Here is a 72,089-nt window from a genome sequence, read left to right as displayed (position 1 = left end):
CACTCACTTCAATGGCCCAGATGTCAGAGAGAAGTCTTTTCATAGCAGATGAGGCTGTCTTTTAATCCTCCCCCTCCACACAGAGACTGATGAGATTGCATTCTTACCCTTCTAGCAAAACTCCACACATAAGTTAGTCAGAGCCATTTCCCAGGGAGTAGTAAACAACCATCAGCCTCTCACTGATGTTCACTGGATGGCATTACAAATGAGATATATGCAAGGACACTTTACTTCGGTTCAGCAAATTTCAACATTGGGGCAGGAGCAATACTTGACATAATGCAATAACTAACCAGAAATACTTCCCAGATACACACAGGATAAGCATGATTTCAGAGGTATACTCTTCATCTTGTACCTATAACATGGTACAGCCTAGGTCTTAGACCAGTGTAGGATCTTTCCCTGCCATTAAAAGTGACAAATGTCACTACAAAAAAAAAAAAAAAAAAAAAAAAAAAAAAAAAAAAAAAAAGAATCATCTCTCCTAAGTTTTATGATTTAAAATTTAGACAGATATGTTTAGGCAGCTGTCTGGCCCTCCATGGCTGATAAAGAATGATCTCCATAATGCAATTCATGCCACTCCTTTTATGTAGTTCTGCCAGAGTCTTCTTCAAAAGTGCCTCCCTTTTACCTTTGGGAAGTAAAAAAATTCACCCACCCCGTTTGTGATGATTCAACATAACAGTGCAACTGGGCACTTGAGCAATGAACACATTTTGTTTGCCTGAGTCTGCTCACACTCTGCAAGTCTTCTTCAAACAAGAAGTGCAAACAATTATGCTGAAGCTATTAAATACAGAAGAATGAAGATACTGGGTCAGACCAAAAGTCTAGCTAACACAATATCCTGAATCTAACAATTCCTCACGGAGATTTTCAAGGATACTTTAAAAACAAAAAAAAAAAAACAAAACAAAAAAAAAAAACAAAAAACCAAAAAAAAGGATCACATAGTTGGATATTTCACTGATTTATCTAGCCACCATCTAGTATAATTTTTTTCCTCAGCACAATCTTACCACTTTCTGTACCCTTTATTTCACCAGAATTAAATCAGGGAAATTTTATTCAGAGCATGTGCAGATTATCTGTATATCAAATTCATCAACAGTACAATTTCTTATCTATATAGGCAGTGTCCACCAGATCATCAGTGCATTTACACATTCAGGTAGATCTAAATGGTGTGAGGATTTTTCTAAAAGTCTTTTTTATGGAAGATAATTTCATTCATCTGCATTTCTGACACAAAGCAAAGATTAAAAAGACTCCCTATATAGCAGACTACAGGGCTGTATCATGACCTCCCTACATGCAATATAATCAGAAGTGTGAAAATGGGAAACCATTCCTGATGGAAAACACTCAAAATTGCAACTATCCAGCTGTGGCCCTTGGTTTGGAGCATATGTACTCAAAAGCAAGGATGTTCAGTATGTGTCAGTGTGTCAGATAGGCTCATGTTAGAGAAAATGAATAAAAAAATGTAAGCCATAAGACACAGAGGACAGACAGGTTTTTGCCATCAGGAATAACTTTTTCTTTTGAACCTCCCGCCTTCAATGAGCCTGCCACTCCTAGTAGGGGTGTGACTTAAAACCATATTTTTGCAGGTTTGGGGCCCTATTTCTTGCACTGCTGTGTAAGACAAGATTGAGAAAACTGAGAAAATCTTCCCCTTCACTGAAGAATAACTTCACCATGACTCCTGTTATCTTTGGAAGAGGTGTGAGTGAGGACTTACAGAAAACACTGTGAGTGTGTACAGATGCCGACACAGCTTGAGCTCAAAGTGCCAGTGCATTCTGTCTTTGCTCAGGATATGAGTATGTAGAAAAAGTCCACAGGGTTTGCTGCATCACAGCAATGGCAACAAATTTCAGGGTCTGAACAATAAGAGCTACTAATGACTGGCACTTTTACAGCAAGAGAGAGTAGACAGAAGAGAATTCAACTCCTTGTAGAGGTTAAGGTGGAGTTAGACCTGTCCTTGGCCTAGACAGGAAATGTTTGTAAATCATATCTGTATGCTTGTTTTCTCCAATACCAGCAAGCCAGTTCACAGGCACCTATGATGCTCACATGGATGATTTACAGAGCTGTTAACAGGGACACACACTACACTTGTCTGTGCAGAGCTGTTATGGGGAGGTGTATCTGTCAGCTTCTGTAAGGCACAGAGATATGCTCAGCATTTGCAGTGAGCATGTGAGGGAAGTGAGACTTTTATTAATTTCCCTTTCTTCCTCAGAAACTTTCAGTATTTAGGCAAGCCTAACCTGGAATAACCTAATCTAGCCTGACCAGGAATAATGCTAGGAAGCTGAAATGTGTGCAGGGGTGTATTGTGTTAGTCCTGTCACTAATTTTTCACTTCCACTCTTACCAGCTGAGAAATAGTGAGCCAGAAAACTTTTGGACTCTTCTAGAAACTTTCCCTTCCCAAGCGCACCAACCACCCACTACTCCATCACAGCCTGTCACTGGCCGTTCTGTTACAAAGAACACAAGTAAATTTGCAAGGGTGACTCAGCCCAGTCAAAAATTTCACTCAGGCTTAAGGTTGTTAGAATACTATACATTACGCCGGCATTTTAGAGCAAAGTAAGGTGATTGAAGGGGTTGTCCAGGTATTTGCCAAGAAAGGCAGAAACTCCTCCCGAGATGGAGAATGTAAATCCTTTCCCTCATGATTATAATAATTTTTGAATCAGGGACTCTCAGGCAGAGATCTGGGGATAGGAATAACAGCTCTTTGCTAATATATCTAACCAGACAAACAGAAACAGCAGCAGCTATGAAGATTAACAACACACAGAACAGTAGCTCAGTTCCAGTCCCTTTTCGGCCGCAGACACTCTCCCTGCGCTCGGTTCCGGTGCTGGGGGCGGCATAGGGCCCGCGCAGCTGCGGAGAGCGCAGGCGGCAGCGGGGGGGGAGGTGGCAGCGCAGCATCCCAGGCGTGGGAAGAGTGGAGGAAGGCTCCCCGCTCACCGTGTGAGTCGCAGAGCCCGGCTGCGTGCTCGGAGGTGTCAGGCTGGAGCGGGAAAGGCAGCAGTGCCGTGACCCACAGCAGAGAGCCTGGCTCCCGGCGCTGGGATGGCGCGGGGTGGAAGTGAGCAGCCCCGGACCTCTTCCTCCCACCCGCTGGCGAGCGAAAAAAGGAGACAGCCCCCGCCCATCCCTTTGTCTGGAACTATCACAAACTGGGTTCAGCTCGACGACCTTTCTTAGAATCATAATCGGAAAAATTCCCCAGAGAGACCAAAAAAAAAAAAAAAAAAAAAAAGGTGAGGGAACAAACCGCAACCCCCAACAGGGGTGAAAGAAAAAGATTTGACTGAAGCACAATAGTGTTTCTTTTCTATTTTTCTTACATTTCCTACAACACTTTGCATCTAGAGAACTTAAATTCCTTTCAGATACTAACACATTATCTGAATTAATCCTAAATAATGTATCTTTTTCCCATTTTGCAGAGGCATGAAAACATCAAATGAGTTTGTCTCTGAAAGAGCTAAGGAACAAACTTGGACTATCCCAGGTCTCAATTCCTTCCTAGGGCCACATGGAACCAGAGTACAGTGTAAGGGTCAACCCCTCTGTATTACAAAAGATCAAAACGAATCCTTCCCTGCATGTGAGGAGCAGGGTGAAAGATTCCTTTATTTGTTCTTGTCTAGCTCACATGAAGAGATGAAGGAAGGACAGAAATTGCTCTGTTTAACCTCTAGGAAATAGGTCCTATTTCTCAGGCTTAACCATGCTCAGACAAAAGTGGAACCAAGAAATTCTCTACATCCAAGACATTTGTTATATTTCCCCAGTTTTGCCTTCCTTCTTCTGTAGAGCTTTCTGGAGCCTTCATCAGAGGAATGTTGTATTGAATCAAGGTAGAAGATAATAATTCTCCATTTTTCCCCAACATCTTTGTCATTCTTTGGCACATGCAATGTTCTACATGTATATTTTTATGTCTTAATTAAGGTAGTTGTCCACAAATACATCAATTTAAAACCACACACATGGAGATGAGATAAATTAAGAAACCTGCTAGCAAAAAAAAAAAAAAAAAAAAAAAAAAAAAAAAAAAATCAAGGAAAAAAACAATCAAAAAGTCTCTTTTTCCTTCTTTAAACCACCAACTGAAATACGAAGTGATGGCAAGGAGAAACTGTGTTTTAGATGTTTTGCACCCCTATTTTTTCACAGAGCCTATGCTGGCTGGATCAAGCTACCAGTCCCAAGGTTACCTACATTATCTCTTGCTGCTGTAAAGGAACTTAAGATGATAGCAATTACACAGCAGCTTTGGGAGACAGAGAATATCTGTGGCACTGGAGAGGGGTTTGGAGCTACAATGGCTATAATGTAGTGAAGCATGGTGTTCCAGAAATGCTTTGAGTTTAGGCTGAAACATTTCCATTTGGAAACAAGCAGTGCATGTGCTTGTTATAATTTTCAGTTTCTCACATTTTTTTTAGTAAATAAAATGCTCTGAAAGGCATACATGGAAGGTTTCAATCCAGCAGAGACAAAAATGTGCAACAAATCACTATTTTTAGCAATATGCTTTCAATAACTGTTCTAGAAAAAAAATTTTAAAAATATATATATTTTTTTTTTAAAGGGATAGTAGGCTAGGACTTCTTTACAGAACCCTTTCACAGAGTGAAACTTTCTCCTCTCCACTGCATCCTGTTGCATCAGGAAACTTCAACTACTGTCAGTCTGTCAGTTAGAGTGACACAACTATCAGTCTTAAGAAGGCAGAAGAGGAAGGTATTTTCCTGAGCCTCAACCCCTCAGAGCTACTGCCTGAGCAAGCACCCAGTGCTCCCATGGCTAATCTCTGGAAACATTAGTCCTGCCTGTGAAGTTTTACCCAGAGAGTTTGTTGATGGGTGACGATGTCCTTTCATTGCAACTTGACAGGCAGTGCCATCACTCCAAGCATAGTTAAACTCACCTACTGATCTTCTAGAGGAATGTTGTACCAGAAACATATCTATCTGTTATTACTGCAGAGTTATGAGGCAAGTTTACAAGCAATCCATCAAATTACTAGCTTTCATGCCAAACTCTTATTAAACTATTAGTTACCGACACTTTAGTAACAGCATTTTCTATAAAGTGATAAAACCACCTGATGTATAAAAGGTTTATCTGGGAGAATTTGTGAGAATTCTTGAAATTCTGGTTTTGGAAAAATGATGTTGTCATCCTAAGGCTTCAGTATTTAAAAAAATTAATTCAAATAATATTAAATTGAAATTTGGCTTATTTTAGGCAATGCAATGGCCCTTCTGTCCTTCCAATATGTTAATCAGAGCTGATGCTAACTGAGAAACTTACTGGAAAGGAAGACAAAATACTTCAAATGAGCAACATTTTGCAGCAGATTAGAAAGCACTGTCCTCAAATAAGATTTTGAAAAGTAATGCCACAATCTCACATTTTTCCAGCTGGCTAGGGCATTAATGTTTCAAAATATTTCTAACCATTAAGATCTACAGCGAAACTAAAACTGAAATGTCAGGAGATATCTAGGACACCAAAGGGAAACTGTGTTTAAAGCAAGTTGCTGTGTTCTCTCTGAAATTCCTGTGAGGGCAGAAAAGCCATTACATAAAACATATGTAAAAAATATGGTTTTTAAAAATAATAAATTGGCCCAGTCCAGATTTAATAGAGCAGAGATTATATTCTTGCTGACTGCAGATATTACAAGTACAGCAAATCATCCTCCCTTAGAGTGCCATGGCTTTTTGGCCATGCATGGCATCACTGGACCAATTTTGCACCTCAAGAACTTTTCATGCACCATGCTTCACCCAGGGCAATGGAAGAAGGCTGCAGCATGCTCTCGATGATCAAAGCTACTTTTCTTTTCCTTCTTGACCCATTTTTTTCTCCCCTCTCTCCTCTTTTGTGTTTTGTCAGTCCCTTTTCACTCTCTGCTACAGACTTCAGGGCTGTGCTAGCCCCTTCTCACTCACAGGTTTTTTTGGGAATATCATCACTGCCTTCCACAGGGCAAACTTTTACTCCTGGGGTTGAAGAGCAAGGAAGAGGGAAACTACAGAAACTAAACACAGCCTCTGATGTCATACACTGAAACAGGCCTCAGAGCTTCTCCGGTGGTTTAATTGCACTGGTTTGTTCAGAGTTGTGCCTGGCAGATCCAGGAACAGCCAAGGAAAACAATGTTTTTTCCTAAACATCAATAAAAATGTATCAGCTTCTTAAACAGACATTTAGGGAGATTTTGTTGCTCTGCAGCCCTTCTGATAAATATGATTTTGCTGTTTAACACACACATAGACAGTTTGGTGAGAACGACACCTCTTTTAATGGTCATTAATTAGGTAATTTCAGAATTTTTCTTTTAAATGTTTTGTGTTCATTCAAATAATTAAAAAGGTTATACCCTTTGCAATAGTTATCTCGAACAGAGACATTAATGAATCATTCATCAAAAGGAAGGGAACAAGTGTTATATAAAATGCTTTAGAAAACTTACCTTTGTTCCAGTAATTTAACAGCTGGCAGCTGCCACATTTTCATGCACACACACACACACACACACACACAGACATACACACACACAGACACACACAGACATACACACACACAAACGAGAAGAAATGGGCTTAGAGATACCATGGACAAAGGCTAAGGGGGTGAAATTTTCAAAAGACTTCACATCCTACCCAAGAACACAAATTTTGAATTGCCATAACACTTTTCTTGCAAAATTGTCATGCAGAAATCCAGTTCCCCTGTTAGCACTGCAGCCCCAAGGCACAAAGGATACAGGGACATCCCCACACCCAACCATACTATACTGGCCCAGGAGTATGGGCTCTTCTCAGAGACTGCTCCCTACAGAAAAAGACCGGTGTGACCAGCACAAAAGCACCCCATGCCCACAGCTGCTTCTCCAGGCTGGATGTGAGAGAATTTCAATCCAGTACTATAGCTGAAATGCTCCATCTGCCAAAGGGTCAAAGCTGCCCACCTATACAGTCATATTTGCTTGCTTCATACCTGTGCTTTATCATCATTAGCTGCTTAAACAGAGGGCAGACAGCTGCCATTGTGCGGGGCTGGGAATTTTTTCCATTTCTCTCCTTAATGCGATGGGTAGTGTGTTATTGAGTAAACAGACAAGACACATCCTGGGAAAAGTTCAGAATTCATTATGAGCAAGACAAAACAACTTATCCCCCACATGCATATAATTGGGCCTGACTTCCATTAACACAAGGCAAACAGGCAGCTTCCAACTGGGTACCTCAAGGAAATGTTATAAATATAGCTGCAGGCTTGACCAAGTTTATTCAAATAGGAATGAAGGCTAACACAATAGCTAACAGGGAACCACAAAGGAGATTAGGAAGATGTGCAAAGCAGACTGCAGGTGGCTGCCTGCACCCCAGACAAATGTTTTCTCCATTCATTGTTAAGCCCCCCATTCATTGCTAAGCCCCCCAACTCAGTCTGGAAGGAACAAAATGTGGAATCTTCCAACAATTTTTGCCACCTCTTTTGTGAAGATTTGATACTAAAGCAATATTACTACTTCTTGATAATACTCACACATTTTTGACATTCTTTCCCTGCTGTTAGTTTTCAGAAAGAGTCCAATTCAGCAGTCAGTATCTCAGGAGGATCAGATGTTTTGAAACATCTTTTGCTAAGCAAACTTAAATTAAAACAACTTAATCAGGGGCAGCTGTTTATCCTGGGAGTTATAACAGTGCAATTAGCCTTATCTGAGCTGGATTTGAGTACATTGCAAACTCAGGGTCATGCCTGAGTTTCAATCTTTTTTTGTCTCAGTTAAAAGCAGAAATATGCTATTGAAATACTGTCATCACCTATCTTCTCCACGGGCATCATAAGACTTCAGTTAACTTTTTGGAGGCATGATTACAATTGTCTTTACCCCAACAGAGAAGAAGGTTGGCTGTAGGTAGCATCAATCGTGCTGGTGCTCCGGTCTTCCAAAAGCCAACAGGCATCAATGAAAGGTTCACTCAAGCACAAACAAAATTCTAAGTAGCTTCAAGGACAATAGATAACTTAGAAGACCTGATCTGTACCACAAGAATTAAAGAGTTTGAGGCATATTTATTAGTGGAATATATACTCTCTCTCAATGTATACTCTCAAGAACAGCCTAATATATATTGAACTAGTGTCTAAATAGCTTTATTAATTCTGGGTGTATTTAATGGATATCTTTTATGATTCAATTTCCATGCAAGGACCCATTTATCCTGTCAGAAGACAATTCTGCATGGCAAGTTTACACATATCGGATGTGCTTATTTCCATGACATTTCAAAGGAAATTCATTTTTTATGCTCCTCATTTGTTTGTTTCCATCTTCCCAAGAAGATGCAAAGCTAAGTGCTTTTTCTGGCAGGGCATACTCAGTCCAGAGCAGGGAGAGTGTCCTTGATGCTGTCCAGAAAGAAAATGCAGACAAGAACACCAGCACAAGCAATCTGCACACACTAACTTTTCTCTCCAGGAGACAGCAATTGTAAGAACAGTGCTGCTGCCTGGGGACCTGGTTGTTCCTCGGGCTTCAGTAATAAGCCTGAGTGGTTTTGTAAGAATGCCATCTCACTCACAGTTCCATGCTGCCCTGATGAAGATTGCAAGAACACTTAACCACTAACTGGGCATTAGCATGAGGAATTTATCTCTGCTGGAACGTGGGCCAAGGTTCCCTGTGTGCATGAGTGGTTATTCTGCCACCTGAAAGAGTGGTTTCCATGAATCATTGTTTGTAGTGACGAAGCTTCTTCCCCAGTTCCAGTCACAGGAAAATGCACAGCTCTGGCCAGGCTGAGCTGCATGTCTTCTGAGGGCAACCTCTTTACATTCTTTTGTAAAATGCTCTAGGATCCAACATGTAAAATGGGTGAATGGGCCTCCATCTTAGTTTATAAGACCTGAAACTGCACATTTGATGTGTATGCTGAAGAGCTCACAGCATTTTTCATTCAAGGTGCTCTTTGCTGAAAGAGTCCTTAGAAAAAATCACAGTAAGCAGCTTTCTCAACAACATCTTGGGATCCTGATCCCAGTTATACAAAGTGACATACAAAGTGGTGTGTCTAGGTCACTTAGGTGCTTTAAAATTCTCCATCAAGAGATCTTTTTTTACTTCCAATTTTAGGAAGAAGCAGAAATTACAACAGTGTGATGGTACCTGCACCTAACAAGGTAAGAGATGATGTGAAAGGGATGCAGGAGTAAACAGTTCTTGCAAGTAAAATCCTGAGAACCCTGTGCTGGGACAATTCCTATCTCAAAATTCACATTGCCAGGAGAAAATAAATAAGAGTTCTCAGAGTTTGCCCAAGACAACCCTCAGATGGATCAAACAGAAATGGATGGGGAATTCTGTAGAAACTTGAGGAAAGGCATCAGTTTGGAATCAACTGTGAAAGATGCATGAAAATTTACAGGACTGGAGTGAAAAGGGATAACAGCAGCAGGTAAACCTCAGTTCAACATTGCCAGAAAGTTGGGAAGGTTAGTTATAAGAGGAAGTTTAGGCACCTATAGACTCTAATTAGGATCTTCAAAATATCTAGTCCCATGGTTTACCTGTTTTGCTGATTTCACCAGTTGTTGGTTTACTAGATAACCATAAGTGTTTGGATCCTGATTTGATTTAAACCATGTGAGCCAAGCAGGAATTCCCTACAACATACCAGAAATTTTCCTGACTCCAGGGGACAACATAAGAGGAGGATCAGGCTTTTGGGTCCAAATCCCAAAGCCTTAATCATTTCTGAAAACATGACTCACCCAGCATAATTGTCCTCATCATCTGGAAGTTTAGAGCACCATTCAGTGCTTCATGGAGTGCTTTAAGATAAAAGCTGCCGTATAAAAATATTTTATGTTTAGCACTTTGGCAGATGTGATATTCTATCTCATAAAGGATAATCAGAGTGGCATACAGGATAAAATAATACAATTTTATCTTATGAGTCAACCCAATCAGAATTTAAGTGGTTATCTAGAAAATAGGACAGTGACAAACCAGAAACACTTCAGAATGGGTTTTAAAAAATGTTTTGTATTTAATTCCCTTTCAAACCCATTTTTAAAAATTATTTTTTAAGAGCTGAAAGAATATGATATATAGAATAGATATGTAAATTCAGGTGCCTCTTCAAATGGGAGCAGATAAATTCAGAGCTCAAATTTTAAAACCTATATAAACCTTAGGGGTTTCTGGAGCTTCAAGTAGAACCATATTGCCATTTATGCTCCACTCATGTCAAGACCATGCGAGATGCTGTTCCAAACCCAAATATTCCTGGTTAATACAGACTGCTCTCATTCAGACATTTTCTGGACTTGCGTAATCAGCTGTTTCTCTAACAGAAACTACTTGGCAGCCTTTTTTAACACACATAGATGACCCAATCCCAAAGTTTTATACTTTGGATATAGATTATTTCAAGCCTCATAACTATGTATTGAGATTTTTTTTTTCCCTTCAGTTAGTTTCTTACTCTCAATATTTTGTGGAGGGGGGATGATTTTGTTAGGGTGTTTTGTTTTGATTTTCTTTCCAGGGATTAATAAAACTAATATTAAAAAAAGAAAGTAGAAAGAAATTTATACGCTGTGGATACTATGGAGAGCTAGGGAAAAAGAGGCTTGAGTCTTTCTCAAGCTACTCTAAGGAAAACAGAAGGAAAAGAATTAATAACAATAATTAACACTTGCAGAGTCCGTGAGCTACATGATATTTTGGTAAAAGCATGTTTACAAGAGGCAAGTTTCCTTCGACAAAGGAAATTAGTTCTATCCTGGTTCTGTGATCTAAAAGTCTATAAAAGTGTGGTTGCTTCTTTAACAAATTGCTTTTCTTCTGCCTCTGAAGGAAGTAATGTGTTGCTATATTCTTTTCATTGCTTCCTAACCCTATAGCAACACATAAGGTACAGTGTATCCACTAAGTATTCACCCAGATTTGAAATGTGATGGGAATCTGTAATATCTGCAGGTTGTCTATGTTGGAAAAAAACTGCAGGAGAAAGCTGTCTCAAAGCAATGTCTGTAACACAGGGGCAGGAGTAAACATTGAGAAAGCACAGGAGTCTCTAGTTTGTTTTCTGAAGCTTGTCTGCGTTCTTCAAGGATATAACCAGGCCCCAGGTAATGGACTGCAACAAAATTTGTTTATTCCAAACTTTGTTTATTCCTTTATTAAGCTAAGCCCTAAAGCTCTACAGTCTTGGATGCACTTCCATTAGGAAAAAAAAAAAAATTTCTTTCCAAAAGGCTTCCCTCCAAAACGTGTTCCTTGTATACAACTGAATACTATGCATGGCCTATAAAGCTGGATATCAAACCCACCTTTCAGTGGTGACCAAAAGAAACTACTTGTTCACAGATATATGTGTACACAAATGCTCAACAAATTGCCAAGCCCACTTACAGGGTAACACCTGACACCTGTCAACTACTAACAAACTTTCAGGGGCCATAATGACCTCTTTTTGGACAAAATCTACACAGCAGATCTAGAAAATTCACCCTCATTCTCTCAGTCTGAACATTCAGACCAGGCAGCCACCACTTATAGAACAAACGCATATTTTTTTTCTTGGTTTCGTAGAGTTATGGCCATTTCTTTTCTTTGACATGTGCAAAGCATTTTACATTTCATGCATTTTTTTTCCTTCAAGCTTTGCATGTGAACAGCTTCTGAAATTCTTTCAAGAGCATCTTCAGAGCATAATTTCTTGTTAAAAGTATGTTTTAGACAGGAGGTCTACTTTAAGGCAAATTACTTACCAACAATACAAGCCAGCCCATTTAGTACCCAGGACACCAAGTTAAAATAATTATGATCCCTTTCAGTACCTGAGTGTCCCTGTACTTATGCCACAATCCACTGGTGTAATCCCTTAATTATGTACACACAGTATCCCACATCCATAGGCAGCTATCAATGCCCACTACAGGATTTTCCTGTTTAGAAATCACAAGATTTTGTGCCTTTTACTAAGAGACAGCCAGCAGTGCCAAGGAAACAGAGCAAATGCTGTAGAACTCACATCAGAGAAGAGAAAGCAATGCTAGCCCCGAGCAAACTTCCTTGTCAGCTCGGTGACCAGCTCTGACAGGGGAAGCAGGTCACTCCCAGGGCCTGGGGCATGAGCACTTCCCAGTGTCAGACAGTGTCCACAGGACTCTGTCCTTCAGACACTGCCAGCACAACAAGGGCTCCAACTTCCACTTAGAGGTGAGAAGAGAAAATATGAAGAAAATTAATTTCCATTTTACTTAGTGCCTTCATAGAATTTTGTTTCCCTTTGCTTACTCCTTATTTTTGAGACAAGCATGTTCTCAAGAAAAAGAAATACCTTTAAGAAGCCCTACAGCCCATGGTCTACATCAGGTCACAAATCCCTGCCTCTGACTTCTTCACTCCTACATCAGGCCCCCTTCTGGTGCAGGGTTTTCTGGTCGAGGGTCTTGGGTTCTGCTTTTGGCCACATGCTGCAAATAGCAGCAAAGCACAAGAGGCACTTGAAAAGCAAGCAGTGTTTCTCGAACTATTTATAACCAAACAAGTTTCAACTGCTGCATAGCCAGCAACACTGTCATTTTGGTAGTTCAAGTTTCTTGGAATAAGACTTTTTTTTTTTTTTAATTCTTGTTGCTGTTATTGTTGTTGCAACAGAACAGGACACTTAACCCCAAGAATTGAAAAGTTTTGATCTCCTACAAGAAGGGTAGGGTCTATACATCCCATAACCTATTTCCTTTCCAAGCATGATTATTTCCATTCCATTTTATTTTGAAATCCAACAATTCTAATGGTATAGTTGCTAAAAGAGATGGTCTGTGAAAAGGAAAAAAAAAACAGAGTAGAGCACAAAACACATTTTCCCTGTCCCAGTCTGGCACCATTTTATGTATCCAAAACATTTTTTATAAATAATAATAATAATGTGCAGAGACGCTCCATCATAGCTGAAGTTTTTATTAGCAAATTCATCTCCTCTGAGCTTTGAAAGGCAACAGAGATCTCTTATGAAAAGATGTATTGCAAGCACATACACCACAACACCTTCTAGGCAACTTCCTTGTCTTTTCCCTCTTTCCATACTAATGGGCTTATTATGTAAACAACCCCACCACAGTCTTGTTCTCAAATAACAGAAGGAACCAATTTCCAACTTGTCCTGCCCATTTTTTAGGACATCCCTAGAGGAAGGTCATTTTAACTCAAGAAGGAGAGTGAATTTTCATGCATCATAAAAATTCATATTTATTTAAACAGGCTTGAAATCAGATCCATACATTTGCAAAGTGCACTGCAACAAGCCCAGTGATGGCCATTTCTGACACAGGCTCAAACCCCAGATTCAAGAGCAGAAGTCCTGCACATAGGGTCCTGCAGTCTGTTCCTCAGTGCTGCCCTGCAGCATCAATGGAAGAGCTGGAATCCATGACTTGGGTGATCATGTCTCGAACCTGAGAAAAATAACCCAGCAGAATTCCTGACATGGCCCAAAGAATCAGGAACCAGAGTTTGTTGCAATTGTTCTACTGGACATTGCAAGTGAAATTTAAATAACTGAGGCTCTCCAAATACATTCTGGAAATAAAGAAATAAATTTGTTGCCAGACTGGCTTTTCATCAGTTAAGAGCAGTCATGAGCCATTAAAGGATGACTGCACATAGACAATCCAGTGTTTTATTCTGGTGTCATGTTTGCATTTTTTAGTGTTACCTGTTATTACCTGTTACAACAGCAACCCCAGTGATCTTTTTTTTTTCTTTTTTTTTTCTTTTTTTTTTAATATTGGGGCATATTATTATTTTTAATGATTATAATTATTTTTAATATAGGTGTATTTTTTAATATACTGCTTTCTGCAATAATTTGGAGAGGCCAGTGCTGTTGCAGCCCCTGTGCCATGCCCAAAATTAAAGATAGTAACCATGTACTGGGCTGCCAACAGGAAGGAAATTGCTCACAACACCTCAACAGCCTTTGCTCTGCCAGGTGCCTCACCTTCTTGTGAGGATGCTGGAGACCATGAGAAGAAGCTGAGTAGCTTGAGAGGAACTTGAAGAAGCAAAGTGCTATAAAAATCCAATACTTCCCCTGAGGAGAAATAAAACATCAGGGAAAAGAAAAAAAAAGAAAAAAAAAAAAAAAGAAAGCTGAGAAAAGGGAGGTTGCTGAGGTCACAAGTCCTCCTTTGATACTCTTCCTGGCAACAAACCCCAATTTCAGCTGATTCCTGCCTATCCCAGCAGTTTCAGCTGCTAGGGAATGGCTGGTCCAGTACTAGTGTCTAAGCTCCAGCAGCACCAGCTAGCCTTAGTATAGCACAGGAAAAAAGCTCCTCAGCTCTGACTCAGACGAAAGCAAACAGCCCACATTGCTCCATAAGACAGAGAAAAAAAAATAACACATTTTATCGCCCGCATCTCCATCCACCCTGAATCTGTTAATCACTTGGGGACATGACTCACAAGACTGTTGCCTGTTCACCTCTGGATATTTCTTTGTATCTGACAGTGTCAGATGGGACATCACTGACAACAGTTTACTCATTTCAGCAACAGGCACAAATCTTGGATTTCACCTCGAAAACAGACAAACTGAATGGGAGGTGAGGGCAAAACAGTGGCCAAAATAGCCAAGTCTTCAAATTCTGAAGAACACAGGGTATCATTTGCTGCCAAAGTGTTACTTCTGCAGGCACAGTTTGCAACAGGAAACCATTCCAGAAAAACAAGGCTGCAGAGGTTTCCAGCAGGGACGCCTTAGGGGATTCTCAATAGGAGAAAAAGACTACATTTGCAACCACATTCGAGGTGTCAGCCCAACTCTCACAGAGGCACCCAAGAACTCTAACTGAGCACTGGCACAGGGCTATCCCTGCTGGGAGCTCCCACCAGGACAGGCAATATGTGAGCTCCCCCGTGGCAGACCCTTGAGACCAGAATACTAGAGTTTTCCCAGGGAAGCAAGCAGAAGGAAGACATCTTTGCGTTTTTCCCCTGGAGAGACTTAAAACAAAAATACCAAATTTCCACACCCATTGCCCATGACAGCTATGGTATACATAACAAAAGCTATGCTAGTGCAACTGATGTCCCAGACCTCTCCTGTGCACTAGTTGAGGCATCATCAGAGCCATCCTCCAGACCACACTCTTTGCTGACGGGGTGTCAAGAAGATTCCCATTTCAAAACTGGTCTTTTTTTCCTCTTTGGGAGACATTTTAAGAAGATGTCTATATTTTAAATGTTTTTTCAGGACTAATTTCAACATTGGGAAACTGTTGTGCATTCTGGAGAGGAACAGCTGTTGGTGTCAAAGTTCATTTTAAAATTACTGCAGCAGTCAAGTCCAAACCTTTGCACAGAGCTCAATCCCGAGTGGAGAGTGGCATCCCAAGCCCCCCATTTCTGTGCCAAGAGCACCACCCGGTGGCCTTCTCAGCCATGGCTCTTTCCCTCAGAAACCGTAATAAAACTGAAATATTTGCAGGGGAAGGAAATATCAGAAGCCTATAGCTGTGCCCAGAGCTGTATGCCTAAGGTTGGTATAAACCCTAGTGTGCTTATTGAATGAAATCCAGCAAATTAAAAAATCCTTTGTTACAGGGGTGTTGAAGAAGAGGAAAGAACCACAGGGTGGATTTTGCTGGGCCCAGGTGAATGTGCAGGGCTGCAGAGGCTTTGACAGAGCAAGCCATGGTCCTACTATAGCTGGCACTTAACTCCTCCTCTGGCACCTCACCTCCCAGGATAGCAGCTCTGCTGCTCATGGGGGGTGAGTAGCAGGATCCCAAAGATTCTGCATTGCACAGCAGTTGTCCCTTCGTCCCTGCACAGCTCTCTACACTCTCAGCAAGCCAAGACAGGTCTGGTATTGCTGACCTGGGCAGTGATGGGCCACTACCTCCCTTTTTCTACCCTCCCTTCACTATCAGTTTACTTCTATCCAGTGTGTTTCACAGAGCTGCTGCAAGTTTTTCTGAAGCCTTGATGAACCTGAGGCCTGAAAGTGAGGATTTAACAAGTGTTCATGAATATTTTTCCATATACTGTTCATAGGCTTTGGCTGGAGTTGTGCACTTACGGAGTTCCCTGGAGCATGCTCATCAGAGAAGACCTTCCTGAGCACTGTGGGATTTCTGTGTGCATCCTCCTCCTGCCTGAAGCAGGAATACATTAAACAATTCAGTCCTTGCAAGGAAGACAGCCCTGTGGGAATACAAGTGTTATTGGCTGTTAATGGGAATCTTTGGGAAGAAAATGAAAAGGTACACTTCTATTAGGATGGAAAAGGATGTGTCCATATAAAAAATAATTCCCAGTACGTATGCCTCGAGGCCTGTGTGCAAAGGACAAGAAAGGTCCCTTGCTTTTAGTTGTCTGTTCTGAGTTTCTACATACGAGCTGAATGGAACAGAGGGGAAATTGAAGAGGGTTGAAGAAAGTCATGCTCTGCCAGGCACTAAAAAACTCATCAAGCAGCCAAGTGAACTCACTAGTTATCTGAATGTTGGGAGTTGGGTTTTTGTTCTATTACTGTGTCGGTTTAAAGAATTTTTCCCATTATCATGCTAATAGGGCCTGTCGGGTCCCACCCAGGATCTTTTGACGACTCTAGACAAAGGGGTAGGTGGGAGGGGCAAGGGGGGGGGGGCGCGACTCGTGTTTCCAGCGAGCTCGGATGAGGATCCCCGTCTGCAGAGCACACAGTCGGAACGCAGGAGAGCCAGATCCTCTGCGATCACCTGCCCTGCATCTGCCCCACTCCAGCCTCCTGCCTCTGCGGACACAGCTGATCACCCGTGTAATAAACGGAGCAGGGCCAAAGCCTTTATTAAATAGCAGCTCTTTTATTGAAGAATTGGGGGGGTCGCCAGGGGCCGACACCTGCTGCTGCTTGCCTAGGCGACGCTGGAAGGAGGTTCCCGTGCAGTCCTGTCCAAGGGCAGGAAAGGGAGTTCCAACCTCACAGGCATGTCCAGAACTCGATTGGGGCTCGTTGGTCCAGGGGTGCCACTCTTCTCAACAGCTCCTTAGTTCATGGGTAGTTAGGACTTCCACTGAAGAGGTGTTTCTTGGGAACTCTGGAAACTTTGCATATGGGGCAGTGTCTTTTGATTGACAGGGGGCAGCAGCAGGCGGCCGGAAGCGAAGTGAGGGACAGGGCAGAAGTAGGAAGTGATTGAACTAGAACTGGGATTGTTTGGGAAAATACAAACAGATGGCCAACTTGGGGATACAGAACATGCATATCAAGAACAGTAAGTTGCTTAACATTTTAACAGAAGGGACAACTTTTAAAACTATTTGTAACCCTTAATTTTATGGCTGCTGAACCTATTTACCTCAACCCGGACACAAACGGTGAGCGAGGAGCCGTCCCTCCAGCCGCTCCCCCGTGAGGCACAGCGCGGCCACGGCTGCCCCTGCCCCTTCGCTCCCGCCCACTCTCCGCAGCTGCGCGGGCTCTGCCACATCACTGGGAACAGACACAGGCCGAGTGTGTCCGCGGCTAAAGGAAGGACTGGAACTGAGTTATCTGTTCTGTTGTGTTGGTAATTTTAACAACTGCTGTTGTGTCTGCTTGCACGGTTAGATATATTAGTAAAGAGCTGTTATTCCTACCCCCTTATCTCTGCCTTATAGTTCTTGATTCAAACAATTGTAACACTTGGGAGGGAGCAAAATTAAATTCTCTATTTCAAAGAGGAGCTTCTGCCTTTATTGGCAGACACCTGTCCTTCAAACCAGGACACTGAAGTATTAACAAATAAAAAGAGCTCACAACAACATGAGCATGAAGGAGGCAAGGGTCAGACATGACTAATTTGGGAGTGAGCAGCCTACACCAAACACCTGTGGGCCCAGCCTGGTAGCACAGCCTGATGAGTAGGATCAGGTCACCCAAGGTCATTTTTAGCTCATAGGTCATGTGAACCATGGCAAATACCTCCTGCTGGCTAAGACAATCCTTCACATCTCTTCTTCCTCTGATTTCTTTTTGCCTTCCTGTCCTTTCCACTTTCCTTTTCCTTACAAGTTTAGGAAGAGGACTTTCTCTCATCTGCGGACAGACCAGCTGGCAGGTCATGAAGCCATATGACAAATACTACACATGTGGGATGAATATATCCAGCATATACTTGTTCTCTTTATCTTCTAGATGTCATTTTGCCTAAATACAACCACACCACGAGAGGTGTTTTCTTGCTAAAATATCAAAACTGCTTTAGCAAAGACGAAATTACCGAAAAGGCTCTTCACTTCAATAGACACTTCAAGACACCACAGCACTGTAAATCTTTATCATTTTATTTAATAGAAAAATCAGGTTTTTTGTACTGCGAGCAGTATAGTTTCTGGGACAATTCAGCATCACTGGAAGAAATGAAATAGTGCCCATGCATGAACATGTTGTGTAACAAAATGTAGTGTCACTTTCATTTCCTAAAATTGCAAGGGCCCAATTTTATTGAGAGACACTGAAAATTGAAGTCCATGCTAATTAGAAACCTAGAGTAATACTACCTGTGTACATATTTTTTTCCAGGTTTAGCAGGTGTTTGATGAACATCATCTAATTACCTGTTTTATGCTTAAAGTTCTTTGGAAATATATTCAGTTATTTTTGTTTCAAACCACCCTTCCTTTGTTCATAAGAAATGGGTGAACAGGAAAGAAACATCTGTATTTAAAACATAGTAACATTATTGGATTTTACTTTGACCTAAAGGTTCTTGGTGTTTCAACATGCAAAATATTCTTCACCAGCTAATACAGCTTCCTGAGTCATGTCCTCTTGTAGACATCCTTTTTCAAATTTTTTTTTTCTGTCTGAAATTAATTCCATATTGCCTTCCTTGTCAGCTTGAAACTACAGCCATATCTCTTTTTCAAAGCTGTTCGCAGATTGTAGAAAGGGATGCAGGCAAGAAGATGGTTTCTTTGCAGCAACTGAAAAAAAAATATCTACTTTTACTTTCTCTGTGGATTTCTACAAAGATTGCTTTCAGTAGTGAAATTTTGAAGAATGGCATTGGATTTTTTGTTTGTTTCTAAGCTGCTCTTTAGACTCTACTTATACATCCCTATCACAATAAAGAAGGCCTCTGGATGCTGCTCCACAAAAGATATTTTAAACAGTCTTTGTAGACCTCCTCCTCATAGCACTCATGTAAGAAAAGTAGCTAAATATTCATATAAAGTACCACTAAAACTCAGTCCTCAGAAGTATTTCTCCAGGAGCAATGTCCCAAGCTATAAAGGTTTGCTTGTGCTTGAAACCACACAGAAAGGAATGAGACTTATGCAAAGTAGGAGGAAAGACCCAATCTGGAAAGTGTTTGTTGCTTACACATGGCTCTGTAATGAGGCACAGACAGTGAAGAAGGATGAAACATGTACTTCAGCACAGACAGCAGTGCCACTCTAGCCTTGATCAACACAAGCCATTGTTGATGACTGAGAAAAAGACAGGATCCTTTTCCTTAAGTTTTTAAAGATCGGGCTTGCCAATGGCCATAAGGAAGGCCACAGGAATCTTACCTTGGATGAAGATAGAAGTGTGACTTCCTAAAACACTTTCTAGTCCCCTGAAGTTCACAGAAAATACCTGGAGGAGACCACAGCACAGAAGACCAAAGCATAACATCTCTTTCTCAGCTCAGGTCTCCCATTTTTAACTTCTTCCCCTTTTCCACACCCCCATGGCAACCTGGGCCTGCAGCACACTTGGACACTAACTACCATTCAATACCACGGTAAGAAGTGTTAGAATCATAGAATGATTTGGGTCAGACGGGCCCTCTAAAAATCATCTAGTTTCAAAATGGCAGTCTCCTGCAAGATGCAGAGGGCAGCTATCATTCTCTAGACAAAGTGCAGATGAGAGTCAGAACTCATGCCCAGAGTAGCCTCCCTCAGTCCCTCACCACTCTCCTGATACTACGACTCATTGCTACTACTAGGCATTTTCTCTTTGAATTTCTCCTTTTCAGACCAACCTATTTACACAGGCTGATGGTTTAATTCTAGGTTATTCAAGCCTTTATGAAGATACTTTTCAGCAATGAAAAAATAGCTCCTGTCTCCCCAGCTGTTTTTAAAACCACCACTGACAGTTGTTATTGCCTTTCTGTTGGGGGTTGAGTGTTTTACTGTTACTGTGTCAATTGAAAGAATTTTTCCCATTATCATGCCAATGGAGCTGGCCGGGCTACACCCAGGGTCCCTGATGGGTCCAGACAAAGGGGTGGGTGGGGACGGCCCCGGAGGGGCCTCTGAGGCTTCCGGGAGGGCACTCGCGTTTCCGGCGAGCTGGGGGAGGACGCCTGGGTTCTTCAGCCGCGTGGCCGAGCACAGCAGAGCCAGACCCTCTGCAATCACCTGCCCTGCATCTGCCCCGTTCCAGCCTCCTGCCTCTGCGGACACAGCTGATCCCCCGGACACACACGGTGAGCGAGGAGCCGCCGCTGCAGCCTGTTCCCGCCCGGGACTGGCGTGGGCCGCTGCCGCCCCACCCCCCCCTCCTTCCTGCCTCCTTTTCCCGCCTGCCCTTCGGCAAATCTGGGCTCTGGACTAAGCACAGAGACAGCGTGCTTGCATCTAAAGGGACTGACACCAAGATACCTATTTTGTTCTGTTAGCAGTTTTAACTGTTATTGTTTTCTGTTTGTATAGTTAGATATATTAGTAAAAGAGCTGTTATTCCCACCCCCCTTATCTCTGCCTCAGAGTCCTTGATTCAAACAATCATAATACTTGGGGGAGGGGAGTGGAACCAAAGTCTCTATTCCAAAGGGAAACTTCTGCCCTTACTGGCAGACACCTGTCCTTTCAAACCAGGACACTTTCCTTGGCTGAGGATTTCCTCTTGCAATGTTTTTCTCCCCTGCATAATTCTCTTCCCCAGGCTAGCTTTTCTTAAACAGAACTTACTTGAGACAATCTACACAATTAGACATTTAAATAAATTGGGCTGACTGACAGGAGGATTAAGCCTAGCATATTCTTGATTGCAGACACAAAGACTTAGCTGGAATAAATATCTGCCTCATAAGGACTTGCTGAGGCTTAATTAGTTGATGTTTGTGAAAAGCTTTGAACACATGAAGTGCTGTACCTGCACTGTTACTCTCTCTATTCCTAGTAATGAAGATTTCACATTTGGACATGGCAAAAAGAAGGAGGACAGATGAGGACTGTGACTTAAGACTACTGGGGACTACAACTGCAGGAGAGGACAATGATGTCTGTCAGGGCTTTGCTCTAACTAAACATCACTGCTGCTGTGTGCTCACAAAGCCTCTCATGCCTGTGCAGAATGGCAGCAGCCCCTGACCTCCAGACCTCACACCGCGAATTTTTCCCATACTGGTACCACACCAGCATCAGATCAGCATGAGTGAATTCTGGATCCCAGTTGTTCTGTGCCCTGTTCTCCAGCATTCTTCCCAGGAAGGAATTCTGGTTGGTTGTGCTTTTAAAGAATGCCATTCACTAAGGCATTAAGTCACTCACTCCTAATAAATAAGCAAACAAGAGCTGAAGTTCATGAATGCCTCTGAGATTGCCCAAAGGCAGTACTAGTATTATTAACAGATAACACACACCTAGGAAATTTTCACATTAACAGAAAATGTTTACACACCTCAGCAATACAAAGGATCTCTTTTCAAAGAAGTATACATAAAGTGCCACCCTGAAAGCCTAAATTTCTCTGGTTGTGTGGGTTAAATACAGATTCAGTTGTGCAAATTGTGCGCTTCACCAAAAAAGTAAAATAACTAAGAATATTAACTAATATACCAAATAAGTAGTTTTTTCAGCTCACACAGAACTGTCTTATTCAAGTTGCAAACGTGCGCACGTGTGAACTTAAAAACTTTAACAAACGCACAAAATATATCTTGGGCTGGCATTAAAAAAAGACACATATCCTCAGAATCCAAATCATTGTAGCCTGCCAAAACAAAGCTGTCCCATCCTTACCTTTCCTCTTTCAACCGATTTGACATTGAAAACAAATTGAACAACAGTCAGTACTGATGATTTACCTTGCCAGAATGAAGTTGCTGAATTCTATGTCTGTCCATCTCCCAGAATCCTGTGTATAGGATCTGTCCAAAAGTACATCCAAAGTATCTTCCTCATAAAGGCTGTTTAGTTTCTAGTACGATTCATAGCAGCCCCATTACTGATACATTAAAGCAATGACATTATGGCAATATTTTTGCCAGTGCATTTTGAATAAGCTTAGGGTTTTTTTCTGCTGTGTGGAGAAGTAGTAACACTGGCAGTGTTTTTTCCTGGTCATTAAGGGATTTATCTGCACAACCTTGTTTGTTTTCCTCATATATCCCACTTCCTTTCCCCAGGTAACTCTATACCTTAACATAGGTTTTGAAAATTCTGATTTTATAACCTTACCAGTTATTAGCCAAAAATATATGTAAGGCTTCAGCTGTTAGGAGGAGTTAATTACTGTCACATTCTAACATTCAGCTCTAAATTCTATCCCTTGAACATTAACTGTGTGAGTTATAAAAGCACATAAAAATAAAATTGCATGAAATTTTCCTCTTGTCCCATAATTAGAAAATTATGATCCAGGTGAGATATTCTAGTGGTTGCCATGGTATCTGCTTGAAATCAGCCAAGTTAACTGGGGAACCACCACAGGAATGTTACACACCAGTGTCCTGGTTTTAAATGACAGGTGTCTGCCAGTAAAGGCAGAAGTTTCCCTTTGAAATAGAGACTTTAGTTCCACTCCCCCCAAGTATTATAATTGTTTGAATCAAGGACTCTGAGGCAGAGATAAGGGGGTAGGAATAACAGTTCTTTTACTAATATATCTAACTGTACAAGCAGAAAACAACAGCACTTATTAAAATTGCTAACAGAACAGAATAGATAACTCGGTTTCAGTCTTTTTAGATGCAAGTACGCTGTCTCTGTGCTTAGTCCCAGTCCTGCTGCTGGAAGAAAAACCCAGTGCTGCAGAAAGCAGGTGGGAGCACAGGCGGGAGTGGGCAGCAGCGGCCACACCGGTCTCGGGTGGGAACGGGCTGGAGTGGTGGCTCCTCGCTCACCGTTTGTGTCTGGGTGATCAGCTGTGTCCGCAGAGGCAGTAGGCTGGAACAGGGCAGATGCAGGGCAGGTGATCACAGACCTTCTGGCTCTCCTGTGCTCGGCCGCATGGGCTGAAGATCGGGCCTCCTCCTCTGAGCTCGCTGGAAACACGAATCCCCTCCGGAAGCCTCAGAGGCCCCTCTGAGAGCTGCTGCCACCGGCCCCTTTTGTCTTGAGTCATCAGAGATCCTGGGTGGAACCCGGCCATCTCCATTGGCATGATAATGGAAAAAATTCTTTCAATTGACACAGTAATAGAAAAACACTCAATCCCCAACATTATCCACAACGAATTTTTTCCATGCCAACATGCTACATCATATTGAAACCTTTAAATTATATACATACATGCAGTTACAGGCACATTATAATAGATACTTCACCCTAGAATAAGGTCCCCTTGGGGTATCCACCGAGTCTCCCCATCCTTTTGCATCACCCACCAAGTGCAACCTGGTCCTTGAGTGAAAACTACCCCACAAACCGGATTGTCTTTGCTGGAAGCAGAGTTCACCCAGACAGTTTTTCCTAACATGCCTCTCAGGTCTACCACTGGGACGTTATCTCCATCTGGTGCTCCCAAGGGCTCTGATTGGGCAGGGCCTGCTCGGTTAGTGGAACCTCGGGTATTCACTAACCATGCGGCCTTTTGTAGATTGATCTCCCAGTTCTTGAAAGTCCCCCACACCAAGTGCCTTTAAGGTGGTTTTAAGCAGACCATTGCACTGTTCGACTTTCCCAGCCGCTGGTGCATGGTAGGGAATATGGTACACCCACTTGATGCCATGTTCTTTAGCCCAGGTGTTTATAAGGCTATTTTTGAAATGAGTCCCATTGTCTGACTATATTCTCTCAGGGGTACCATGCCTCCAGAGGACTTGCTTTTCCAGGCCCAGGATGGTGTTCCGAGCAGTGGCGTGGGGCAAAGGGTAGGTCTCCAACCATCCAGTGGTGGCTTCCACCATGGTCAGCACGTAGCGCTTGCCTTGGCAGGTCTGAGGCAGTGTGATATAGTCAATCTGCCAGACCTTCCATACTTATATTTGGACCATCGCCCTCCATACCAGAGGGGCTTCACCCACTTGGCCTGCTTGATGGCAGCGCAAGTTTCACAGCCATGAATAACCTGAGAGATGCTGCCCATGGTTAGATCCACCCCTCAGTCTCATGCCTCCTTATAGGTGACGTCTCTGCCCTGATGGCCTAAGGCATCGTGGGCCCATCAAGCGAGGAACACTTCTCCCTTGTGTTCCCAATCTAAGTCTATCTTTGAGACCTCTATCTGAGCAGCCTGATCTACCTGCTCATTGTGCCTGTGTTCTTCATTAGCCCCACCCTTGGGAACATGGGCATCCACATGACGGACTTTCACAGGTAGCTTCTCTACCCAAGCGGCAATGTCTTTCCACTCATCAGCAGCCCAGATTGGTTTTCCTCTACATTGCCAGTAAGCCTTTTTCCACCTTTCCAGCCAACCCCACAGAGCATTGGCTACCATCCACGAATCAGTGTAAAGGTAGAACTTTGGCCATTTCTCTCTCTCAGCAATGTCCAAGGCCAGCAAGTTGACTTGATCCACCTTCTCCTTCGGTAGCTTGTGCAACTTGTTTTGTGGGGCTCCATATGGCAGCTTTCCACTTCCCGTTCATCCCCACAATGTGGCAGGAACCGTCAGTGAAAAGGGCATAGCGTGTTTCATCTGCTGGCACCTGGTTGTACGGTGGAGCTTCTTAAGCCCGGGTCACTTGCTTCTGCTCCTCTTCATCAGCGAGACCAAAATCTTCACCTTCTGGCCAGTTCGTGATTATCTCCAAAATCCCAAGGCGATTCGGGTTGCCAATATGGGCACGCTGCGTGATGAGGGCAATCCACTTGCTTCATGTGGCATCAGTGGTGTGGAAGGTAGAGGGAACCTTTCCTTTGAAAATCCACCCCAGCACTGGCAATTGGGGTGCCAGGAGAAGCTGTGCTTCTGTGCCAATCACCTCTGAGGCAGCTTGAACTCCCTCATAGGCAGCCAAGATTTCCTTCTCTGTGGGAGTGTAATTGGCTTCAGACCCTTTGTAACTTCTGCTCCAGAATCCCAGGGGTCGGCCTCGGGTCTCACCAGACACCTTCTGCCAAAGGCTCCAGGACAGACCATGGTTCCAAGCTGCAGAGTAGAGCACATTCTTTACCACTGGTCCTGTCCTGACTGGGCCAAGGGCATGAGCAATCTCCTGTTTGATCTGGGCAAAGGCTTGCTGTTGTTCAGGGCCCCAATGGAAATCATCTTCTTGCGAGTGACCAGGTAGAGAAAGCTCACAATCTGACTGTACTCAGGGATATGTATTCTCCAAAAGCCTATGGCACCTTGGAAAGCTTGCGTTTCCTTCTTGCTTGTTGGTGGAGACATTGCAGTGATCTTATTGATGACCTCAGTGAGGATGTGACGCCATCCATCCTGCCACTTCACTCCCAGGAACTGGATCTCTCGGGCAGGTCCTTTGACTTTGCTCTTTTTAATGGCAAAACCGGCTCCCAGCAAAATCTGGATGATTTTTTCTCCTTTCTCAAATATCTCCATTGCTGTATTCCCCCACACAATGATGTCATCGATGCACCTGCAAATATTCTGGAGCCTCACCCTTTTCCAGTGCAGCCTAGATCAGTCCGTGGCAGATGATGGGGTTGTGTTTCCACCCCTGGGGCAAATGGTTCCAGGTGTACTGCATGCCCCTCCAGGTAAAAGCAAACTGAAGGCTGCACTCTGCTGCCAAAGGAATGGAGAAGAATGCATTTGCAATGTCAATGGTGGCATACCATATTGCTGCCTTGGACTCCAGCTTGTACTGGAGTTCCAGCATGTCTGGCATGGCAGTGCTCAGTGGTGGAGTCACTTCATTCAATGCCTGATAGTCCACAGTCAGTCTCCATTCTCCATCAGATTTCTGCACAGGCCAAATAGGACTGTTGAAGGGTGAGTGGCTCTTGCTGACCACCCCTTGGCTCTCCAGATCACGGATCATCTTGTGGATGGAGATCACAGCATCTCGATTTGTCCGGTACTGCCGGCAGTGCACTGTCATGGTGGCAATTGGCACTTGTTGCTCTGTCACTTTCAGGAGTCCTACTGCATAGGGGTTTTCTGACAGTCCAGGCAAGGTGTTCAACAGCTTAATGCTCTCTGTCACTACAGCAACTATTCCAAAAGCCCATCTGAACCCCTTTGGGTCTTTGTAGTAACCGTTCCTGAGGAGGCCTACGCCTAGAATGCACGGCGCCCCTGGACCAGTTACAATTGGATGTTTCTGCCACCCCTTCCCTGTCAGGCTAATCTCAGCTTCCAGCAAAGTGAATTCCTGTGATCCCCCTGTCACCCCAACAATGGAAACAGGTATCTTCTCCACATGATCTGATGGTATCAGGTTGCATTTGTGAACCAGTATGAACTAGCACTTTATGTTTCTGTGGCTTTGATGTGCCAGGCCATCGCACCCACACTATCCAATAAATCCTGTCATCCCATGCCTCTCCCTGGCTAGAGGCAGGGCCCCTCTAACCCTGGTTATTATTTCTTTCCTGGGCATACATAGTGAAGGTTCCTTCCAGGGGATCTGACTGATCATCCTCCTTGCTGTAATACCCTGAAACTTGCTTGTGGGAGGTTGAGGCTACCTTCATTTTAGTGCGGTTCCATCAGTTAGCATTTCCCTCCCTGAGCTGACGCACCTGTGCTGCCAGGACAGAAGTGGGTTTCCTATCCAATTTCCCCATGTCTTCCCCATAGTCTCGCAGGAAGAACCACAGGTCAGCTTGTGAGGTGTACCCCCTCTCCCTAGCTGGGCGGCGTGAAGCTCTGACTTGGGTGCCTGTGACTCGTACTGCTGCTACGCTGATCTTCCTCGCCTCCTCCCTCACCTCCCTCATCTCCTCCATCATCTCCTTCCTCATATCCCTCATCCTATCTTGGACCTCTTGGAGGTCCCTGGCCACAGCAGAGATATTGGCCTGCATTGGGCCATTCATCATGCTCTCAAAATTTCTGAGTTTGTTGGCAACAGAACACACTGTCTCTGGGTGGTTATCAGCATTAATCATTGCTATGTAGGTGGTATATTGAGATGGACCCAAGGTTGCCAAATTCCACAGCATCTGCCCTCTGCACTTGACCTTGTCAGGGTCATTGTCATGCTGTCCATCCCTCCCAAAGAGTACCTCTAATACTGCTACTTCTCTCACCTGCTGGATCCCTTCCTCAAAGGTTTTCCAGCGCATCCTACAGTGGTGCTCCTGCATTCTCTCTCTGTGTACAAACTTCTCTCTCACACTCATTAAAAGCCGGTCCCAGAGGGAAAGGAGGCCTTGCTCCCTTACGAATATCTGGTCCACGGATCCCAAATTCCTGACCTCAGTTCCATCCAGTTGTACACGTGTTCCCGTAAGGTCCCAGACCCAGAGTAACCAAGTTGTAAAAGGCTCACGGCCCCGCCGTATAATGTCTTTACGCAGGTTACAGAGACTTATTGTATGAGAGGGACTCAGCGATTATCTCAACCTCTGGCTCCCTTGCTGGTTGTGAGGACCCTCCTTGCTGATCCCCATTATCTAGGTGCCTCGTTTTAATCTTAGATTTCCTAGTTTCCACAGGAGCAGCTGCTGCTGGCTGTGGCTGCTCCTGTGATCCAGCTGGAACCTGGACAGATACAATATCTACGGGTTCCACTGCAGCACCATCTGACTCTCCCTCTTTAGGGCAGGGGGAGGGTTTCTCATCACCTGGAGAAAAATGCTCCTTCAACATCTGGCTGTGCTCCTTAAACATCTGGCTATGCTCCTTCAACATCTGTTTTTGCTCCTTCAATATTTGGCCTATATCCTTCACCCACTCTGGGTGGCTCATTTCTGCAGTGGGCTGTGGGGCAGGGTTAGGCTCTGGAGCAGCATTTCTAGTCCTTTGGGCAGAGGCAGGTTCTGGGGCAACATCCCTAGTCCCAGGGGCAGGCTCTGGGGCAACATCCCTAGTCCCTGGGGCAGAGACAGGTTCTGGGACAACATCCCTACTTCCTGGGGCAGAGGCAGGTTCTGGGGCAACATCCCTAGTCTCTAGGGCAGAGGCAGGATCTGGGACAGCATCCCTAGTCCCTGGGGCAGAGGCAGGTTCTAGGGCAACATCTCTATTTCTTGGGGTAGATATCAGAGTTGTTGTCCAAGCCAATATTCCCTTGTTTCTGAATGCTAAGTAGAACAGGCCTATCAGCAACGCCAGCCACTGTATAATAGCACTAGCAATCAAAGCAGATCTGAAATCCTTGAGAACCGGTGGGGTAGCCTCAAAAAGCTGGGTGATGGGTTGGGAGAAAATTTTCCTTGCACTCGTTACCTCACAGTAAGTACCATTACTGAAATAATCCCAGAAACAGAGTACGATAGCTCTGGATCCATGTAGCCGCTTCCTAGAAAAAATTAAAAACTCATGAATTCCTGACATAATCAATCCACCAAACGAATTGGATAATAGCTACAGTAACTTTGGTGAGGGGGCCCATATTCAAATAAGGGCTTGCAAATGGGAGGGAGATGTCTGTGACCACATGGAACCCAAACCAGATTAAACCAGACAACATATTGCCAGTTAAGAGAGCTGTTATTCCTGTCTTAACTCTCAACTCAGTGCCCTCTGCCCTACATTGGGCACCAAAATCTGTCCTGGTTTGAAAGGACAGGTGTCTGCCAGTAAAGGCAGAAGTTTCCCTTTGAAATAGAGACTTTGGTTCCACTCCCCTCAAGTATTATAATTGTTTGAATCAAGGACTCTGAGGCAGAGTCCAGGGGGTGGGAATAACAGCTCTTTTACTAATATATCTAACTGTACAAGCAGAAAACAACAGCAGTTGTTAAAATTGGTAACAGAACAGAATAGATAACTCGGTTTCAGTCCCTTTAGATGCAAGTACGCTGTCTCTGTGCTTAGTCCCAGTCCTGCTGCTGGAAGAAAAACTTGGTACTGCAGAAAGCAGGCAGGAGCGGAGGCGGGAGTGGGCGGCAGTGGCCATGCCAGTCTCGGGTGGAAACGGGCTGGAGCGGGTGGCTCCTCGCTCACTGTTTGTGTCCGGGTGATCAGCTGTGTCCGCAGAGGCAGTAGGCAGGAACGGGGCAGATATAGGTGATCACAGAGGGTATGTCTCTCCTGTGCTCGGCCACATGGGCTGAAGATGGGGCCTCCTCCTCTGTGCTCCCGGAAACATGAGTCCCCTCCGGAAGCCTGAGAGGCCCCTCCGAGAGCCGCTGCAACTGACCCCTTTTGTCTGGAGTCATCAGAGATCCTGGGTGGAACCCGGCCATCTCCATTGGCATGATAATGGGAAAAATTCTTTCAATTGACACAGTAAAAGGAAAACACTCAACCCCCAACAACCAGCAAAGGGAAAGATTTTTTTATTTCACTGATAATGGTCTGTTAGATTTGTCTAGAGCATTGATTTACTTAAGACAATAAAACATTTTGAAAAAAAGGTAAGTTTTTCTTCAGCTTTTCCTTGTCTGGTTTTATTTCCCACTTTTTTCTGTCAGAATCTTTTTTGTTTGTTTCAAATCACAAGGAGCTACTTAATATGATGTCTCTCCCTCTTTATTTGAAGAAATAACACCTTACCAGGACACATATTGGCTTTTAGCCAAACAGCCAGCATGCTCCCATTTTCAAGAACAATTTTATGCTGTCATTGAAAATACTGGTCAATAATACATTTTTCTTCCATCACTCACCATGTGAACAATATTCTGTTTCCAGGCAAGCTGCAATTAATAAAATGTATTCCACCCATTTAGTTCCAACCTTACACTAGGCACAAATGTTTTTTCTGAGCTCTTAAATAATAAGTTTTTATGCTGTGGAAGTGCAGTGTCATTGAAAGTCGCAACATAGCAAGCTGGGTAGTTGCAAATGCTTAGGATCACAAAATTATACTCTTTTTGAAACTCCAGCAATAAAGTTTTCTTGACAACTTACCATAGGGGTTAACAATCACGCACTTCTGTTTTCTAGGAAAATCATCTTCATTGCTGGAATCCTTTATGTTAAACATTATCTAAAATGTTCTATGTTGCAATTCTTCATGGGAAATGCCTTCTTATGACCCAGTGGTCACTGAAATTTAGAAAGCTTTATAAAGACAGCAATGACAATGCAGGATTAACCTTTTATGATTCAATACATTTTCCCAGTGGTTACAAGAAGCACCATTTTTTCAGACCTACAGTCCTTATCCAATCTAGCAGTCTCACAACTCCTGTTGCAGCCTACCAAGGTACTTCATGTTCTCACTGCACCAAACATTCTTACTGTTTTAATAGCTGAAACACTCTGGAAATAATTCCTGTATTTCTCTGGTTTTTAAAATGCTTCCAGCTCTTCATATCAGTTTCTGAATTCGGAAAACAAAATGTATTTCCAATGACAATTCAAGGTTATTTGCTTCACTTTTTCTGATTTTCCAATTGCTACTTTGTCAAAACAGTTCTAACTTAAAAAGAAAAAAATCTGCAAGAATTCAATGTCTGACTTTTATGATAATCACACAAATTCATTGCACTGCTGGCATCTGTCTTCAACTACTTCTGACACAGGAAACGCATCTGAATCTCACTCCTAACAGCAAAGCATTAAATCAGATTTAATTAGCTGCCTATACAAATTGTTAAAATGAGGGTGCAATAAATTTGTGTAATTATCATAAAAGTCAGTCATTCCAAAGAGTTTACAGTTATTCTTAGAGTAATGAGGAGACTGCAACGTCTTTAAGGACCAATATGCAATAAACTTTTCTCACGGGCAGCCATTTTATCACACATGGTCATATGCACAGAAGGCAGATTCTTCAAAAATACCATCAATATCCTAGACACAATTTTATTTCCACTGCTTCAGACAATACTGCAGGCCTCTGGGAAAATACCATTTTTAATAACAGAACTGAAATATACACATGCTACTAAGAAAGAGTCTCCTTTGAAAAAGCCGCTTTTTGCAAACAACTCAATTTCAAATAGAATGCCTGTTTTCACAAAGAAAGCAAATCTTTTTCTAAACAAACTTGAATTTTACAGTAAAAGATTTAATGATAGGAAAAATCAGTCCTGTGTGCATTAAGCATAAGGGAAGCTAAGTCTGCTTGTCATGATCACTATAACATCACAGCATTTATGACTAAAACAACACAGGGCAAAAAAACGGTGGTAGAATAAATCTCAGCTCCAGTTCTGCAAAGACTTGTGTTGGCTTTAATGAGATTACATGCAGCAGCAAAGAACAACACATCTGTAAGTATTCAAAGGACTGGCAGCATTAGAACAGGTTCTGCTACCCATATATGAAGGTACACACAATACTCACTGAAATTGCAAACCTTTTAAAACAAGCATTTCCCAGATATATCACCAGAAGGAAAAAGCCAACCAACCAACCAAACCAACAAAAAACCAAAAACAAATTCAAAATACTTGGCCACATATTTGTTTACTAATATATTGGAAAGAACTGAAACATAACATTTACTGTATAATTTACCTTTATTGAAGATACACAAGAGGAATAACAACTTTTCTGCTGAAGTCTACAATGTATTTTAATTTAGAAAATTACACCTTCAGCCTAGTTACAAATAAACCATGTTGGAGAACAAAGAGTGTCATTATACACTGTAAACCCAGTTAAAGTGCCATAATTCCTTTCAGGAACAAGAATGTCAACAGTAAAGTATTACTTGTAAACTTAGAAAAGACAGAAAAATACATGCCCAGAAACACAAAAAGCATTTTCCTTACATTGCTTAAATTAAAAGAAATCCAAGTGAAAGAAGGAATTATAGGAAAAATATTTAAGAGTGATACTTACGTTTCTTTGGGAAGATCACTTTATAAGCACAGCAAATTTACTATGTTTTCAAGCAGACTGTATACTTCCCCAAATCTGGGTACATGCCAAAAAGCAAGCAGCAAACTCCAGAAAGTTCACTTCAACAAGAGGACCAAAACCCAAGAGCCTAAGCTCAAGGGGATAACATCCCATTATCCCTCCATCACTCTACAGCCAAAAATGCAGTAACATAGATACAGGAAATCCACCTATAATTCCACTCAGAAGCGAGGTGGCAGATTTGATGGTGTGTTTGAGTCCAGCTATTCCACACAGCTGTTAAACAGCCTTCGATTAAGACGGTCCCTGAATAAAAGAAGTTAAAGTGTCTGTGTCTCAGAGGAAACAGTCTCTGCTGTACTGCCTTCAATCATAAGTCTCCTGGACACACATTTTTAAATATTAGGAGACTATATATACAAGCAATGACCAAATTCCTATTGTTCATTTTTAGGCAGTTATGCACCATGCAATGTGAAGCACCAGTTTTTTGCAGTTTCACTTCCAAAATATTTTGTTCATTCCCATTTCTAAGGCCAGAATTTACGGAAGAAAAACATATTATTATGTGAAGATTTCACCACGTTTCAATAATGAGAGTGATTCAAGTGGATAAGAGGCCAATGACAGTAGGCAGATGACAGGTGATAGAAAATATGTAGGTGAGGTCTAGAACCAATGAAATGTAATAGCATATGGGAAAGTGAAGAAGTTGACCTTGGTGGCAAGTGGAGGGGATATCTGGAAATCACTTTATCTTCAAGCAGCTGAAAAGCTAAAAAAGCAACTCTGTCTTTAACGTACATGTTTCACTACAAAATGAAACATTGATGACTCGATTCTGTATGCTTTGATCTTTGTGCTTGCTTCAAGTCTGAGAAATATTACATTTAGGACTTATGCAAGCATGCTTAAAAGCTGCAACCAACTAAAGAGTCAATGATTAAAGACAATGGACAGCCTCTGGTTTCTAAAAGGAGACTATTTTTTGAATAGTTAATATCCGATAGTAAAGAAATAACCCTGGAATAACTAGAACTTAATCAGAATCTCCACTATGAGTTAGGAACCAAACCATAGCTTTTAAGAAGCATGGAAGGATTCCTACTCAGCTGATTTGCTAAAGCTTGCAGTAAACAAATAGGTTCTTGCCTTCTATCACCTTAGACTCAGCAAATTCTCTGGAAGTGGAACTTTCCTGTTGAGGTCTGCAATAATTTGCATTTAGGTATTAGGGAGAAGGTTGTTTTTCTTGGTGATATATTCAGATTAATGTCAGCATTAAAGAGATGAGGACACCATAACTTGTTTTATTTTCAGTGGAATATAAAGCCATATGAGACTCTAATCCATAAAGACTTAAGGAAGAGCAAGAAGGATATTTCTTCTTCCTAACAAATCAGCAAGAATTTGCTCTGAGTCTAATCTCCCCCAGCTTTGAGCTTCCTCAGACTTGCTGTAGAGAAGGAAACCATTCAAGAATTGAAAACATTAAGGGGAAGATGACTCCAGAACCCAATGAGACAAACCTCAGGAAACCTCAGGAAGATAAGTGATAATCTTCAATCACAGAGTGTGAACATGGTTCATATATTAGAGACCCTCTTACAGAGCATAAATACCAAGTCTGCATTGGAATGTCACACTAAGGGAAAAGCAAAGCCTGAGAAAAGGCAGTAGGAGATGAGAGGGGATTTTCACCATTTTTTGTCTTAGTCCTGCCTAATATTACTTTCAACATCAGCAAGCAAAGCTTGAGCTGAGCTCTCCGAAATCATATGGGTTTTCATTGCTACAAGTAACATCATGTTTGGCGACCTGGACTGCCTTGGTCAACACAGAGGCAGAGAAAGAACACTGGAAGCAACAAGAGAAAAGAAGGAACAATGAAGTAGGAGAGAAAGAAAGAGGTAAAAGCCCTGAGAAGCACCTGGAAGCTTTTACAGCCTCCAACCTGAAGGAGGAGGGCCTAACGCCACATGTCCATGCCACAAACCCATGTCTCAGCACTGCCACAGCAGCATCTGTACTAACAGGTGCCATGCAGTGACCACCTGGCACAGTCCACGTTTAGCCTGTCTGGAACACAGAGAACTTTAAAAAAACCCAAAATCATTGAAAAAAAACTATTCTTATGATCATTACAAGCAAATTCTCCATCTTCTGCACTATCAATAAGGCTGCAGACAGGTACTGAAAGGTGAAAAAGGCAACTTGTTACACAATCTCCCAACTTTCAGATTCATTGTTGATTACATATTTTTTGTCACTTCAGACTTTATTCCTAAACAACTATATTAAAAATAATTACAAAATATAGTATTGCCCATCAGAAGTTATTTTTCCACAATTTCCTATCCAAAATAGACTTAAATTAACAGACGATATATTATTACCAGTACTCAAATATGATGTAATGCTTTTATAATACTAGGTTACATTAGGTTCCCTTAACTCAGGGAAGCACTTAAATCCATTCTTGTTTTCAGGAAAGAGAAAAGTTTTCCTGACTCAAAGACTCCAAAGCAGAAGTATGACATATCATATAGCTACTACTTGGGCATACAGTAAAGATTTTACTGGTTTGTTTCACCAATACTTGAAGTCCACAACAAGTCTTATTCCAGCAAGTATTAGAAATAAGTCAATTCAATTTAAAGTGCAATACTCCTTTAAGAGTCAAATGATCTCCACTTTTATATATAATTTTTGCACAAAAGTCATAAGATGAAACAGAAACATGATGACAGCACCCTACACTTTTTGGTTATTCAGCAAGTTCACACAAAATATTAGCAGTCACCAAAAATAATATTCTGGTTCATATAGTTGTGAAAATGTTCCACCAATTCTGAAATGCTTCTGTCATTTCTCATTATGAAATACATAGGCAGAGCAACAGCTCTCCAAGTGTAAAATACCCCCCTTCATTTCTACAGGCTGTGTATTCAATGCCAACAGCACTGATATTCTGACATCAATATTATTTGCTAGCCCATGGATCTTGAGAACAAAGAATTATAAAATGGAAAACTCAAGTGCTTTTTTAATTTAATTAGTTAATAAAAAAATCTGAGATTCAAAAGCTGTTCTAGTCATGGCCCCTCTCCCAGCTGTATTTTTTCCCCTGCAGGATTTCTTTAAAACTGCAACCAATAAAAATATTAAAAAACACATGCAATAGAGCATCTGATGATTCCCCAGGGAGACCTTTCCACAGCCAACAAGTTTTTTCTCCCCAAGCTGGATTTTAGTCTAGTTTCACCCCATAGTACACAGCACCACCATCTTGTAACAGGAACATTGTACCATCTATTACCCTGAACAACTAATGAAAGGTGTTGCCAAGGGAGATATCACAAAACATCAGATTTAGTCAATAAGGATTTGTATTCCCTCACAACTTAATAAATACAGTATTTGGCTTCTTATTTAATATACCCTACAGCTAAAGAATATATTTACTTTTTATTCTTCCTACTCAGTGGCTAGAAGGAATTAGTGAAAAGACTGTTTAAAGAATTAGTGCAAGATGTGTATGCAGACAGCTATTTTGAAAACATTACAAATACAAAACTCCAGGAGGATATAATAAAAAAAGGATGAGAGAAGACTCACATTCGTGTCAGTCACAGAAGCAAATATTCGTAAATGATGCAGAAATACTTAAAGAAAAGTACTTAAAGAAAAATTTATCTAGTCCCCACTGCTTTCAACAGAGAGACTGCCAATATCAGAGGAAGTGGATGTGAATTTGATCTCTGTCCTTCAGAATCTCAGAATCAAAAAAAGAGGCATAGCAATAGCCACCAACAGCTACACATTAAATTCTCAATTCATTTAGAAAAGAAAATATAAATGATTTGTTGATCAATAAAAAAAAAAAGACAAAATGAGCTTGAAAGATTTCATGTGTCCTCATCAACAACTTCTTTTCGGTGCTGGGCCCGGAAATGGCGCTCAATGTTTATTGTCACTTCCCTCTGCAAATTCCTGCTGTTAGTTTTTCCAGCTGTTCTGATCCAGGGGTGCTGAAGTACTTGACATGCTGTGTACCGCTTCTGGGGATCCACTATCAACAGCCTGGTGATGAGGTCTTTTGCTGCTATCATGAAAGAAATCAAAGGAGAGAGGGGTGAAACAGAGTGGTGTGCAATGTGCTCTAGGATGTGCAATCCTCTGCAATGTGATCTAGAATGACCCTGCTCGAGCAGGGTGAAATACATCACCCACCAGGGTCACTTCCAACCTTACCCATTCTGTTATGGTGACAGTTATACCCACACAAAACATCATTTTTTTTTTTTCATGAGTTTTATCATTACTTTCATAACTATCCCCAGGAGCTATTCTGAAAACTGCAGTTAGAGTTAGTGACAGAAAATATTAAATCTCTATGACTGATGTTATGCAGAAACAGAGGAGAAAGTGAAGGGAATTTAATCTCAAGTGTGCTGAAGGCATCAGACTAAGTGTTCACATTCACAGGAATGAACACTGGGTATTTCATTCCTTAAAAGGCATAAATGTTGTAAAATGCTGTGGAACATCTTCTTTAAAAGACTGTACAGGGAATAAAAGAGTCCTTGGGTTTCTGATTTTGAAGAGTGCACAAAAGACACTGTACTAGCCTGTGAGAAAGAAAAAACTACTACATGCAGACTCCATTGTCTACAGGAAATTGACAACTGTGTTCTGCAGGGCAAGGATTTCATTCTCATCTTTTGAGATTTTTTAAAACATCTTTACAATCCAACATAACCCTTGAGATTATTTTGACACCTTTTTCTGCAGAGACACATAAATAAGATGAGGACAATCCTTGCTTTTGCTTAGAAAGGGAAGAATTGACGACTCCATTAAAGCATTCAGAACTAATATGCAGTAGCATAGCCATCAATAGTACCAGAGGACTAAATTCACATTTAAAGCATTAAAGATTCACACAAGTTGATCAAACTCACTGCCCTGAAGAGTTTTTCCCACTTCAGTGAAGAAGACTGCTACTTCTCAGATCTGCTGTAAGTGCAGAATCTTACCTGCAGAAATATTGTCCCAGTAAGGGGATAGGAACTCGTAGTGACCCAACTGTATGATCTGAAACAGCTCCTCTTGATCACGGTCCTGACTGCGGAAAGGGGGGAAACCACAGAGCAGGATGTAAAGGATCACACCCGCTGCCCACATGTCTACTTCGAGGCCATAGCCTAAGGAAGAAGGGACAAACTGTAAGTCTTAGTTTAGAAAGAAAACTCACAAATGTGAGAGAATTTCACATTGTTTCTTGGAAACAGAATGAAAAAGAAACACAGAATCTCTGCTCAGTTCCTCAAAAAGATGAGGCGAGCAAAAGAATGGGTGGCTGGTACACCATACTTGCAAGCTGCCCGTTATTAGCTACTGCTCTCAGAGAGTCTGTCTTTTCCACAACATACTTCACAAACACAGTCTCACAAAGCCAGTGTCAACTGGAGACTAATTGAGTAAATAGAGCACATATTTCTAAAGTAGCCATCCTCAGATTCTCTTCACAAAAGAATTAAGAGTGAAAAGTTTTCACTGAAATTGGATATAACTGGAGATGTGCAACCCAGTTCCACAGAACAAAAACCAGAAATAGATTTGCTTGAGTCACCAACAAAACTGACTTCTTTGTAGGTCTGAATCTTTTTTGAGATTAAATCTTCAAAATTCCTTGTGATATGAAACATGTTTTGAATTGTTACATAAATTTAACATGCATGTTCATAGTGATTTTGCATAATCAGGGACTTTGGAAAGTTATTTGGATTACAGTAATGAAATGGGCTACTCTTAGGTTGCAACATGAACTTTTGGCCATTTCCTTCCTTCAGCTATTATCATCTATCATATTTTATGGCCTATCTGCTTGGAAGTCAGTGATACATTAGCACAGACACTAATAATGCAAATATAACTGATGTCATGCTTGTATATGTTAAAAACCAGGAGGTTTCTTTTCCCAAGTTACACTGCTAGCCAACCTCCTACCCTGAAAAGATATTTCAGTAGGTTGAAACGTTTCCATCATTAGAAAGTTCAGCATAATTGAAAGATTTATGAAAAATAAAAAATATATATCCTCACCCTTCTCAGCAAGTATTTCAGGAGCAACATACGTTGGTGTTCCACAGACAGTAAATACAGGTTTTGTAATCTGCTTAGCAAGGCCAAAATCTGCCAATTTCAGTGTAGTAGATTTATCTGCATTGTGCTGAACCTATATCCAAACAAACAACAACAAAAACTATATATATATATCTATATGTATATATGTGTGTGTGTGTGTGTTTAGTCTAGATGCATTTTAAAACAGCAAAATATAAAGGAAGCAGAAAATTAAACAGGAGGGAGTCCTAATAATAGTACTAACAATGAAAACAGTCCTTAGAGCAGGTTCTTTTCCCCCACACACTAAAAGTGCATTTATTTAAGAGGATAAGCAATTATGCAAAGAAGAAAACTTTGCTCTACAAACTTTGGCACACTGCAATTTCCAAGAAATTAATAGAAGGAACACAAAAATTAACCAAAAGTCAATTAAATATTATTTCCTCTTGAGAAAATAAACTGTTCTTTTTCCCTGGAAAAGCAAAGAGGAATGTTGTGAATGTCTTTATGCTTGAATGCAATGAGCCCAGGTAAACTACTAACTTTATCTCTGTGTTTTAGCCCCAGACAGCAACTAAATATCATACAACTGCTCAGCCACTCATCCCCCTTCTGCTCACAGTGGGATGGAAAGGAGAATCCAAAAAAACATTTTGTTGAGATAAGAACAATTAAATAATTGAATTATAATAATAACAACATAATAACAACAGTATGAGTGGTAAGTATAATGAGAAGGGGATGGGGAGAGAAAGAGCAAGAGCATGAGAAAAGAATAAAACCTGAGACAAACAAGCACTGCACAATACAATTGCTCACTGCCCACTGCCCCCCAGCCCAGCCCAGATCATTCCTCACCACACACCAGCAACTCCTGGCCAACTCTCCTCAGTCTATTTACTGAGCATAATGTTCCATGGCATGGAATATCATTTTGGGTCAGCTGCCCTGGCCATGCTCTCTCCCAGCTTTTTGTACACCTGCTACCTGGCAGAGCATGGGACACTGAGAATTCCTTGACTTAGGTTAAGCAGTGCTTAGCAACAACCAAAACATCACTGTGTTATCAATGTTGTTGTCATACTAAATCCAAAGTACAGCACTGTACCAGCTAAAACCAAGACACGTAGAAAGTGTGTCTCCATCATATTGGTCTAACAACAAAATAAAAACCAACAAAAGCTTTATGTTCTTTCCAAATTACTCTGCTACTCGACCTGCTGCCCTGAAACTAGATTAGTAATGGTCACCGCACACCAAGAATTGTAGAAATAGGTTGTTGGAGGATGAGTGTTTTTCTATTATTGTGTCAATTTAAAGAATTTTTCCCATTATCATGCCAATGGAGCTGGCCGAGTTACACCCAGGATCGCAGATGACGCTAGACAAAAGGGGTCCGTGGCAGCGGCTTCTGGAGGGGATTCGTGTTTCCGGTGAGCTCAGAGCAGGACGCCCCGTTTACAGCCCCTGATGTGGAACACAGAAGAGCCAGAAGGTCTGTGATCACCTGCCCTGCATCTGCCCCGTTCCAGCCTCCTGCCTCTGCGGACACAGCTGATCACCCGGACACAAATGGTGAGTTAGGAGCCGCCCGCTCCAGCCCGTTCCCACCTGAGACCGGCGTGGTCGCTGCCGCCCCCACCCGCCTGCGCTCCTGCCTGCCCTCTGCAGCACTGGGATTTTTGTTCCAGCAGCAGGACTGGGACTAAGCACAGAGAAAGCGTGCTTGCATCTAAAGAAGGGACTGAAACCGAGTTATCTATTCTGTTCTGTTAGCAATTTTAACAAGTGCTGTAGTTTTCTGCTTGTACGGTTAGATATATTAGTAAAAGAGCTGTTATTCCTACCCCCTGGACTCTGCCTCAGAGTCCTTGATTCAAACAATTATACTTGGGGGGAGTGGAACTAAAGTCTCTATTTCAAAGGGAAACTTCTGCCTTTACTGGCAGACACCTGTCCTTTCAAACTAGGACATAGGTCCATGCAGAATGACCTCCTAATTTGGCCTTTTCAGCAGTTCTCATCTCCTACATCCATCAGGAAATTAATCAAAATACTTTCTCCAATTCTAATTTTGTATGCAGGGGTCTTTATCATTACTTTATAATGCAGTTAATGAAGGGTTATATACTTCTTGCTTTGCAAAATGCACTGTTGCATTTTTTCTTTTCTCAAGATGCCAGACTCCTCATCTCCCATTACAGCATAAGGTGGCAACATAGCACCATCTGTTCTTTCAGGACATAACTACTGAGCTTCCACTTTACTTAACAATGAAGCAGGTAGGAACAGCAGGCACGGTAGGTATATTTTCACAGCTTGGTGACAATCACTTCAGAAACAGTATGTTACCTGTCAGCAATCCTGGAAACCTCAGCCCAGAACTTCTCAGCAGCTTCGCTAACACTGTGCTCGGAAACCACTCAGTCAGCTCAGAGAATTGTCTTCATCTCCAACTTCCTACTGTCCCATCTACCTTTCCATTACTTGGCATCACCTTGAGCATGCAAATAAGCTTCAATGTAGAAACAAAAGCTTCTCATGTTCATTTTAATCATTCCTGAGGCCAGACTACTTCCTCATAGTAGTACTGCAGAAATGCACAACCTACTCAAGAGAAATCTAATCTCTGACATCTACAATATGTATTCCATGCAATGGTGAGAACAAAGCAAAAATAGTGCTGCCTGCCTGTAGACTTAATTGAGGTAAGAAAGACCAATACATTTCAATACACTTCCTATAGACAGCCAATTTGAGCCGTACAAATACTTATGTCCTTCAACTGCCAGCATCTGGGGGTCTTGGACTAAAGGCAGTCAATTGCACACTACTTACTCAAATACAGATGACATGTCAAAATATTAGAATATTGTCTGAGGATTTCTAGATATCCCAGCTATACAACCAGAAGATTATAATATAAGGCCAAATTCATGTTCAAAAGGAAAAAAATAATCTTTCTCCTTTTCTCCTGTCTGGCAATGACTCCCAGTACTTAATGCCCTTGTTTGATTTCGTATCTACATTGTGAAATCCATCAGTGTGTTTAAGATGATGATTTACGACATTAATATTTCTGTGTATGCACATGTATATGGTAGTACAGATTGTTCTTATGGACATCATGAAAGCTAGTTAGCCCATGTCACATTGTGTATATGGGAAATACAGCTTAAGAAAAATTACTGTTTACACATTTGAGTTTCAGACATCCCTTAATGCTAGCCAGAAGAATCTCTATGAAAATTCTGAAAGTTATGACAAGTAAGTGGTTAAACAGGAGTTTGACTCATATGCACTCAGAAAATTTGCAGTGCTTTGTATATATGTAAATACTGTCAGAAAATGGATAGTCCTTTGTATATATGTAAATAATATCAGAAAATAAAGAAAGGCTACACTTGAAGTTCTTGCACATGCATGAAAACCTGAGAGATAGAAAAAGGGGCAGGGGGTAATCTCAAATGCATAAAAAGTTATAACATTTATGAAGATGAGTGTTGAAGAATTACCACATTAGCATGTAAGGGAAATGCACAAAGAGATGAGTACACAGCCACAAACTGGAAAGAGCCCTCTCCCTTCCTTCTAAAAAGAGGTGACTTTATGTCTTTTACAGTTATAACCTGAAAAAACACCACCACATTTTGGGCATTAATTTCTCACTCACAAGTGAAGAAATGCCAGAAGCTGTAGAATTAAACAGTCCCTTACCTAAAAACCTTGCCAGTAAATCTTGTTCCATGAGGTAGCATAAAAGAAGTGACTGGACTCATTTGGACTCAGTCCAAACACACCACATTGCCCATCCTCAGCAGCAAAGGTTTTCTTGCTGAACACCTAGTCCTAACTTAGGTGATTCTGTTAGCAGATGGGAGGGAGCTGTAGCAGCTGTCTTCGCACCAGCTGTCAAACAGATTTTGTTTTTGTAGCACAAGTCTACAGAACTTCTGCCTCACAGCTATGCCGGAAGGAGCCTGATCAATGTGGGTAGACACAGTAGTGAAAGAAGGAGGAAAAAAGCAGAAAGGATGTTGTTCTCCTGGTACAGAAGTTTATAACTAGAGGACAGTTCCATAAGAGAAACTGAATTGCAGAGAACTAATAGCTAAACCAGGTTTCTAACTTTTTCCTTTGTCAATAATTTTACAATTTCCTAGACATTGAAGTATATTTCTACCTTTTCTTCTGTGGGGACAGAAACTGCTCGCTTTCTTTCTTTCCCCAGTCACTTATTTTCATGAAACTTAGGGAATTTTGTTTTCCCAGATTGCTGCTTCTTTGTCATCTCTTATGACAATTAATGATGTGTTTAAAAGTCATTAGGAACAGGATTAGATTCTCACACAAAGCAGGTTCAGAGTAGACATACATATATCCTTAGTGAAGTGGACAATGGATCCTTTCTCTTCCATTTCCCATTTTCTTGAAGGGGAAAAATAGTAGATAAAGATTACAAAGTCCACCTAACCAAACGAAGACCCAAAGTAAGACAAACAAGTCAATAGCCTAAAAGTACATACCTATATTTTGACCTCTGGTACAAAGTCCAGGTAGACTAATTCAGATTTAAACATTCTCACCGTAACAAGAGGTATTCCACAAACAGGGACATCTCTACAGGATGCTGGAACTTGAAGTAGTTTGCTTCATCTCCTGATGCTCCTGTTCCATCGACAGCCAATGAATGCATGAAATTTGCTTCATTACTGTTTGTTACTGTTCAACACTGGCTGATGGTAAGATTAGTGGCAGCTCTCCTTCCTACCTTGCTGCCCCAGACACCCTAAACAGACAGAGCCAGCACACTAAAAAGACAGAAACCCCAGAATCTTGCTCAGATGACCTATATAGGAATACTTACTAGTTAACAGGTGACCTACTCAATACTATCAGGACTTATAAACTCATTTGCATGGTTGACTAGCTTTTCAAAAGGATTCTTTGTGTACATGGTATCCAATACTGGTGTGTACAGAAAATTAACAGCAAGTTGAAACTAGAACAGGTAAAATTTTATTTCCTGCAGTGTTTAGGTAACATTGCTCTTGTATGACAAAATATCTACATTCTGGAAGCTGCTCTGTTCTTGAAAAACGTATTCTGACTTTCAGAATGGGCAACAGAATTATTTCACAGCTACTGTCCAGCATTCTCTGTTTTGCAGTTCTGTGAATTAAATGTGAAAGCAACCAGAACAGACCTTTATCTTGCCCTTCTTTGCTTATCTACATCACCATGATGATTATGCATTATAGACGGAAATGAAGCATCAGATCTCAGGTGTTTCACATGCACTAGCTTATTTACAGCAAATAGGAAGGAGCATGACCTAGTTCATAATGAAAAATCAGCTTCTGGAAAAAGCCATATAGTTCTACATGAAGTTTTCTTCAAACTTTCTGCGAACAAAACACAAAGGCAGGGCCTACAAACCCACTTCTTCCTGCAAACCAGCCAGTTGCATTCACTGCATTCAGAGTTGCATTCATTCTTTTACTTACACAGAGATCACATACCAAAGATTTTCATGAAATTAAGCAGGATTCATAGCAGGACTTAATAAAGATGCTATTGCTTAAAGGTTTGGGAGCAAACTGTTCCAACCCAGCCTTGTGCAACCTCTGCATTATCCTTGAGGCTATACTGCTGCTTTTCTCCATAAATTCACACTGATATCTGTGCAAAATTATTGCTCTTAAAAGCACTGAATGACCCATAGGACTAAATAATTATCACTTTTTTGTTTGGCTAACTATGAACTTCCACAAAAGCTGATAAAATCCAGTTTGTAGAGATTGGCAAATACTTGCTATTTATCTGTTTATTAGGAAATCTGAAACCCTAATACAAGAGTGCAATACACATTTAGCAAGGGAGAGGTGTTTACTGTTACAGTTCTACAATGGGTATCTAGTGAAGTGTCAATACTACAAACATGTCTATGCGTATTCACGCCTGATGCAAAGAATGCAGCCTCAGAAATGTGATGGAAACAAGAATTTTTCTCTTTGGCATGAAGTTACTATTAGAGCTGACTTTAATGTTGTATTACCAAAACATTTTACTATCAGATTATTTCAATCAACTGCATAATACTTCTGCCTCTAAGCAAAGAAATCGCCACAAGATAGAAATCACTACAGTAGAGGACTAGCACACCTAAAAGTCAGATGCTAAGTAACAGGTCTGATTTCTGAAAAATGCAAATGCTCACTACCCCTGGAAGTCTGATAATTTTTACTTGAATTTCTTCCTGCAACCACCGCTATCTGCAATGCACAGCAGGTCTGTGTAAAGCAAACTGCAATTGTAACTTCACTTCAAAATTGTACCCATTTTTTCAAACAGTCCTGCCGCATTATTTCTGCATGAGATTTGCTTAGAATAATTCAAAGAACTGTAATTTAAAGGAAGATAAATTCAATTTGTGCACAAATGCAAATGTTTGTCTATACTTACCAAAAGATTCTCTGGTTTGAGGTCCCTATGGACAATGTTCCTGCTGTGAATATAAACCAGTGCTTCACACAGATCAGTGATCATGACAGCAGCATCATGCTCTGTGAACTTCACACTTTCTATGATTGCATCAAATAAGTCCCCTCCTGGGACATATTCTAAGATTAAGTAGATCTCAGCTTCTGTCTCATACACCTCAATTAAGCTTACTATATTGGGATGAGAGAGACTCCGAATAATCAGGATTTCACTTTCCATCATGTCCTCCTTCCCTTTCATCTTGGATTTATCAACAATTTTCATGGCATAGATCTGATTGGAATCACAGTGGCGACATTCCTTCACCACTGCAAAGTTCCCATCCCCAATAGTTCTGCCAATCTCATAGTGTTTTTCCACATCAGATCTGCTTTTAATGGCATACCTCCGACTTGTGCTTTCCAATTCCTGAGCTTTGTTGTCTTCTTTATTCACTCTGCGCTCCCCTGTCTTTTCTCGTCGAGTCATGTCACTCTCTCTACACATGGCATTCCCCTCTCTTCTGGCAGCTTCCTCTTTAGCCCTTTGTCCCTCTCTGCCCTCCCTATATGTTTTAGACATTTTCTCAGCATCCCTCAGTGTGTCTTTCTTTAGCCAACCACTTTGGTTCATTACACAGCTACTTCCATTATCTTCCTTCACTTCATGAGATAGCTGGAGTCCATCTACAGCTTTCTTCCTGAATTTTACTACTTCCTTTCCATGGTTTTCATGCTTCTCCATATCCCTTTCTTTCTTAATGCTCCTTTTTTGCTTCTCCAGCCCTTTATTAACAATCCTGTGTAGCGGCTTCCACATCCTCCTACTGCCATTATCTTTCCAGCCAACTTCTTCACCCTCCAGACAAGTTTCAGGGGATTTTTGACAGTTCCTGACTTTTGTATTTCTTTCTACATGGAACCTCTGACATGCACCTGTGTTCACGTCTCTATTCTCAAATGAGGCCTCAGCCTGCCTTTCCCTCCATAACTTTTCTCTGGCCTGCATTTCCTGTTGGCATTTCTCACATCTCAGCACCTCCTCCGAACTCTCCTCTAAGCCTTCCTCAGAACTCCTCTCATGGTTAAGGTATCTTTCACTTTCTCGTGTTTTTGTAGAAGGTTTCACTCCATGTTCACCACCCCATCTCTCTCTAGTCCACTTTTTTTTTGTTCTCGTTTTTTCCTCTTGCTTTGTCTTGGCTTGACTTTTTCTTTCATGTCCAGCCACCAGCTGAGAAGACAAGCTATCACTGCAGTTCTTGGTCACTTCTGTCTCATCAAAGCCACTGTCTACTTTCGAGGCCTTGTCATACAGCCCACTCTTCAGTTTTTGAGACGGCTCTTCATTCTGCTGAATGGCAGCACTGGCAGCATAAGGATTTTTAGGATAAAGTTCTTGTAATACCACCTCCAGGTCCTTGAAAGTGAGGGGCTCCCTCCCCATAGCTATGAATGCATCACCTTCCCTGAAGAACTCAGAAACACTTAGGAGTTCTCTGCCTCTCAGATTGTACAACTTTCTCACACGGTCATTCTTCCAACGAGGAAATCCCAGAGCTTCTGAAATGTCAGCCATCAGCTGCTCAAAGGTCTGGACTGATCTCCTGTTGAGAAGTAAGGTTATCCTCCTGAGTGTGCGTCCGCCAGGTTTCACCACTGTAATTATCCTTGGCTTCACAGGACTATGCTCTGAATGTATCGTGTGAAAACCATTGCAGGGACTGAAAAACCTGTGGCTGCTTTCATCCAAACATGATTTTCCGTAGGTTCCACGACCAACATGAGGACAAGTCCCACGTAGTTTCTTCCTTTTAACTTTTGAGTTTGCATTGTGTGGTGAATGGCCCAACAAGCCTTGGTGTCCTAAGGCAAACAAAAAGCAGGAATATTAATCATGGTGCCTCATCAGACCTCTTGCAGAAATAGTTTTCTACATGTCAGTGCAGGTGACCTCAGAGAGTAAGGGTAGGTGACTTCAAGGCTTATAAAGAACTTTTAACTAACACTACGGAGTATCTCCAAAGAGTTGCAACCACAAACATTTCCAAGTTTGTGAGAAAATCTAAATTCATTTTGTGACAGGGGAATGTCATTAAAAAATAATAATATTGAACACAAACAGATCTTTCTTCTAAATCTTCACATCTTTCAGAAATCTTCAAAGAATAGCAGGATTGCATCCAGATTGTTTAGCATTCTCTTATTAATCTCCCATTTATCTCCCATAAACTCACTCAATTCCTTTCTGAACCCAATTGCAATTTTGGCCTCTGTATACCCTGTGGTGACAAGTTCCACAATTACAATGCATGAAGTAAAATAAACTAATTACTTGTATTTTAAAATTACTTCCACATGGTACTACTCTGTGTGCAGCCTTACATTTTTACAAATAATTATCTCCTCTTCATTTTCCCTGGACATACTATAAAAAATTAAATCAATTATTTTTAAAAAATATTTCTTCTGCTATAATTTTTACAGTCATTTTATAGGTCATCTCATAGTAATGCAATTTAATCTTCTGCCTTAAAGAACAGCCTTCTTAGTTTTGTTTGATAATTGGAGTCATGGTTTTCAATACTTTGGGTTGACTTTTTAATTCTAAAAATTCTTTTAAATCACACACAATTCAGAGTATTCTCTGGGGACACTGACATTTCATCTTAGAACATCATTAAAGAAAATGACACCACTTGTTATGGGCAGTTGTGAAAAGGACAAACTGAAAACATAAGGTATGTTTATGGACAAACCAAGCTATAACATAATTCCCTGTCTACCAACTACCAACCAAGTTAAGAATAAAAATGCCCCCCCAAAAGTATTCTGAACTGTTGTACTTTCGAGGACTGAAACCTGTTTACAATGCATTTATTTTCAGCCTCAAGAAAAAAACTTTTGGAATGAGATCACAGTGTTTCCAACCTCATTTGATAGCCTTGCTCATCAGTTGGGAACAAACATTCAGTATATAAGAACTAACAGGACCAAGACAAAAGAAAATTGCCAGAATTATTAACAAATCATTACAACAAAATTTCTGTAGACCAATGGCTTATCTCCCAGAGAATCAGGTCCATTTTCGTACATTAATATGATTCCATAGTCACAATGAAGTTGCCAAATCTCCAAAGGAAAATCTGCACATATCAGCATTTCTCTTGGTGTTAGGCTCATGCTTTCTACACTTTGGGTTTCAAGTGCAAGAGAAGCCATTTTCGGTATTTCATGCTATATATTTTTATTTGTCCTTTTCATCAAGGCATAATAGAGTGAAAAAGAAATACACCTCGCCTAGAACAACAAACAAAAGGGAAAACTTCAGAAGTGCTGCAGCAGAGCATTCACTGGCTCTGCCTCAAAAAAAACCCAATAGGCCAGGGCTTGAGTGTGGAAAGCACACAAGGAGATACTGCTATAAAATCCATTCTGCTGTTGGTTCTGCTTGATGCAGGATGATATATAATTCTTAGTTGTAACACTCGCACCAATTAAGCACTGTGTGCCCCCAGCATGTCCCTTAACTTTTTGGCTTCATTTTCTTCCCCTGACAAATGAGATAGATGCTTCTTCTCCAAACAAATATTACAAAGAAGCCCAGCTGCCAGCACACTGATTGAAGACGTAAGCATTATATAAGAGCTATGTGTGACTAATGCTTGGTTGTACAAGTTATTTCTGTCTTCATTCTGCTTTTTAAGGATGATCTCCTGTTATCAAAAGATGACTACATACATGCTAGTGATTTTTCAACAGTCACATATTTACATTCCACCCAAAATAAACCTTGCTGTGAATGGAGGGAAAAAAAAAAAAATCAGCTGTAATAAACAGTTCTCTGAAATACAAATCAACTCCACAACATGTTAGTTACCAGGAACTGAGGAAGCTCTGAATTTAACCAACATTTCCAGGTTCTTGGGTACTCACTGTCATCAAAGCTTTATCTTACTTATGGGAACACTGAGAGACATTCTTACTGCTTATTATATTGGTACAACATAAAAACAATGGTGCACTAATAATGACTTTTCACAAAGATTATGTTCCTTCCAGTTATGCTGTTATTATCATAACTTTTTATAAACCATTGATTTTAAGTACATGGTTGTACAGTGGATTTTTTCAATTAGCCAGGCATCAATTATGTTTCCTTTCTTCACTAAATTGGCTAAACCTGAAGAAGAAGACAAGCTTACTTTTTAATTCTGCAGCTAATGAAATAAGAATAGTTTTATGGCATTATTAACAATGATAAAGGAATGCTTTGTTCTTTTCAAACTAACTTGATTCCTAGCCAAAAACACTTTGACAAAAGCCACAAGTTGATATATAACAATGTTTGCTGTAAGAGTAGAATTGCAAATTCTTCTATGATGAGAAATTAAATAACTGTTTAAATCATTGCATGAAAGAATCTTCTAATATTTTCCAAGAAAAAGGGAAGTGTCAAATTTTGTCAAAGTAGTGGTCACAATGACTTTTAATTACATAGAATTAAAATTCACTTCAGTTGCCTATTACAACTATTTCAGTCATAATCTCTGTTATTTTCCAGTTATGCTATATTTAACTGCTACACAAGATGCAAGCCTCAATCTGTCAGGAAAGTGCATATGCTTAAAGCAGTAACAAGCATTTCTAGAAAGTCTTCAAAGGTCACATACATACCCAAATCCTATAGCTACAATTTATATAGCTTCAAAATATTGTTTCCATATTTATATACAAGTGGGAAAAGGAGAAAGAGGGAGGTGATATGAGAAACACACTTCAATGAGTTCAAGCACTGGCAAATTATACATCTGAGAATAAAATGTGTTTTTTCTTTGGCTGTCCTCCTGAGATCTAATGATTATTAAATATAAATATTCCTTAGAAATGTCAAGATGGATTGATGAGTGTGTCTGTTTTATCCGTATACACATCTATCCATATATTCTAGTGTATTATGGATTATCAATGGTGCAGCATGGCCAAGGAGGATGCTGAGGCTGCTGCTGTGGATAGCTAGTCAAAGGCACCCTGCACACCGCCTAAACTGTGCACACAGGCACAGGGAAACAAAAACTAGAACCCAGAGAGCAATACAGACCTCCACATGATGAAGACATGATGGTCTTATTGGGCAAAAATTGACACCAACTCTCTAGAGAAGCATGGAGGATAGAACAAACTAGGATTTGGGGGCTCATACAGGTAGCAGAAACAAGAAATTCAGCATCTATGGCCAAAGCACAGGTGCTCCCTAGGGAGAAAATGTGCTCCCCAGCAGAGAGCGCTGCGTCTGTGATTCATTTTTTAATTTTACAAATCACTTGTGATCATCACAGTCCATCCCACAGTGGGGGTGGGGAGGATGAGAAAGCATGGGAAGAAATCACAAAAATTTCTCTATAAGACATTTCCTTGGAGTGTTTTAGATAATATTCCTGGACATGGAGTAAAATTAAATGAACCTTAAATTCATCTTAAATTAAATGAGGTTTAAGCTCTGAAGAAGTTGTGTATACAGAGCATCAACATCTCTGTCTTAAGGAATTGCCAGGCTAAATATATATATATACCAGCTAAATCAGCAGAGTAACAGGGTTTTGCAGAGGTCACCCATTGTAACTAAAAATGTATTCATATCATTTGTATTTCAAAACTGTCCTACATTAGAATGTAAAGATTTGTCCAACAGTATGTGTTCTATCACCATCTGTTGAAATCAGGTGGGGGAATGATCCTTATCTCCATGGGAGATATCCTCTGCTAATGGGCCATCTGTTAAAAACCAGGTGGGGCAGTGTTCTTCATCATTTTCATGACTCATCCTTCATCCATTAAGAAATCTTATGTTATTAGGCCATTGAGTCCCACTGCATGACTGATAAAATTACATTACCCCATTGCAAGATGCTCCACAGGGGGAGGAGCCAAACATTTACCACCTAGATAAAACCAGAGATTCAGAGCACCAAGGTAGCCCTTATCCACTGATTTCCAGAGGACAAGAGCTACCAGACCTTTCTACAGGATCACTACTTCAACAAGACCACTTCATCTGGACTGACACTACCACTCTAACTAGCAGGGTGTCAGGTTGTATTCTGACTCTGTCAATGGTTTTCTTTTGCACTATTGCATGCATTTTTTTTTCCCTCTTAAATTGTATTTTTTACTTGGAGCCTCTCATTGGTTTTGCTTTCAAACCATTACAAAAACTTATCCTTTCCCTTGGCCAGTCCATCAACTTTTATGCATTAATTAAAATACTGACACAGTTCGCATTCTTCTTCGCTTTCCTGCTGGAGATCACAGTTTCAGTAATTAACTGAATGGTTCACCATTCTGCTATCAAGTCACAGGTTGAAGGGGAATTCAATTCTTACAAGGAGTTTTGCAACACCATGTAAAACAGAAGGCAGCAGTGAAATAGGATCTAGGTATGACATTGCTGTGAATAAGATGGTGTTATTTAAGCCCTCCAATTTCTTTAGAAGGCTTCCACTTACAAAAGCAACCATGAAAACACCCCAAAACATTAGCAGCAACTAAACTTGCACGTGACAGAAACCATGTGTCTGGGAGTTGTTTTGATATATTAGTCCCAGTATAGGATAAACAAAACACAGTTTAAGTGGGCAGAGAAAAGACAGCAGTACAAATGTCTGTTTTTTCCAAAAGAAAATTCCTGCTGAAGGCAAGTAAAACAGACTATAGGGAGGGAAAAAGGAATAATTTTACTTGGAACAGAAAACATTTCGATTCATTTCATAGTACCAGCAAGTATCTTCAAATACTTGAGTATGAAGAATGCCTCTGGCACTGAACTCAGAGCAGTCAAGTACATAGCTCACACAGGTTACCAGTGTGCATCAGCAGTCGGCTCCAGGATGCAATCCAAGTGCTCTAGAAATGTGCCATCTTAATCTCCTCTCTTTGCTTTAAGTTATTTAAAGTTGCAAATTCCAGGGCTAGTGCACACTGTTAGTGCCCAAGACTGAAGCAGTAACATGTAAAGTCCCAGCTCACTAGCTTAGATGCACAGAAACAAAACATGATCACAGGTATCCTTTAATGGCATGTACATTTTACCTGTTGGAAACACTACTGGTGAATTTTTTTTCTGAGGAATCATACCTTCTCTTTACTCCCCTGCTGTTCATCCTTGCCTCCTCTGCCGTGTTTTACAACATTTTAGGGCAGAGATTTTGTTTGAATCAGGACTGGTGGTTATTTCAACAATGAGGCAGACACACTGCATCAGTTTTGACCAGATAAAATCACAAGTAGAAAAAGAAAGTCAAATTTCACAAGGACTGGATCAAGTGTCAAATGTAGCAGGACAGTTGCTGTTAGTTCTAGCCTGAGCAAGCTCCAAATGCTCACTCAGCTCAGAGGTATGGAATTGAAAATGGAAAAGGAAACCTAGTGAAGAACTGGAGTGTGAAGATAAGAGAAAAGAGGAATTGCGGCAGACTGCAGAGAAAGAAGCAATAGTGCCATAGTTAGACACTGTCTGACATACAGCAGCTCCTATGAAATTTTATACCAGGTGATAGCAATTTCCCTGAACTTTACTGACACAGTGGAAGCAGATAGAGACTGTAATAGGAAAGCAGACAATGACAATAAGAGTGGCTCAAGAAGTCAGGTAGAATGCCAAATTTAGACAAATAAATAGGATTGGAAGACAGTAACAGAACTATCCTCACATGGTCTGCTCCTTTGCAGTTCTCCATAAAGAACATCTACAATCTTTTGTTGTCACTTGCCATACTAGCTTACATTGATTTATATCCTTTTTAAATAACAGGAAGATCTACATGCACACAAAGAGGGAACACATTAAGAGAACATTAGCAAGATATTCAGGGAGACAGGAGAAAATTAGAGTTATTGTCCACATCCTGCATTGCATCAAAAGCAGTGTGGCCAGCAAGTGAAGGGAGGTAGTTCTCCCCCACTTTTCCATTCTCATGAGACCTGGAGTGCTGCACCCAGCTCTGGGGTCCTTGACATATGAAGGATATGGACATGTTGGAGCAACTTCAGTGGAGGGCATGATGGTAATCAAAGGGCTGGAGAACTATCAAGACAGAGCTGGGGATGTACAGCCTGGAGAAGGCAGCAGCTCTGGGGACACCTTAGAATAGCCTTTCAGTACCTAAAGGGATCTAGAAGAGAGCTGTAGAGGGATATTTACAAGGACATGGAGTGATAGGACAAGGAAGAATGGCTTTAAATTGGAAGAGGAGAGACTTAGATTAAATATGAGGTAGAAATTTTTACTGTGAGTGTGGTGATACAGGTTGTCAGAGAAACTGTTGATGCCCCATCATCGGCAGTGTTCAAAATGGGGCTCTGAGCAAGCGGAGGTAGTATAAGGTCCCCCTGCCTGTGGCAGAGGGCTTGGAACTAGATGATCTTCAAGCTCACTTCCAACCAAAATAATTTATTTTGTGAATTCATTTCCTCCTTGCATATTAGACAGTTCAGATATATATACAATTTTTCTTCTGTCTACTCCAGGGTACATTGGATCCTCCTTTTCAGGTATACTGCATTAAGAACCATATTGTAGAAAAATATATGTAACTAGAAGAGCTGAAAAGTGTGTGCAAAAATATAGGAAGATCAGTTTCTCTCCTTAAGGCACTGCAGCCCTGAAGAACTGGATTTGTCTCAACTAATTCTATTGAGTTTTGAAGCAATTGACTTAATCTATACTTTTCAGAGAGGATCAGTCTGGTAGTCAAAACATTCTGAGACCTGATCCACAAACCTGCTCAGTGCTCACAGCTGCAAGGGCATATACTGGAAGAGGTACTTCAGACCACAAGGTAATATAACACAACACATAGATAACATTACATCATCCCAAAATTCAGAACCTGGGCGTCCCAAGTTGCTTTCTTGCCCAGATTAAAGGACTTTTGACTATATTTTCTGCACCTTGGCTGCCACTGAATGCAGCCCTTCTTTGCAGGTATCAGAGATAGGCTAACCCATACTTGCTACTGTAGAAACAACCATGACAGAAAAGCTCAGAAGTTAATAAGCTTGTATTAACAGCAAGATCCAAAATACACACAGCAGGAGGCACAAAGAGCCAAGGTAAACAGTAGAGTAGAGGCTCATTAGGAAAGCTTTGTCTATCACATACACTGATGGAGACAGAGCCCTTGGGGATAAAAAAAGCAGCATGTGATAATGTAATTAATGTGTAGATCTTCGTGCACAGGAACATGGGTTGGGGGGAATAACAGTGCTAATTAATAGTAATAAAAGCTTGACTCTGTAACCTGAATAATAGATTTTAACTATTTGACCTTGTAGAAATAAATTTCTTAATACATTAAAGAAATACATTGAATAAGTCTTTTGTGCTCAGAATGCAGTTGATGATAAGGCAGTTATAAACTATACTATGCAATAAAATAGTATTGTAAAGCATATGATATTATAACCATGGTTTACAAAACCAAATCAAAGAAGCACAATCTTTTTAGATGACCAAAGTGTATTTTATTCACTTAGATTAACTGAACTTGAAAAAAAACCCAAAAAAACAACAACAAACTCATCGTGGTATTTGCATGAATTCTTATCTGCATTAGCTACTGGAGCAGAAGGAAAACAAAACCATGTTCAATATCATCTGTCAGCTGGATTCTTTCAAAAACTGTTTTCATACTGTCACAATGAAAATTTTAAAAAAGGGAGGGGGGTCAGTTATCAGTTTAATTACTATAACATACTTGCTGCTACTCTAATGGGCATTTCCAGTCATACTCATGTCAGCACTTCCATGTCTGATACACACCAGTGTAGGGGAAATCAATTGCTCACCCAGTCTAACCCAATTTGTAGAAAATGAAAATCACTCAGCAGTTCAGACAGTGTTCTAATTTCACTGAAGAAAAGCTAATTTGGGCTCACATACAAAAAAGAAAAAGAATCAGAATAATATCTTTATCTCATAAATATACAGTCTTAGCCCTAAAAGATTACATAAAATCAGCATGATGGGATTCCAAGTTCTTTATCTTTCACAATTTCACATCAAGCATGCTTAAATTTGCATGCAAAATTATTTTTCCTTTAATTGTCATCCCTGCAAACTCAGTTATGTGTCAAGTTGGGTTCCTTCTGTCCCACACACCACCAACAGAACCAAAGCTTCTCCTGGCCAAATGTGTTTGGTCCCATTAGGTGAGTATCCAAGGTGTCAGCTGCAAGGAAAGAAAATGTTCTTAGTGGCTACACCTGGACTACAGGAGACATGCACCTCTGGACCTTCTCTCTGGCCTCAAGAGGACAAGCAAGAAGATTTTAAAACTTTGCATTGTACACCTTATCTTCAGCACATCTGCTTTATTTTAAAAACAAACATGTATGGTGTCATGCAAACTGCAAACCACAGATTCCCAAATCTTTCAGTCCCATAAGTTTCCATTTCTCATTCCTCCCCAATGTCCCACGCTAGAAAGAAAGGTGTCTACTCTCTTCCCCCTGGCCATTTATCTCACTCCATTTCACCTCCCATTTTGGGACATATCTCAGAGTTAAAGGGAGACCCTAGAGGACAAAGAGCACCAGGGCAGCAAAAATCAGGCAGATGATTTCTTAAGATGATTTCAGGCAAAAGAGTTCATAAAATGAGAAGGACTGTCTAGAATGACAATCTGATGGAAAAACTGCAGCTGGCAGAACTTCAGCAGAAGAAGGGAGCCTGAGGGATGCCTGTGTTGGAAAACCCTCCCCTGTGGCTAAGTAAGCTCTGGAATTTTACATTCTGAGGATGGTGCCTCTGGGACACACTCAGCCTTAGTGCAAGTGTTATCCCACAGCAAAATGTTTGTGGGAGACTCAGCATGTCACAATATATGACCATATTTACTGTATGATAATCATGATAGATCAATGACATTTAGCAGCCACTTCCTTCTTTCTCCTCAAAGGTAAGATAAACTTAGAGATTTTTCTGCCTTATTCCGCCCACCCCCTTCTCCTTCACTAAACGTTCAGAGTCAGAACATTTGCAGTCTGTGCTGGTGTTCTCCTGTCCAGCTCCTCCAAGAAAGGGAGCAGCAGGGTCTGGATTGCTGCAAGGCAGCCTGGTTTACACTCCCCTTTCCAACCAGAAACAGCGCTTCGGCAAAAATTATCTCCCTAGGTGCTTATCTTCTTCCCCTTCAGGCCCACAACCACCCCACTGTACCACTGCAGGTTTCTAAATCAAGCCATTTGTAATTAAAAAATAAAATATTTACAGCAAACACAGATGGTTACTGTCACATGCTAGTGTTAAACTGAGCTGAATCACACCCAGAGCAGCAGATGAAGATAAAGATTTCATAGAGACTGGTAATGACTCACAAGTGCCATAATTTCTACTTTTTGGGAGGGCAGAACCCCACTTTCATTATCTTTTCTGATATTTTAAGGGTAGCAAATTAAAAAGCAAGCATAAAGAAAAGTCTTATAGAGAAGCATACAGATGCATGAACTGTGAGGAACTCTGAAATATGTAAGACTGCATGTGAAATGAATCAGTGCCTTTGGAGATGTGAGGCTTGGTTTAAGCTACATAAAACACAAAAACAGAATATTATTAAATTCTCATTTATTTCATTTCTTTCAAGGATGACAGGCTGTGTATTTTACTGGGAACAGTCATGTCTACTTTTTGCAATTTGCCTGCTTTATGGTCTTCCCCAGTAACCAGGGATATCAGCCCTATAGTCCATGACTTTCCATCAAGGATGTTTCAGGAGAGGGACACAACTGACACAGGAAAACAAAAACATCTTACAAAACTGTGGCATTTGCCAGAATCCATCTGGCAAAGTCCTCCATGTGCTTCTCAAGGCTCACTGTACAGGGAGTTTCATGTTGATACTCTTGACTCCTGAGTACCATATATTTCAAATTATTCAGGTTTCATTACAAAGTAAGCTTTCAACTGTTTTTTAGTCCTGCCAGCCAACAAAGCTTCAGTCAAAGGAGTAGGATTCTGTTTCTTCTTGTGGGAGACACTATTTGCATTGCTTCCTAAATCTCAACTTGATGACTAATTGGTTGCAACTGAGCAAACCCAGTGAAAATAAAAGAGCCTGCAGAGGTGTCACTGAGATTTTAATTAAGCTTCCATATATTTTATTACCAATAACCTCGTTGCATAACTAAAGGAAAGACCTGCCCAAGTCTGATTCTCCATATGGTTTGCAAAAGGGGAAATCACACAGAAGTTTTTTTGTAAATATAGCACATTTAAGAGATGTTAACTCACATACAAAAGTAGAATTCCCAACCCCATTATTACAGAACCACTTTTTTTCAGAAGAGACTCATATATTAGTTAACATTGCAAAACAAATTGTTTCACAGGACTTATAAAGGAAGATGGGTTTATCAGGGAAAACTGTAAGCCAGTGTTAATTAGACTCCTGACAACAAGGAGAAAGATCATGATTTTCACATGACCTGACATTTCCCAGCATTTTCATTAAGTATTTTTTGGGGTGATGAGAAAACTAAAAGCTGGAGAATATGTGCAGTCTGTCACTATTGATGCAGTGAGAGATGGTGTTTTCAGAATTTCTACTGAGAGGTTCCTCTATGACCACAAGGTGTAATTGTTTCGCATTCTTACAATAATAAGACTGCATAGAAAACAGCAGCAACAGAGAGAAGATAGTAAACACGCCTGACTTTCATTTGCAGTGAAAGCCAACTACTGCTAGGTAAGATGGACAATGCATAAGCATTACCAAAACTCCAAATTTACATTAGAATCAGTCAAGGCAGTAGCTGCCACTCTTATCTCATTGTTTCCAGAATCTAGTGAACACTCAAAAAAGGAGTTTGTCCATATCCAGAAATTGAGAAAAACATGGAAAACAGTATGCTCTTATGAAGAGAAATGTCACATTCACCTCTTCAACTCCTCCAGTTTTAGTTCTGATTCAAGTTGCACTGAAGCTAACTAAAAGATTCACATTACCTTCAGTGAGATCTGGATCAAATCTGAGGCAGCTATAATCACCATACTGTTCTGATTCTAATAATATTTACAAGTAAGATTCTAATTTTATTTGCAAGAAAATCTATGTAACACTAATTTCAAATGTTGTTAAATGTCAAGGAATCCCTAAGTTAAAGGAAATGAGAAAATCAGTGACAGAAACCAACTCAATTTGCCCTAGAACTGTTGGAAGACAAGGAAGGACCACGAACTTCCCTTATTTTTACAAAACCATACATGTTTCTGCAGAAAACAAACCAAGCCAGGTAATCTTAGAAATCAGGACATGAATCTCACACAACTTCCCTTAGTCACAGTAAACTGTAAGCCCAGCTGGTGCCAAAAGTGTAGCGCTTTGCAGAACATGAGCAGAAAAAGCAGCAGTGAAAACAGATACAAAGTGTGTAGTGACACTACCAGATAAAGATACATTCAAAAGTCAGGCTAGCATGCCCAAGGTAATTAACTTGAGTATTTAAAAAACATATATAGACAAGGTAACTTAAGCACAGGTTAAATTCAGAGGTTTGAACAGCTGCTACTAACTTGAATTAAACCAAGGTATCTTATCTTTGATGACAATCTAAGTCCAATTAGCTAATTCAGGTTAAGCCACAGATAGAGATTTATGAGACATTCTCAGCTGATGTGTCCAAACATCCTACAAAAATTTTCACAGAAAAGGTCATGCTATTTCAGAAGCTCCACACCCATTATACTACAAGAAAGGGACTAATTCAGCAGGATCAGTTTTAGCTGGAGAGCTAAAGGGTGGCTTCCTGAGAAAAAATTCAGTCAACGTCTTGAGAAGAGCATGAGTTGCTATAATTTCCTACACTTCCACTACATAAAGCAGCTGTAATGTATTTTGTAAGCTTCATTTCACTTGCTGTTTTGGGAGTTTGCTAAGTTCTCAACATTTCAAGGTGTCAAAACTGCATTCAAAGAATATAGAAAATCACAAGAATCATCAAAAGAAAAAAAAAGGGGGCTAAAGGAAAAGGAAACAAGGAGGTGAGAAGACAAACTTCACATCTCTGTAAGGTTAGTAACAAAAGTATGTGTAACAAATTATCAGGTTCGAGGATAAACTCATACCCTCACACAGGATTGGTTTCAATCTAAATGCTCAGAGAAAGGAGCTAGAAACTTTTTATATTATTGCAAGGCATTGTGGGGTTTTTGTTGGGTTTGGATTTGCTCTTTTTTGAAAAAGGAAACCTTTTAGTACTCGGTGTGGCAAAGTTAAGTTTATGGGGTTGTTCCCAAATAATGTGTCTCACAACCTGAAAACTGTTTCATTAGCTCAAACCAGTAGCCCGTCCAGTCCTGCTGACATTGCATACTGAGTGTACCCTGAGGAAAGCAGAAAATAATGTTGCACAGGGAAAAGTGATGGAGTAGTTCTCCTATAAATATCTGCTCAGGTATTAAATAGGAGCAGACAGAAGTGATATAACTACAGAAGCCAGGGGACACAAGGGCACAGCCAGCATTCTTCCCGAGAGAGATCTGGCTGTCGCAAGTCACAGTATCTCCATCTGTCACAAGAGCCCTCCCCACTCTTTGAGCCCCTGCCTGTAACCCGTGTACCTCCAGCCGTTGAGATTTTGCAGCTGAGGGAAGATTCATCAGCCTCAAATGTATTTTAATACACAGTTGTGCAATGCTTTAAAACCCTTACACTGTATTCTATTTACCTATTTTTGCAGAGCACCAGTGTGCTCTGAGCAACCCACAAGCATTCGCCCCGAGCGAAGTACTCTCATGCCGACTATTAAGAGTCCAAGTTACCTCATATCTTCGATTTTTATGGCAGCACAGATGACACCGTGCGTGGCTCCCTGAGCGGTAAACGCAGACTTCACACTCAGACTTCAAAGCTTGCCCCAGTAGGCGCGAGGCTGCCGCGGTGGTCTCTCAGCCTCGGAAAGTGGCACAGGCTGCGTGACCCGCACCTAGCAGCAGCAGGGACTAGCTCTCCGTGCTGCAGCAACCCCTTGTTCTGCTTCCCCAAGCAACCCACTTCCCTAGTCTCCTCTACAACACGAAACGGTGGGGGCGAAGGGGCTCCTCTTTAATTCAAAATACAGGCAATTAAAGGAGCACAGTGAAATAACCACCCCAACTTAGGACCTTCGGGGACCTCTCCCCTCTCCTAAAGGTCTCGCCTCAATCCCACGGCCGAGAGGCATCGCACCTTCCTCCGTCAGTCTCCAGCCCCATTTTCCAACCCAAACGGCCCCGAAAGCTTCCCCCGCTCTCCGCAGTCCCGCGGACAGGAAAGGACCTGGGCAGGAACTTTCGCCGCCGCCGCCGCCGCCTCATGTCCCCCTACAGCCGGGGCGCCGCGCCTCCAGCTCGCCCCCTCCTCCCGGAACTAGCTGGCGACCTATCCGAGCAGGGTTTGATGGGGCGGCGCGGGGGCTACCCGGGGATAAGGAGACAAGGGAAGAGGCACTCACCCTGACAGTGGCAGCAGGCGTCCGCCGCGGGGTGGAGCGGGGGCGGCGCGGCGGTCGGCATGGTGCGGGGACTCGGCTCGCCTCGGCTCCGGCCACAGACTTTCCGCACAGCACCGCACGCTCCCTCTCCGCCGCCTCCCGCCAGCGAGGGCAGTCAGGGAGCGGGAAGGAGGGCACCCGGCGGGGAGGCGGTGCCGCGCACCAGCTACGTCGGCAGTCGCGCTTTAGCACCGCTCCCCGAGCTGCCCTCAGGCGTCAGCGCCCCGCCGCCTTAGCGCTTGCCCGCCCCCAGACCGCTGCCCGCCCGCCTCCCGCTTTTCCCCAGTGCCCAGCTCGGCCCCAGGCGCCGGGATGTCCTCATTTGTCCCCCCAGCCGGGAGCCCGCCTGCCGGGCGCGGGTGTTTCTTACGTGCCTGGGGGCTCCATGCGTCCCCGAGGGTGTCCCCAAGTGGCAGAATGTGGGGCACTGCTCCCAGTCCGCTCATGAGTGAAAACGCTTTATTGTCGCCCTGTAGATGCCGAGTAGACTTGGTAAATCACAGAATATGCTGAGTTGGAAGGGACCCTCAAAGATCATCGAGTCCAACTCTTGGCCCTGCACATCACCATCCCCAAGAGTTGCACCATATGCCCGAGAGCATTGTCCAAACCTTTCGTGAACACTGTCCTGCTTGGAACTGTGATGACTTCTCTAGGGAGCCTGTTCCAGTGCCCGACCATCCCCGGTGGGGGGGAAGAACCTTTTCCTGATACCCAACCAAAAAACTCCCCTGACACAACTTCAATTTCACTTGGATTATAAAAGACAAACACTGTAAAAGCAGTGTAAATAATGCACACATTGGATGCATGAACAACTGGTTGCCCAACATCTACTTAAAATATGAGAAGGGAGTTTATTTCATCCAAATTGCCCACGGGATGCTGGCTACCTGGCCGGTACACTTGAAAAATAGGCAAATTATGAGCCACAAAGTTGATTTAAGGATTATAAAAATGGAGATTTGTCCCCATACCATGATACCATGCTACAAAAGGAGATGCAACTTGATAACAGCACATACATACCTTCATAGAGGAAAATATTGCAAACTAAAAGGCCCTTCAACTTTGTAGTTAAAATGGATATAAAAGTCTATGTCTGAAAGCTGAAGGTGGGTAAATTAATATAAGAAATCTTATCAATGGGAGTGAATAATCACTGGCACAAATTGTAGAGGGAAGCTGTATTTTATTCTTCTGAAATCTCCTAATAACACAAGATGTCTCTGTGGAAAAGAATATGTAAATACTGATAAATACAGTATCCAAAAAAAAGAAGCTGGACTTAAATGCAAAATTTAGTGGCCAGAGATATCCAATAGGTCAGACTAAGAAATGCAGTACTACATCATTCTGGCCTTAAACTGTATAAACAGGACAAAGCAGAACATGCTAAACATGTATCTTATACTCTGATTTTTGTCATTTACTGAAAGTATTGTCAAGCTTCCCTGTTTAATGGCTTGTTTTCTATGATTTTTCTTTCAGGGTATTTAATAATTTTGGGGGCAACAAAATCTAACACAAACACCTTTGTAAAAGCAGATGTTGAACAGTATTTTCCCTGAAATGTATTTCACTGTACTTATAAAGAAATCAGTATAAAGCTCAAATATCTTTACTTACTCTTTAACTCTTTTGGCTAGATATGTGGTGAGCGAAACTATGTAAAATAAATGCATAAACAAAAGCTGTCTTATAAACTAGTCAAAATTCAGGTTGTCAAAACCCTGCAACACCTTATAATAACCAAAAAGGTAGCATAATTTCACCATATTTTGAAATTTTCATGTTTGTTTAAAATTTCAGAAACTTTCAAATTCCATATTTATTTTCTTATTTTTGTCTTACTCCTTTATCTATAGCTTGTTAATTGCTCCATTCCTGTAGTCATAGTTATCTGTTTGCCCTGTGTATCAAAGTTAATTTCAAACAGCAGATCTTCAGGATTAGAACTGCCTGAAGAAACGCAAGTAAGGTGTTGCTTTCCAGTCATTTTCACATGTCATTTGTGTTGTATGACAGGTCACCTCTTCTGACACACCTGCTGCCCATGTTGAAATTTCGGCTTCAGAAAAGTCAATGGCAGGTTTCTTCTGCTGTTCCCCATCTTTCACCCTGTCCTTTAAACAATGTTACAACTAATTTCTGCAGTTGTTGGCATCTCAATTATTAACCCTGTCTTAAGAAATCAAGGACCATGTTCAGTTCCTGTCTCTGGGCCTCCTCCACCAGGTCACTCCACTTTCCTGTGCGCAACCTTTTCAATGTGAAATGCCAACAACAATATAATATCAATTAAAGAGATTTGCTGTTGATAGATGAAAAATCTTTAGAGCAGCTAAGTATCACTCTTGATTATGTGCAGTTGGCATCCAAAATAAAAACGCAACAGGACCCAAAAATAAGCTCTAAATCAGTGGTACCCTCATTTCTTATTATAAAATGAAAAACAGATGAGAAGTGAATATAGACTTCTGAAGACATCTCATTTCTACTGGCTTCTGGAAAATTGTCACCTCTACCTCCATCAGCCAGTGAAGTGGTTTTTCCCTTAATCTACTTTTTGACCAGCCAGTGGCCTCAACCACTCAATTCCTCTACTAAACCATCTGCTACTTCCTTGCCATTCTTAATAAGTATAGAACCATGAGATTTCCTTCTCAGTGATACCTTTTTACACTGTAAGAAATCTGAATTTCACAAACAAATGAGCAGGAAGTTCCCAATTACTCATCTCTATGTTTTGCACACCAGCTCATACATAGTATCTATAGACGGCTATGACTGACAAGAGATATTTTGGTATATCCTTGGAAATGGGATGTTCAGCCTCTTTTGGGAAGAAATTTTACTTTCTTTTGGCCTTGTCCTAAAATCAGCAACTTTCTTCTGCCTTAGAAACCACTTCTTTGTCTCACTTTTCTCCTCTCGAGACCCAGGCTTCTGCTGGCACCTTGTTATGGGTTATGTTTTTACTAGCTCCTCTCCCTACCCCCCACCATGGAGCTGCTGGCCCCTCCCCCGGGCTGTTTTATCTAGCCGGGTGTTTTTCGGCTTTTTGGGCTTTTTGCTGCCGCTTTTCGCTGCTGCTGCTTGCTGCTGCTTCGGCTGCCCCCCTGCCCCCCTCCCCTCCGCTGCTTCAGCTGCTTTTCCTCCCCCCCGGCTGCCTAAACTGCCCCTCTCCCTTTCCCCCCCCCATCCCTAAGATTTGCACCGGCTCCAGAGGAAACGGATCTGAACTTCGGAGACCACCTCTGGAAGTCTGCCAAAGAAGCTCTGCTGCCCTTCCCGGCGAAGATCGGCCGAGTTCATCTCATCTGGGTCTGTGCTGGGAAGTGTTTATTTTGTATTTTGTTAGTAAAAAGTTTTTTCCACTTCCCCCTGAAGAAAATTCTTTCCGAGCTTGGTGAAGGAAGGAATTGTAAGGGGGGGGGAGGGGGCCCTTTGGAGGTCTTTTTCCTAAAATTTGTCCCAAACTTGGACAAATTATTTTGGTGGCCCATCCGGGGAAAACAGAAAAAGTGGAAAAAACTTTATTCTAATAATATTTTGTTTTCAACTGTTGGTATTGTTATGTCTATTGAATCCAGAATGTCTTTTGTTGTGGAAGCCTGCCTGTATGGGTGGTTATTAAGTTTCTTTGAAGTGTTAATACCGTTGTGGTCGTTGGGCTTGTTTACTTATCCAGAGATAGCTCCGGTGCTCTCTTTAATACAAAGTTTTTGTATTTAAGGGGTATTAACCAAAATACTCATCGGGCTAGGCTTGGTGATAATGACATATAGGAGATTTATAAGAATGTTAGAATCGGCTTCAGGAATATATAAATCATGGCTTGTGTTATTTCTTAGAGGAGAAGCAGGAAAAAAGGATTTTCTGCCTTTATTTCCTTTCCTCTCCTCTGAATTAGTTACATCTGTATTAGAAAATATTCAGATCTTCCTGAATATTAAGGATATTATCTTTTTGGCAGTTAATTTGTTAAGTCTTTGTTGCACCATTTGCAGTTTATACAAAATTAAGGCCGAGATTTCTAAAGGGGCTGGGAGGACTCCTGATTTGGGAGTCAAGCTGGGCAGGAGGAATCTTGAGTGGAATGGCAAATGGGAGAAAATGGGCCAGATTTTAAAGGAGTTTTCTGACCCCATAATTTGGGAATTCCCATCAGAACAGATTCAAAATCCGATTGAGGTTGCAAGGTACTTAAAGGGGAAGTGTCAGGATGGTTATAAAGAGAAAAGGATTATTGCAGTGAGCTGGGCCCTGGCACATGCATCCCTTCTAGGCACTATAGAGCAGGAGACAGAGGAGAGGGAACAGGGAGATAAATTATCCCCTATCCCAGTGACTCAAGTTGCAGCCAACCCCCTAGGCCGAAACCCAGCAACTAAACTGGAGAACAAGCCCCAACCAATGGCTGTGGCTACTAGTACGAGAAGTGGGAAATGTACCAAGAAGACTGATAGGCTAGTGGAAGATGATGATGATGATGATGCTGGAGAGGGACCTTCAACACCTCCTGATGTAAAATCAGGAGTTAAAACAACTAATGGAAGAGCAGAGACTAATAATGAATCCCTTTCCCTGGAGGATCTTTGTGGTTTAAGAAAAGATTACACCCGGAGACCTGATGAATCTATTATTAGCTGGCTAGTTCGTCTCTGGGATGCGGCAGGTGAGGCCACAGTTTTGGATGGCTCTGAGGCGAGACATTTGGGGTCTCTGTCTCATGATCCTGTTATCGACCAAGGTGTGATGAGGGGGGCTAACCCTCAAAGCCTCTGGGCACGGGTCCTGGATAGCGTGGCACAAAGATATCTGTGTGCGGATGACCTATATGTGCAGCAGACCCGATGGAAAACCATAGAGCAGGGGGTCCAACGCCTCAGGGAAATGGCAGTAGCAGAAATTATTTTTTCGGATGATGTAACAACTAGAAATCCAGACCTGGTACCATGCACACCGGTGATGTGGAGAAAACTTGTGCGGCTCGGGCCACCTGAGTATGCGTCTGCCCTAGCGATAATGAAGAGAGATGAGGTGTATGAGACAGTGCTCGATATGGCAAAGAAGCTTTGTGCATATGCGGATGCAGTACATGGACCGACTCATGCTAGAATTGCAGCTGTGGAAACACGCTTGCGAGACTTAGAAGATAAAATAGAGAAAAATCATCGGAAACTCAGGGAGGAGACCTCCTCCAAATTTCAGCTGTACAGATTAGAAACCCTGGTACCCAATGCAGACGTTCCCCCAGTTGGGAGAGGAGGTGCACTCCCCGAGCTGAATTATGTTTTTTCTTGCGAGATTCTGGAGAGAACATGAGAAGATGGGATGGGAAGCCTACGGCTGCTCTGGCAAAACGAGTGCGGGATTTGAAGGAAGGAAAGATTGAAAGAGGAAGTTCCACCAGAAGGAAAGCCGCTCCTGTCTCTCGCAGCCAAAGTGCAGAATGTGATACTGATAATGACATGTCTGATCCTCTTGAGGGAACTTCTAAGATGTATGCCCCAGAAAAGAAGGAGAAACAGGCTTAGAGGGGCGCTGCCTCTAGCCAGGGTGAGGCGAGGGAAAATCGTGATTTTTGGACTGTGTGGATTCGATGGCCTGGCACTTCGAAACCACAGAAATATAAAGCTTTAGTGGACACAGGTGCACAGTGTACGATACTTCCATCAAGACACGTGGGAGCAGAATCTGTTTCAATTGCTGGTGTGACAGGTGGATCGCAGGACTTCACCCTGGTGGAAGCGGAAGTAAGTTTAACTGGAAAGGATTGGAAGAAACATCTTATTGTGACTGGTCCAGAGGCCCCATGTATTTTGGGCATAGATTACCTTCGGAGTGGGTATTTTAAGGACCCAAAAGGACTAAGATGGGCATTTGGAATTGCAACTGTGATGGCAGAGCGTATTCGACAATTGAACACCTTGCCTGGACTATCTGAGAATCCAATTACAGTAGGACTTCTGCAGGGAGAAGAGCAACGAGTACCAATTGCCACCATGACAGTGCACCGCCAGCAGTACCGGACAAATCAAGATGCTGTGATTCCTATTCATAAGATGATCCGAGAGCTGGAGAGCCAAGGGGTGGTTAGTAAAACCCACTCACCTTTTAACAGCCCCATTTGGCCTGTGTGTAAATCTGATGGAGAATGGAGACTGACTGTGGACTATCGGGCATTGAATGAAGTGACTCCACCGCTGAGCGCTGCCGTGCCGGACATGCTGGAACTCCAGTACGAGCTGGAGTCCAAGGCAGCAAAGTGGTATGCCACCAGTGACATAGCAAATGCATTTTTCTCCATTCCTTTGGCATCAGAGTGCAGGCCTCAGTTTGCTTTCACCTGGAGGGGTGTGCAGTACACCTGGAACCGACTACCCCAGGGGTGGAAGCACAGTCCTACCATCTGTCATGGACTGATCCAGGCTGCACTGGAAAAGGGTGAAGCTCCGGAACATCTACAATATATTGATGATATCATCGTATGGGGAAACACAGCAGCGAAAGTATTTGAGAAAGGAGAAAAACTTATTCAAATTCTCCTGGAAGCCGGCTTCGCCATCAAGAAGAGTAAAGTTAAAGGACCTGCTCGGGAGATCCAGTTCCTGGGAGTGAAGTGGCAAGATGGACGGCATCAGATTCCTACTGATGTTATTAACAAGATTACAGCTATGTCCCCACCTACTAACAAGAAGGAGACACAAGCTTTTCTAGGTGCCATCGGTTTTTGGAGAATGCACATTCCTGAGTACAGCCAGATTGTGAGCCCTCTTTACCTTATTACCCACAAGAAGAATGATTTTCACTGGGGCCCTGAACAGCAGCAAGCCTTTGCTCAGATTAAACAGGAGATTGCCCATGCAGTAGCCCTTGGCCCAGTTAGGAGGGGACCAGATGTGAAGAACATACTTTACTCAGCAGCTGGCAGCCATGGTTTGTCTTGGAGCCTGTGGCAGAAGGTGCCTGGTGAGACCCGAGGCCGACCCCTGGGATTCTGGAGCAGAAGCTACAGAGGGTCCGAAGCCAACTACACTCCCACAGAGAAGGAAATCTTGGCTGCCTATGAAGGAGTTCAAGCTGCCTCAGAGGTGATTGGCACAGAAGCACAGCTTCTCCTGGCACCTCGACTGCCAGTGCTGGGGTGGATGTTTAAAGGAAAGGTTCCCTCTACTCACCATGCCACTGACGCCACATGGAGCAAGTGGATTGCCCTCATCACCCAGCGCGCCCGTATTGGCAACCCAAATCGCCTTGGGATTTTGGAGATAATCACGAACTGGCCAGAAGGTGAAGATTTTGGTCTCGCTGATGAAGAGGAGCAGACGCAAGTGACCCAGGCTGAAGAAGCTCCACCGTACAACCTGATGCCAGCAGATGAAACACGCTACGCCCTTTTCACCGACGGTTCCTGCCTCATTGTGGGGATGAACCGGAAGTGGAAAGCTGCCGTATGGAGCCCCACACGACAGGTTGCACAAGCTACCGAAGGAGAAGGTGGATCGAGTCAACTTGCAGAACTCAAAGCTGTTCAGCTGGCCTTGGACATTGCTGATAGAGAGAGAAATGGCCAAAGCTCTACCTTTACACTGATTCGTGGATGGTAGCCAATGCTCTGTGGGGTTGGCTGGAAAGGTGGAAAAAGGCTGACTGGCAACGTAGAGGAAAACCAATCTGGGCTGCTGATGAGTGGAAAGACATTGCCACTCGGGTAGAGAAGCTCCCCGTGAAAGTCCGTCATGTGGATGCCCATGTTCCCAAGAGTGGGGCTAATGAAGAACACAGGCACAACAAGCAGGTAGATCAGGCTGCTCAGATAGAGGTCTCAAATATAGACTTAGATTGGGAACATAAGGGAGAGTTGTTCCTGGCTTGATGGGCCCACGATGCCTCAGGCCATCAGGGTAGGGATGCCACCTATAAGTGGGCACGAGACCGAGGGGTGGATCTTACCATGGACAGCATTACCCAAGTCATTCATAACTGTGACACTTGCGCTGCCATCAAGCAGGCCAAGCGGGTAAAACCCCTCTGGTATGGTGGACGGTGGTCCAAATACAAGTATGGGGAGGCCTGGCAGATTGATTACATCACACTGCCTCAGACCCACCAGGGAAAACGTTATGTGCTGACCATGGTAGAAGCCACCACCGGATGGTTGGAGACCTACCCTGTGTCCCATGCTACTGCACGCAACACCATCCTGGGCCTGGAAAAGCAGGTCCTTTGGAGGCATGGTACCCCTGAGAGAATTGAGTCAGACAATGGGACTCATTTCAAAAATAAGCTTGTCAACACCTGGGCTAGGGAACATGGTATTGAGTGGGTGTACCATATCCCTTACCATGCACCAGCTGCAGGTAAAGTGGAGAGGTACAATGGATTGTTGAAGACCACATTAAAGGCATTGGGTGGGGGATCTCTAAAAAACTGGGAGCAGCACCTGGCAAAAGCCACTTGGTTAGTCAACACTCGAGGTTCCACCAACCGAGCAGGTCCCGCCCAGTCTGAAGGCCTTAATGTAATAGATGGAGATAAAGTCCCAGTGGCCCATGTTAGAGGGTTGCTAGGGAAGACGGTATGGATTCAGCCTGCCTCGAGTACAGGCAAACCCATTTGTGGGATTGCCTTTGCTCAAGGACCAGGATGTACTTGGTGGATAATGCAGAAGGATGGAACAACCGGCTGTGTACCTCAGGGAGATCTGATTAGAGGATAAAATTGTACACAAAATATTGTTGGTGAGTGTTACTACCATTGTATGCCAGATTTTATGAATAGAAGGAAATGTGTAAGTGACAAAGGCCTGAGCAAGTGAGAAGGAGGAAATGTGTAAGTGTTGAAGGTTTTGAGCAAGTCAGAGAAAGTTTGTGCTTAGTAAGTGTGTATCCCAATCGTGTGTCAATGATCATGATATGGGATAAGGGGTGGAATGTTATGGGTTATGTTTTGACTAGCTCCTCTCCCTACCCCCCACCATGGAGCTGCCGGCCCCTCCCCCGGGCTGTTTTATCTAGCCAGGTGTTTTTTTGGCTTTTTGGGCTTTTTGCTGCCGCTTTTCGCTGCTGCTGCTTGCTGCTGCTTCGGCTGCCCCCCTGCCCCCCTCCCCTCCGCTGCTTCAGCTGCTTTTCCCCCCTCCCGGCTGCCTAAACTGCCCCTCTCCCTTTTCCCCCCCCATCCCTAAGATTTGCACCGGCTCCAGAGGAAACGGATCTGAACTTCGGAGACCACCTCTGGAAGTCTGCCAAAGAAGCTCTGCTGCCCTTCCCGGCGAAGATCGGCCGAGTTCATCTCATCTGGGTCTGTGCTGGGAAGTGTTTCTTTTGTATTTTGTTAATAAAAAGTTTTTTCCACTTCCCCCTGAAGAAAATTCTTTCCGAGCTTGGTGAAGGAAGGAATTGTAAGGGGGGGAGGGGGCCCTTTGGAGGTCTTTTTCCTAAAATTTGTCCCAAACTTGGACACACCTGTTCTGTTTCAAGGGCTGTGCTTAATTTAAAGGAGATATGTCAAACAAAATTTCCACCTGATCTTCTCAAGGAATTATTCTCTCTAGATGAATATGCTCGGAAATTGCATTTTGTTTGTTTCTTGTCATATTCTTAAAAATATATCACTAAAAATGAATCTATATTTTTCATGGTGGACCTATTAACTAATCCCCCAGATAGGACCATCCCTTCTGCTATTGTAACACATTGTTTTGAAATTATAAATCACTTATACACACCATACAAAGTGAGGAAGAAGAAGCCAGAGGTACTATATATATTTATTTGACTCTGTTTTGCATAATTTAAAAGAAATTACAATTGCTTTGTGACAAAAAAAAATGAGCTACTTTAAACATTATCACTTTATTCACAAATTCTGATGAGAGCTAGTCTTCCTAATGTCCAAAAATCTAATCTAGGATATTGAATAAATCAGCATAGAAATAGCAGTTTCATGATGTGGTTTCAATAAGAAAAAAGTTAGTCTGTATATGAAAGTCATTAATACACAATGTTTTTTCCAACTTGTGGGAAAAACAAGTCCCTGAGGTGGCATGTGGGAGTCCAGGATTTTTCCCTGGCTCCTTTGGGGGTGCAAAAACCCCCCTGGCAGACCCCTCAGAGACCCCTGAGTGCTGCCCAGGAGCTGCAGGGGCTGGATTTGGCTCCTTGGGAGAATCTGCCCACATTGAGAGAAGAGACACAGAAAATAATGATGACTAGAGTGTAAATTAGAATGTTAGAATGTAGATAAATAGGTTTTCTTGAATGTTTATGATAAGGGGCACGTGGCCAAGATGGAGAATTTGGGGGGTGGACACCTTTTCCTCCTTCTTCTCCATGTCATCCATGTTGGGTGACATGTTGTCACTCTTGGATTGGTTGGGGTCAGGGCTGGACCATTTAATAAAATTGTATTGTATTGGTAAAATTTTGTAAACATGTAATACATAGTACTAACTATATAAGATAAGCCCTGCCTTCACCAGGCAGATTCCACCATGGATGCCAGGCTGAGCAGACCGCTGCTGGCCAGGCAAAATGTCCCAGAGATAAGAAATAATAAACCATCCTTGGGAAAAGAGAAAACCGTCTCCGGCAGTCTCTCTTCAGCGGCTTCGGGGAAAACCAGGGTTTGAACCACCCTTCGTGTCCCTCTGGGGTGATCTCGGGGCAAAGGAGAAACCCCAGACTGGGACAGTGGCAGATTAGGCTTGAAGTCTCAGAACATAGTGCTATAATGTAATTTTTCCACAGTCTACAAAGGAGAGTGTGTGCATCATTTTCAAATGAATATGAATATTCCATGTAGCTGGGATATTTCAGACACCCAGGAGCCAACAGTTGCTTGGGGCACATTAAACTTTGTCACATGATGTGGTGTAAAGTAGCCTAAACAAAAGATTTAATACAAATGTAGGACAGACACCTTGACACTGATGCTTCTGGCAGAACTATCTGGGATTACGTCATATTTGCAAAAATACCTATGTTGTAAATAAGACAGCAGTTAATATGGTTCCCTTTAAAGTAAAAAGAAACCCAGTGCATTTAATCTAAGAACGAATGACAAAAAAATAAAAACAAAAAACCTGACCTTTACAGAGGAATAAAAATAAAACTGAGTTCTCTCTAAACTACATTTCTATCTCATCTTCTTTGACTTGAGTATATGAAAAACAAGGGGCAAAAGATAAAGGAATTAATCTGAATGAAGGTCATGGTAGCTAACAGTCTGCTGCTGTTAGAGCTCCATAAGCTACTATTTCAGACCTCTTCAATAAGAAATCAAAAGCCAATAATATATTGGCTTATATTTGGTAGAATACCAAGTGTGACAGGCACTATTCAAATCACAAAAACGAAATGCCAAGCTACATGTGAACAACACAGGATTTATCCTCCACTATGAAAATTTTTTTTTTTTTAAAAATCAGAGTTTACATCTATGCTACTCCTTAAATGCCATGAAGGAAAGAGTTCCCAATAGAAATCAACTTCTAATACCAATGTGTAATCAAGACAATGTATAATTTTGCCAGAATAGTGGTATTATGGACATTTACATAACAAAGTCATTAAACAAATTCACAAGATCAAATAAAAAAGGATCCAAAGCTTTCTCAGCCACAGTCAGCAGGCCAGCAAATATCTAAAGAAAAAAACCAAACTTTGGCAACTTATTACCTAACCAAGAAAGAAGATAATGAACATAATTGACTGCTTCTTTCCAGAATTAACTTTTTGTTTAAAGGACATATTTAGAAAGGAGCATTGTATTCTCACCAAAGTAAGGTCTGTTATCTTCCTCTAATATAGTGCCTTATTTCAGC

At 41.9% G+C, this 72,089-nt stretch overlaps 1 protein-coding gene across 1 annotated transcript; it reads right to left on the bottom strand.

Annotated features, from left to right (window-relative positions):
- Nucleotides 1-31,703: 31,703 nt before the first annotated feature.
- DCLK3 (doublecortin like kinase 3) lies at nt 31,704-60,437 on the bottom strand. The gene is made up of 5 exons (XM_079302757.1): nt 60,218-60,437; nt 44,712-46,594; nt 38,223-38,355; nt 37,154-37,321; nt 31,704-36,219 (listed from the first exon to the last, which is right to left on the bottom strand). The coding sequence occupies exons 1-5, from the start codon at nt 60,276-60,278 to the stop codon at nt 36,023-36,025; spliced, it is 2,442 nt and encodes an 813-aa protein (XP_079158883.1). The 5' UTR covers nt 60,279-60,437; the 3' UTR covers nt 31,704-36,022.
- Between the last annotated feature and the right edge of the window lie 11,652 nt (nt 60,438-72,089).

This window comes from Erithacus rubecula (assembly GCF_903797595.1).
Source record: "Erithacus rubecula genome assembly, chromosome: 3".
Classification (NCBI taxonomy): Eukaryota; Metazoa; Chordata; class Aves; order Passeriformes; family Muscicapidae; genus Erithacus; species Erithacus rubecula.
Note: the sequence above shows the minus strand (reverse complement) of the source record. Positions and strands in the feature narration are given on the sequence as shown.

What these genes read in the sequence shown, in the direction of transcription:
- DCLK3 (XM_079302757.1), bottom strand. Translation starts at nt 60,278, where the DNA reads ATGCCGACCGCCGCGCCGCCCCCGCTCCACCCCGCGGCGGACGCCTGC. An exon ending in CGCCTGCTGCCACTGTCAGG is followed by an intron (nt 46,595 to 60,217) that starts GTGAGTGCCTCT and finishes TGTTTGCCTTAG; the next exon opens with GACACCAAGGCTTGTTGGGC. An exon ending in CTGGGACAATATTTCTGCAG is followed by an intron (nt 36,220 to 37,153) that starts GTAAGATTCTGC and finishes CTTTCATGATAG; the next exon opens with CAGCAAAAGACCTCATCACC.